This window comes from Sphaerodactylus townsendi, linkage group LG04 (genome assembly GCF_021028975.2).
Source record: "Sphaerodactylus townsendi isolate TG3544 linkage group LG04, MPM_Stown_v2.3, whole genome shotgun sequence".
Classification (NCBI taxonomy): Eukaryota; Metazoa; Chordata; class Lepidosauria; order Squamata; family Sphaerodactylidae; genus Sphaerodactylus; species Sphaerodactylus townsendi.
The window spans coordinates 116787435-116859523 of NC_059428.1; the positions used below are offsets into that span (position 1 = coordinate 116787435).

The 72089-nt window shown below is 43.0% G+C and overlaps 1 protein-coding gene across 1 annotated transcript; it reads left to right on the forward strand.

The window, feature by feature from the left end:
- The first annotated feature begins 43146 nt into the window (after positions 1 to 43146).
- SLITRK6 (SLIT and NTRK like family member 6) lies at positions 43147 to 53390 on the forward strand. Its single transcript, XM_048494506.1, has 2 exons — positions 43147 to 43981; positions 48475 to 53390. Exon 2 carries the CDS (start codon positions 48485 to 48487, stop codon positions 51026 to 51028), a length of 2544 nt encoding a protein of 847 aa, XP_048350463.1. The 5' UTR covers positions 43147 to 43981; positions 48475 to 48484; the 3' UTR covers positions 51029 to 53390.
- The last annotated feature ends 18699 nt before the right edge of the window (positions 53391 to 72089 follow it).

Consider the following 72089-nt stretch of genomic DNA (forward strand, 5'->3'; position numbering starts at 1 on the left):
TCGCCGCACTATACTTTGCCTCATCACCAGATCTGAAAGCAATATTCCTGTCATGCAAAAGTCGCTGAACCTCCCTTGTCATCCAGGGTTTATGGTTGGAGTAAATCCGGATGCGCTTATCCACAGTAAGAGTGTCTGTGCAGTAGGTGATATAACTCAGAACAGCAGTGGTATACTCCTCCAGATCTGGGTGGTAGAAAACATCCCATGTTGTCTCAAAACAATCTTGAAGTAGTTTAGAGGCATCATCAGGCCAGGATTTTACAGTCTTTATTACAGGCAACACCCGGCTCCCAAGTGGAATATATGCTGGTGCCAGAAACAGTGACAAATGGTCTGACTGATCCAAGTGTGGTAATTGTATCACCTTGTAGGCATCCTTGATGTTGGTATACACTTTATCCAATGAATTGGCTCCTCTAGTGGGGAACCTAACATGCTGGTAGAGTTTAGGGAGCACTGTTTTTAAATTAGTATGATTAAAGTCTCCTCCTATAATGAGCACAGCATCAGGATGCTTTTTCTGCTGGTTTTCAACAATGTTATACAGAGAGCTCAAAGCTATGGCAGCATTAGCATCAGGTGGAATGTATACCGCAATGATGATAACCACACTAAACTCCCGTGGCAGATATATGGGTCTGCATCTAATAGTCATACTTTCCAAATCCTTTGAGCAGTGACCCCCTGTGATGCTTGCATTAGTGCACCAGCTCCACTAGCTCCACCAGCTCTCACCAACTCAGTTTACAGGTTTCCCCTCCTTTCCATTTATTTTCGGAAAGATACATTACAAATGTGATATAGTGTAGTTCTGTTCTACCTACTGACATGACAAGACTTACAAGACAAAATGGTCCCCTCTGGGGTATCTCAATCAAAGAGGGAAATGTGGAAGGTGTCATCTCACCAAGCAATCAAGATCAGCAACTTCGTATTCTGATAGCTTAGCTGTACAGTGCAGCATTACAGTCTGTGAGCTCCCAGTATTCTATTTCAATAATGCAAGAGCTTCCAGTGCCCAAAAGGCAAATCTATTATTGCTCAACCATATTCAGATGCCTCAGGGCAAGTCACTAGCAGGATGTGAAAGTTTTGGTTTGCGCAAGTAATCCTGATGTCTGAATATATGAATGACCAGATCCTCATTCAGAACATATGCTCTGACATATCTGCATGCATTGCGGTTGCAAGAAGGTCTTTGCTGCACTGGAATAGAATCCATTGTGATGTATGCATCACAAAGGGCATGCATGTATGGAAGCAAGCTTCAATGAACATGCCTTGCTGGATGATGAACTAAAAACACTAGAAAGCAGATCCTTTGCCAGGCTCTTCCTCTGCTATGCTATTAGACTTATCTAGGTACATGTAAACTTGAAAAGATAATAGTCAGTCTAAAAATATCCTGGAAATGTGGTGGTAGTGGCAAGACCAGGGGAGGGGGGTTGTTTTCTGAATTATGTCTTACCAATCGTTTGTATTGGTGCCTTAGACAGTTCAAACTAAGATAGATACCAAATTTTAATTCTGCATTTTGATACCCAGAGGGTGGCTTTGCATGAACATTCTTTCCCACTCCCAATCAATAGGCATAGCAGCATAGCACCTGCAGCTGCAACCATTTCCATCAGGATAACAAAAGCCATAGCCCTGGCAGAGACACACCTGTTCTCTAGCCCACAAAAGATATACTCATTCTAAACACAGTCAGCTTTCCAGAGTCCTTTCTTCCCTAACCAATCTAATCACACCATTACTGTCTATCTACCAGAGAAGCATCAAACCTAATTGGAATACCCTGAGTTGTAAATTCATCAACTCTACCTAAAATCTAATTAAAACTGGACTCTTCCCAGCTCTGACTCATCTAAGCCAATTTCCCACTGTATTGTTCTCTCCTGAGAATGGACTACCACTTGACACAGTGTGTAACAGACTTCTCTCTGTGATGCACCTCTGAAGATGCCAGCCACAGATGCAAGCAAAATGTTAGGAACAAGATCTACCAGACCATGGCCACACAGCCCGGAAAGCCCACAACAACCAGTTGAGTCCAGCCGTGAAAGCCTTCAACAATACATTGACCACCATTTTGTTTAGGAAGATTAACACTGTATGCATTACCAGAGGGTCAAAATTTCCTATATCTAGTCTGCCCTTACCCAATCTTTTCTAAATTGCCTTTGCTTCAGTTGCACTGCCTGATGCCTAAATGTGGATATTGGATCCTGCCTCCTTGGACCTTACTATTCTGGATCGGGTTAATATCATCCTCCCCGCAATGATCTATGCTATTCCTAACCTATATTTAATCTGTATTTAAATCCTAGATTTATTGAAACTTCCTCTGTATGTGTGTGTGGGGGGTATTTTTGCCAAACCGCATGTGTACTTTCTATTATTTTTGCTCTTTAATAAAATTGCTAAAACTTCACTCAAATTCTGTTTTCCTGCCACTTTCTAAAAGGAGAAATTCCTGTGTATATTGGTGGGAAGGATCTTGTAGCTCATCCTCTTGCATTGCAAGGCCTGTCCCTGTTAATTTCCCATCCAAAATGGGACAGGTCCCCACTAATTTAGGTAACAGTAGTGGGGGAACCATTGAGTTGGAACTCGCCAACTGTTCTGTTGGTAAAAAAATGGAGGGGGTCCTCTGCCACAAAAAATGCTGTGCTAAGAATCCAAGGACTCCTTTTCAAAAGGAGCTGTATGGAACTGTAATATGTAGAGGGGTGGGACAAGGTGGAGTGAATAAGCTGGCTCGATCTGTCCATTAATATAGAGATATGAGATTTCAAATTTTGAATGTAGGATAGCCATGTTAGTTGGTTGTACCAAAATTCAGAGTCTGGTAAGTTTGACCTCACTCTCTGCATCTGATGAAGCGGACTCCAAGCTGCAAAAGCTTACACTGTAATATAAATCTTTTTGTTTTTCAGGCACCATAATACTTTTTCTTTTTGAATTTTACTTGAGTCAATCTCACCCCTTCCTCTGTGTCATGGGACAATGACTCTTTTACAACCTTGTTTATGTCTTCTAAATAAGGACCAAACTCATGAATCTGAGATAGCTGACTCTGGTCCACTAAATCTTCTACAAGGAAAAAAGTATTCAGGTTTCTACCGGATTCCTCTTTATTTGTGAACATCTGTGAAAATCTTCTTCCTAAGTTTTCAGTTCAGAGATTTCACCAGAAGAGGGTGATGTTGATCTATAGATTCATTATAGTTTGAGAATTATTTTAGCTATAGTTATATAATTTTTAGCATGAAAATATCTCATTTTTAGAAAAAATTATGGACCACAATAGGTTCTAGACAGCAATGTGGATTATAAAAAAGTAAATATTCAAAATACATCTTCATAATTTGAAAAAAATGTTTATATTCAAAATACATTTGCTGTACTAACAGGGCAATCCTGCACAGTCTCACACCTGTCTTAACCCATGGACTTCAGTTGGTTAAACATGTATTAACTTTTTTTCTTTTTCCTTTTCTTTTTGTCAAACCACTTCACACAAACATTGTTTAACCTAAAATAAAGCAGCTTGGGCATAAGAATTTGAAGTGTTTGTGGCTGAAGCACACTATATTTTTACCCAGTTTATAATCCTCACTTAAGTAGAGAAAAGTGGGGTATACAAACCAGCTCTTCTTCAAAGAAGACCTGACTGGAATTAATACTAGGATGTGCATGCATATATCATGAACCTATTAAGTGAGCAGCTCCTTTCAAAGGAAAGTACATCATGTATCATTGTGTGCAACCAATGTACAACCAATCTTTTGCACAACCTCCACAGTAATCAAAGAACATAGCTGGAATGCTTTTGCAAAACCTTTGTTCATTTCCATACCTCTTACATCGATATTCCTGCCAGATCCAATCATTTTGTAACCTTATTTTTATCGTCCTGATTTTAATGAAAGGGCATTTGGAGCTATGTTGCCTTCTGTAATAATCCACCCAGACTGTTTTTCAGGAGAAGGGCAGGATCTAATCACACCAACCAGACGACTCTGCCCTGTGTATGAGAAACAGATCTCTCCATTACAGAAGTTATTTTGCAAAAAGGAAGCTTGCTCATAACCAACAGGACAAATGCAGAGCCAGTGAAGCCTCACTAAGCCAGCCAGGGCAGTGCGCAGGATTTATTTCTGTGTATGGATTATTTAAATAGAACTTGTGATTTAGAAGGAGGAAATTCTTAAAATACTATTTTAGGTTGTATGGAGATGTGGCGTAGTGGCTAAGAGTGGTGGACTCTAATCTAGAAAACCTGGTTCAATTCCTTCCTCTTCCACATGAAGCCTGCTGGGTGATCTTGGGCCAGTTACAGTTTTCTCAGAACTCCCTTAGCCAACGCAGAGACAGGCAATGGCAAAACATCTCTGAAGGTTTCTTGCTTTGAAAACCTTATGAGATCACCATAAATCAGTTGTGACTTGATAGCACACACACAAATATGGATCTCATGTATTGCATGTACATAGTTTCAAAGACCTTGGTTGGAGTGGTTGGGAAGAATATCTGCCAACTCCTTGCTGATGCCACACTTGATGACACTGTTTCATGGAGTCCCCATTCCCTAGGGCCGTAGTGGCAAACCTCTTGCACTCCAGATGTTATGGATTACAATTCCCATCAGCCCCTTCCAGCATGGCCAATTGGCCATGCTGGAAGGGGCTGATGGTAATTGTGGTCTATAACATCTGGAGTGCCAGAGGTTTGCCACCACTGCCCTAGGGAGTCCCCATTCCCCAGATTATTTCAGACTGCCATGAAAGGAGGAAGGTAAGTCAATACGGTATGACATGATAAACCATTATTGGCATATCATGCATAATAAATTCAGTGGGATAAAACACAACTAAAATCAAACAAAAACTCAATTACATAATATATCACTGAGTTAAAGGTGGAATGATAAAACAGTGCGGAAACAGAGCTATAAAATCATATTGAGACCTTATATTAGCACAGTCTTATAGCATTATATAAAAATGTTGCAACATTTTCAATTATTTCCAGGATGCAATTGTTCAAAAGATAAGATACTTTAAGAGAATCAGATAATACTCTCTTATTTACTAAGAGAGGATTTACAAGGTTAGTACAAATATTTATACAGAAAGGACAATAAAAGGATACATGAGAAATAGTTTCAATAACATTCATCCCACAAGGGCAGTGCCTGTCTGAATATGGAGTTTTTGTGGAATCTCCCAGAATCACTGAGGAATGCAAGTCACACTCTACGGGTGGAAATCTTTGTGTTTGTGGAAATGCTAGCATGAATCAGGGTCCCCTTCTGCACAAATCACCAAAACATTTAAAAATGTTTTCAATCCCCTTCCTTTTATCATGATCTGCCGTCACTCTGTTGAAATGATTCCTGGCTGCCATTACGAGTTTTTTTCCCCTTTTGTTTTGAGTTCCATGTTGAATTAATGCTTCAACCCCTTAAGGTCCTTGCCGCAATTCTCTATTCCTGCCCTGAAGATTACCCCCCCCCCCAAAAAAAAAAATTAAAACAAACAGAAACGAGCAAATAAATGGGTGAGAGGGAATGGACAGTGAGTTGGGAAAATGGTATTGAGGAGGAAGTTCAGGGAAAGCAGAGAGCATGGCAAATGTCTCACAGCAATTGAAGATGTTTTAAAACATTTCAACCTGAGAATCTTTAAAAGGGGGTTCATTTAAAATGTTCTGAAGCTGCAAATAAAACGTTTGGGAGTAAAAGTCATGTGGAACTCCGTGGAGGAAACATTTTAAGAACAGAAGAACAAGCCAGCTGGATCAGACCAGAGTCCATCTAGTCCAGCTCTCTGCTACTCGCAGTGGCCCACCAGGTGCCTTCGGGATCTCACATGCAGGATGTGAAAGCAATGGCCTTCTGCGGCTTTTTCTTTTCTTTTCTTTTCTTTTATTTCCTGCCTCAAAATGTTTTAAAAGGTTTGTGTGGAAAGGACCCATGTTTGATCTAAGTGTGACAAGCCAGTCAAGCATTTGAGGCTGGATTGACACATTCAATATTGCCTAAAAGTCATCACTTGATGTTGTGATCATGGTGAATAGGCTGCCAGTAGCCTGTCAGTATTCCACATTTATCATATTGGGTCCAGTCAGCTTTTCATTCAAGCTTACCAAATTGTCTTCCTTGAATCATCTCCCATCCCACCTGGCTTTTAGCCTATGCTCCCCAGCAAAACCTATAAGGTGTTCAAAGGGAATTGCCTTTACTACCTTACTACCTTCACCATAGGAACAACCATGAAATTGCCTTAAGCCAAATCAGATCATTTGTCCATTAAGGGCAAGACAGTTTCGTCAGACCGGCAGCAATTTAGGTTCCTGGGCATGCTGAGCAGATGCTGTCCCACTAAGCCACAGCCCCACCCCGTAAATATGCATAGTTTGAGCAAAAAGCTGACAAGATTCAGTCCAGAATGTACCACCAGCTGTCTGGCTCTGAATTCAAGTTGATTTTATCATTCTGCTCTGCTTCAGAGAGTCGAATCCACCCACCTACTCATGTTTATTTATCATAGCATATTTACTACCTCTCTAAATAGTATACAGATGCTTTGCTTTAAAGCTAGTCAAACAGCTTCAGTTAAGCAAGAAGAAGATAGCTGTATAAGTAAAATTCCTAAAACAATTTATCTGGGGTCCAAAAATGGATAAAATAAAATGGCACACTCTATACCAGGGATCATCTGTGCCACTCACGGGCATTATGGCGCCAACCCATTATGGTGGGCCATTGCGAGTAGCAGAATGCTGGACTAGATGGACTCTGGTCTGATCCAGCAGGCTAGTTCTTATGTTCTCACCTTATCTCTGTGTATGGACTGTTTGTACATACACTCCAACACCTTTAGATAGTAAGTGGAGCCGGGTGAGGCTCTTGCACAGCATGGCTTTTTATTAGCCACTGGATAACTGATTGATGGACCAGATTTAAACACACACACTGCTTTCTGCAGCAGCTGCCCCCAAAGCACAAGATTTTCACAGTGTGACTGCAGATATGCTGCAAGTATGCAAGAAAATGACATTTTCATTTAAAAAGGCATTCTGTTCAGCCTGCCTGAAATGTTGAAGTGCTACTATTCAAGTTTTGCATAATCTCATTTCATAACATTTTGTGCTTGGCTCCACCTCTGGTGGCAGCCATTTGGTGCCTGTGTCAGAATGCTGCAGGTGCCTGTGCTCAAAAGATTGGGGCCCCCTGATTGATGTGTGTGTATGTGCAAATTACCGTCAAGTCACAGCTGATTTATGGCGACCCCAGCAAGGGGCTTTCAAGGCAAGTGAGAAGTAGAGGTGGCTTGCTGTTGCCTTTCTCTGTAGAGTTTTCCTTGGTGGTCTCTTTTCCAAGTACTTTGCTACTTAGTTTCCAAGATCTGATAATTCTGGGCTACTCCATGCCACCTTCCCTCCAATTCCTGCACTATATGCTCCATTAAAAAAAAATCTGTGCCTTCCTCTATGGTCTATTCTTGCCTAGTATATAGCTTTGACCATTTCTCTCTTTCCTAAATTCCATCCCCAGAGCTTCAAAAACTTCTCCCATGAACAGGAGTTAGCATGTTATTGTGGACAAAGTGTTGGAGCAAAGAAACCTGGGTTCTCAAATTTCTACTCAGTGATAAAGATTCAAGTTGAAGTCCCCATTTCAAATCATTATTCTGACATTCACAACCAAAACATACTTGCAACTTATAGCTGCACTATCTAGTAGTAATATACCTGTCCATTGTTGCAAAGATCACTTAGAACTCCCCTTTCATCACAACTCAGGTAACTCAATGTTAGCTTCAGGTGGAGGATAAGAAGTTACTCTCCTAGATCTAATTATCCCTTCAAAAGTCAGATGGTCCCATCATGTCAGATTTTCCCTTCTGTAAGAGCTCAAGGTTGAATCAGATGTTCAAAGGATTTATGCACATGATGTTCCAGACTATACCCATAGATGCATTCATATGGGGAATGTAGTGTATTTTATCCAGCCCTTTCTTCCAGTTGCTCAAGGAACTATGCATGTTTTCCTCATTGTATCCTTGCAACAAGCAAGAAACATTGACTAGCCCAAAAACACTCTATCGAACATCAGGACTGAGTGGGGATTGAAACCTGCCTTTTCCCATTCCCAGTCCTAGACTGGCTATTATAACACACTGGATAGTGCTACAGTGAGAGCTCAAAGCAGGGGACTTGGTTTCATTCTTATCCCTCTCATCATTTCATCCTCCCTATAATGATGTGAGGAACATGATGATCAAAGGGAAGATGACACGGTATAGTCCAGGGGTAGGGAACCTGCGGCTCTCCAGATGTTCAGGAACTACAATTCCCATCAGCCTCTATCAGCATGGCCAATTGGCCATGCTGGTAGGGGCTGATGGGAATTGTAGTTCCTGAACATCTGGAGAGCCGCAGGTTCCCTACCCCTGGTATAGTCAAATCTCATCATGTCTTGGAAACTGAACAGGATCAGTACTTCGATGGAAAAGCACCAAAGAAGGCTATGCAGAGGATGGCAAACTGCCTCTGCTTCCCACTTGCCTGAAAAGCTTTGATGGTGAAATTCTTGGGTCCCAAGGAAGAGTTCACAATTTAACTCAGAGGAAATATAATTTTATAAATATAATATAAAGTTGTCCATAGTGTTACTACTGGGATGAGAGACCACCAATGAAGATCAGGCCGTGGCACCCCATGGCAAACCATCTCTGGCTTGATATCTTTGTTCTGCCATGGCCAAAGAACCCTTCCTACCTGCAAAAAGTATTCTTCTGAATCCCACCCTTCTGAATAAATGTACTAACATAGCATGCACTAATGTTTGTGATAAGCAAGAGTGCAGCAAAGGGAGTAAATATTCTAGGCAACCTCTAAATCTGAGGACTCCAGACGTATTATTTCATATGGCCTAAGGTTGGTAGACAACCAGCCTGGCTCTCTGACCTTCAACCTATTTGACTATAGTTTACACAATCAAATATTTGTTTATTGAATTTGTATTCATGGTCCTTAATGAATTATTCATGATTAAAGACTATGCACTAAACTGTATAATTCATGTGTCATGACAACCCCATTGTGCTTACTTAAATATGCTGTATTATTTAGTGACACCTTTTAGAGTGGGGATGTGTGTATTTGTATTTGTGTGTGAGCATACGTATATATGCGTTTGTATATAGACACACATACATACACATACACACATATACAAACACAAACCTTGACCTGAGTTGTCCATAGGGTTACTACTGGGATGAGAGACCACCATTGAAGATCAGGCCGTGGCACCCCATGGCAAACCATCTCTGCCTTGAAAACCCTACGGGGTCACTGTAAGTCAGCTGTGACTTGATGGCACAGGCTCTCGTTCTTCATTCTTACTTCATTCTTTAATGCTACATTTTCTTGGGTTACTCCCTTGATGTTGACATAACATGATATTGCTTATATTATATGACCTTTCAGTTTGCCACAGGCACGCAGACAACGCTGTGGGGCTCCTTAACTGTTTATGATCGTATGAGTACAGTATCATATCACAGGTAGCTATGTCTGCTCCTTATTTCTTTCTCTATTTAGCAGTCAGTGCAAGGAAATCTGTGAGATCATTGGAAATCTGTGAGTTCACCTAATGTCTCAGAGTTCATCAAAAACAAAGCTTCTCAGTATTTGGGCAAAACTTCCCACAGTATATAGAAACTGAGGCAATGATTATGGTTTGCATCATATGAGTGGGCTCCATGCATGCTTGGATAGCCCCTGCTCCACAGCATACTTTCTCTTCCTCAAAAACATTCATCTGTGCAAGATCAATGGAAGATTAGCAGTTAGCAGAATTAGCAGAATTGTGTCAATGGAAGATTTAGCAGAAGAGGGAGCATGCTCTGTTGCAGAGACCATTTAGCATGCATGGGACTCGTTTATAAAACCAAAGCCTGAATGCTGACATTAAAGTGAGCAACAAACCACATGTGTGCAGTTTATTGGCATAATGCTATGAGCAATAATGCTGAAACCCCATTAAGTAAGCTATTTGAAAAGTTCAGTGACCTCAAAATGGTTCTGAGCTTTTAAATAGTTCAAAGTCCTAATTTTGATCCATGCACTAGTTATGTCCTGTAGCTTTGCTCCAACGTGCTTTCTTATCCAGTCTTGCCTCATTGTTCTCCATACTGATCCCACATAAGTTTTGATCATGCCCAAGGGCAAAACTAAGGTGGGGCAAGCCAGAGATCATGCCCTGGGCACTGCTTAGGGGGGCAACAGGGACCCCAGAACTCACCGACAACCCTGCCCCCACTGTCAAACTGCACCCCACCATGAACTCCATGAGGAGTTTAGGAAAGGGTGCACCGTTTAAGGCTGGGACTGGGTCCAGCTGTACCCCTGTCCCTGAACTCCATGTGGAGTTTGGGGCAGGGCACAATTCCAGGTTGGGCTTGGCTCCAGCATTCAGCTGTGTGCCCTGTCCCCAAACAGTACTCCACCCAGAGACTTCAGTGATGGGCAGATAAATTAATAAAATTAAAAATAAATAGTGGACAAATACACAGGTCCACACAATCAATCACACACAGATGCATGGGACTGTTTTGTTCACTAAAGTAATAGCTTTTTCATGCATGCTAGACTTGAATAAACTGCGTCAACACTTCTATCCAAACCAGGGGAAGTAATGCATTTATTTGAGCATTTAACCAGGGATTTTAAATAGATGCCCAATAGGGGAGTTCCACTAATTAAGTAATCGATGTTTCTTCCCTTATAATTATAAACAGCGAAGCCATTGTGATAATTGCATCTGGGTATGATGAACCATCACCCATTCAGGTGTTTAATCAGTGTTAAAAAAAACCTGACCTTAGGCACAAGTTCATTTGGGGAGTGCCGCTCGGGCCTCCCTGTTTTAGAAATAGTTCTGGGAGGCACTCTGAAGGAAAGATATTCCCTTGCTGTGAAACTATCCCATCAGGAATGATTCTCACTCTGGGGAGTGGTAGAGCACAGTTCACACAACTACCATCAATTGCAACATCCTCCCAACATGCCTTTGATGACAAATGAAAGGTAAACAGTTGATCTTTCAGTGGTTTTTCCAGTTTGTGAAGCCAAGAGCCTCCAGAGAATGTTTGACCTTCCCATTCAAAATGTCTGAATAAAATGTACGCAGACAGAGTGATAGGGATTTCTGTTCCCTTTTGCCACACACACACACATACACACACCAATCCAGATTAATTTCACTGGGGTCAGCCTAGGAGTTCTGTTAGCTGAAGGAGGAATCTATGGGCCTTTCCCCACTCTCTTCAATCCTTGGTCTGCCCCGCGCTGCTCTCAGCGTGCGGCATCCCAGGCGCGCACCCAGGCATCCCCACAACCATCAAAAGGTGCCGTTAAGAAGAGCGCCTGGGATGCCACGTGCTGAGGGGGCGCGACAGCAGCAGCGTCGGGGCGGCTGCACTGTTGCCGCCCCTGACGTGGGGAGTGCCGGGGGACCCCGCGCTACTTTCCTCAAGTAGCGCGGGGCTTAAGGTAAGTGGGGAAAGGCCCTATGAATACAGTTCAAGCAAGAACATTTGCCCATGATCCCCCTGGTCTGAACAATCAGGTGACCACAGATGTTTAATTCTATTCCACCATCTGACAAAAAGCTCCCACATCTGATGTATCCTCTGTGTTCCTGTGAGGAATTACCAGGCCTTCCCTCTGCACTGTTAGCTTACTGAGAGTATGCTTGGTGTAGTGGTTAAGAGCAGGTGGATTCTAATCTGGAGAAATGGGTTTGATTCCCCACTCCTCCAGCTGAGTGATGGAGGCTTATCTGGTGATCCAGATGTGTTTCCACACGCCTACATTCCTGCTGTGTTACCTTGGGCTAGTCACAGTTCCTCAGAACTCTCTCATCCCCACCTAGAGGAAGGGAAAGGAGTTTATAAGCCACCTTGAGTCTCCTTACAGGAGAGAAAGGTGGGGTTTAAACCCAGACTCTTCTTCTTTGCCCAGGCATAAGTCCTTGGCTTATATCTATCTGATTCCTTCCTAATAGACCATCTTCTGCCTGATTATCCAATGGTCTCTGTCTGACCTTGGGCTTGAACAGTTTGCAGGTTCTGTTGAGACATGCACAGCACCTTGCCAATCTGGGAGAGGCTGCATGTGTAATGTGGAAACGTAAAAAAATGAAAGTTTCCTTTTGAACAAGTGAAGGAGTTCAATTTTCAAGCATCTTCACTGAACGCAAGCTTCATTAGAGAGTGTACATTCTCAGTCAATGACTACTAGACAACAAAATTATCCCAGTACCTTGCCTCTACTTATAAAAAGGTGAAATTGCTGTCAGGCATAATTTATCTAATACCTCTTGGCTGATAGACTTTGCAATGAGTACATTCCTGATAACACTGGACTAGAGTTACTTTATCTTGGTTTCATATTCTGGGTAAGGGGTTTCATATTTTGGGTGATTGCTTTGTCAGAATTACATTATGCTTTGTCAGAATTACATCGAAGTAAGATGTTTGATAGTTTCTATGTGTCTTTACAATCCAGAAAAGGTAAACAATTGTCTAATGACTGTGCATATTTGCTATCTCTGTTTCTCAAACATTCAGTACATAAGCTCTGAGCCATCATTGTTCACAGAATCAAATGAAGTGCCACATAATCCACAGAGCCTTCCCAAACATCTCTGTTATTCTTACAGAACCCAGGTGACCAAACAAACATTCCTGGACATGCAGGAACTTAATCTATCTAATTTAGCTTAATTTATGTTCCGAACATCTATGCCCAAAGGACTTCTGCGGCATATTGTCAGGGTGTTTTGTAGAATACTACAGAAAATTATTATCTGCTCACTTGAGAGAGCCAACCTAATCCAATGGAGAGATATGCTAGGCAGGGAGGTTTCCACTATGGCTCCCTGGGTGGCTCTCAGCTTCATTTTACCATCTGCAAAACACAAAGAAAGCTCATTTCAGGCAACCAAGAGAATGTCAGTTTTTAAGCTATTCTCTTTACATATATGAATTTTCACTTAAACATATTCAGCCTGGCCAGAAAGGGTACCCCCTGTATGCAACTGAATGCAAACTACAGTCCTTTATGCATGAAAGACTTACCCATGGTTGTTTTCTTCATGCTGGGTTTTTTCCACAGGTTTTTTTTTTGTTTAAAAGGGATCCGCCTGCTGCAAAATGTCCCCTGTCGAGCTGATCTGTCAAAATGGCTGCTTGTTGTTTCCTTGTTACTGGTTCTCTGGGGAGGTTGCCTGCCACTTTTATCCCATCCCTGGGAGCCTGCCACCTTTTTATGGCAGTGTTTTATTGCTTGACCTGGGGGAAAAAACCCTCTTCCTTAATCTTAAAGCAGACAAAGGCCCTTTCCGCACAGGCGGAATATGGCAGCCTGGGGACGGCAAAAATGCCGTCCCCAGGCTGCCATTTGCACAGGGGACGCAGCTGCAGCGCAGCAGCGCCGCCCTCGCACCGCCCGACCGGCGCGAAGCCGGTGTTCCCAAACCACGCTTCCCCAGCGTGGTTTTCTGGGAACGCTGGCTTGGAACTGCTGCAGTGCGAACGGCAGCAGCTTCTAAGCGCCTCCCCCCCCCCACCGGGCGACTTACCAGCCCCGTGGCCCTCTGGCATGTCACCAAGGCCTGGGGACATGCCCCCTTTGCCCTGTGACCCTGGAGCGGCCGCGCAGGGCAGGGGGGCGTGTCCCCTGGCCTCGGCGACGTGCCGGAGGGCCGCGGGGCTGGTAAGTCGCCCGGACGATGGCGCAGCACTGCGCCGTCGTCCCAGCTGGTTTCGGGACCGTCCATGCGGACGGTCCCAGCGTCGTCGGGTCGGCGTGAGTAACGCCGACCCAACCCCTTCCGCCTCCGTGCGGAAGGGGCCTAAGAGAGAGGTAATGCTCAGAGGGAGGAACTGCCATTGGGTAGGCGGGGGAAAGCAGGGAGGAGCAAAACAGCCTGAAGCGACCTTAATGGACAGAGATTTCATTCATTGGAACTGAGAAGGGAGAGAAAAGGTTGCAGTTAAGGAAGTTTCAAAAACAGCGGGCCTTCTGGGATCTGAGGTGGGGTGAGTGCCCAAGATGTGAGTCACTGAAATTGAAACTCAGCAGTAATACGCGCCCAATCCAATGAAGACCACAAGGGCATAAAAGGTCTATGTCTTCATCACTGGAAATGTGATGTCACCTCACAGAGATGCTATTGTTGTAATATCTCCAAATGCATCAATTCTCTTTTGTATTTCGTCAATCAACTTCAACTTTCTTGAGAATACCAAGTCAGAGGGATTTTGGAACGTTATTATTTGTTTGTTCGTTCATAATTTTATTTAAAACCTATAGATCACATCTGGCTTTCAAAGCTCCCATGCCAAGTCAAAGACACTTGTATGGTTGTCCAGTGGAGAAATCCTAGGCAGATACTAGTGGCGTAGCGCCAACAGGGCAGGTGGGGGGATGCAATGCCCCAGGCACACGTCGCAGTAGGGTCGTGGTGGGGTCATGGTGGGGGTGTTCTGGGGCATGGCAGGGGCAGGCAGCGCTGTGGCGGAGGAACAGGGCACACGCGTGCCCCGGGTGTGGTTCCCCCTTGCTCTGCCCCGGCAAAATCTGTCCTCTCAAGGCTTCGCCTGACCCAGACTTTGGGGTGGTAGAAATGCAAAAACATAGGGTTTAAAAACATAAGAGAACACAAAAATCAAGATGGAATACAGTTGCACAGCAAAATAACAAATAAAAAATCTGCTTACCAGAAAGAAATATTCACAGGCAAAAGGTACTAAATATCTTCATTACATGTGCAAAGTTCCACAGGCACAGTAAATACCAAGGCAAAACAAAGAAAAGGAAAGTAACTGCTAGTACTGATAGGACTAATTTATGGTTTAAACTGGGCATATCAAGTGATCACTGATTGTTCAATCAGGATCTATTTTGACCAGAAAGTTTTAGATGAGGAGTAAATCTTCTACTTTCGAATTGAAACCTTTCCAATTAACTTCTCCAGCTGATCAGTTTCAGCTGGCCAAAACTAATGATGATGACTGCATTCCTTCTAACAAACGCTATGACCCTGAAGAAACAGTACACTCATTCCCAATTAGCAACCACCTGCTTTCTGAAACTACTGAGCTCAGAAGGAAAGGGTTTTTACTAGACCTTATAGCAATAAAATAAATTCTCTCCTGACAAAGTTCCACCCAGTGGCGGAACTCCCAGGGGACCGGGGAGGGGGCCCCACGTACCGGGTGGACAGCTCTGGGTCACTTGTATGGGTGTCCAGTGGAGCACATGGCTCTGGGTCACTTGTATGGGTGTCCCCCGGGGCCCCCCTCCCCATGCCTCACTTACCTTTAAAAGCTAAAACAGCAGCTGTTCTGATCGGCAGAGGCTGCTCCAGACCATGGAGGATGCTTTGGGCAGCAGGGGCAGTCTGAGGGGAGGGATGGGCAGAGCGATTCTCCACCCTCCATATCTGTGCCCAGGGCATTTGTCCCCCCCTCCACCCCGTGGTAGTTCCGCCTATATCTGGAGAGGTAGCATATAAATTCTCTATATACAATTGAGACTGAACACCCCAAATACAAAGCAACATGCATGCTAACATACAAATACAAACATGTGTCTAGATGTACTCTGTAGGACAGATGTGGGTGTCTGGAAAAATGACACAGGTACAGTCCTTAAATCTTCAAAAACATGATAGATGTTTGCTCTAAGATGCTTTTGAAGGTTTAAGGACTGCACCTGTGTCCTTTTTCTGGACACTTACATCTGTCGTCCAGACTGCGTCTAGACAAATGTTTGTATGTTAGTACGTACGTTGCTTTGTGTTTGGGGAGTTCAGTCACAACTGCATGTGGATTTTCACTGTATATTGTGTGCATGTTCACTTTGTAATTCTAGACACTTTCTAGATTCCTTATTAAAGCAGCTCTTTAATTTTTTGTTAGGTCATATTGTTGCCAGCAGAAGTGGTGCAAGCTGGTTTATTTGATTACTGATACTTTTCCACCACGCTTTCGCTTTTTTCTATTGTTATACACATTCTCTATACAAATAAATGAAAAACAAATATTATGGCATGCTTCTTTTGGGTGTGGCAACAATTCCTCATTATGACGCAGACAGTAAAAAGGGCACAAGCTACACATAAGCATATATATTTTCAGGAGCAAACATGTACCTTTGAAGCATGCTCTAAGCCAACATTTGCACATGCAAAAGTATTGAGTGTCAACCAAATATTTTCTTCAGATTATGGACAGTTCATTTGCAACAATTAACAGTTTGTTTCCAGCACACATTCGGTATTTCTAGTCATGTAGCTTTCATGCACATTTCATTGTTTGAAATGCACCTGTCTTGCCATGTCTTTTATTTTGTGCCTTCAATTAAGAGTTCATTTTGTGTAACTAATGAGCCAGTCTCTTTAAAATAAATAAGCACAACTCTGTAAGTGCAACTGTTTGCTTGTGGTCAGGAATTCATTCAGATATAAGCCAGAAAACTCTATCAACAAAGCAAATCTACCCATTAGAAACAAAAAGGACTCTACATTCTGGCTTCAGGGTATTTTGTTGTTGTTCAACTGAATCACCAGTCAGTTATATATAATTCCTTTCATGGGCTTTGTTTGTGCCACAGAAACACAGCTGTAGTTCCAGGAAAGTAAAACTTTTAAATCAATATTTGAATTAATTCCATTAATCACGTTGTTCTGTGTCCCAGATGCTATTTAGCTTAAAGAATTTACACGTCTGATCGTCAATGTTACAATTCCACTCTCTGCAACAATTTTTAAAACATTCTAGCTGCCCTTTTCTCTGAAATTAAATCATTCCTTTTGCCAGATTATAATACAGGGGCAATGTAGAGATTACTGGTGCATTGTAGAGAATGAAGTGTATGAGATCTGAACTGGGAAATATCTGAGTTGAGTTGATCCCTGCTTGTTCACTGTTTTTGGGAGTAGCCAAACAGATGCACTGGTAAAACAAGCAAGAAGGAAATTAGCCTGTCATGGTTCACATATGGAATAGTTTTGTAAATAGTGAACTGCCCCTTGAAGGTTTACTTTTTGCTTCTCTCCCTCAGTCTACCAGTCCTACCTTGTGTGACTAAAGTTAGTAGTATGATCGAAGCCTGGTTATCCATGGAGAGTTATTGCTCTCCAGCTATACCTGGAATCTCACATTTTGGTCTCCAGTACAGTTGAGTCCTCATGCTGTATTTGTGTGAAGCCAGTCCCTAACAGAATTATTTGGTGATGGAGGTGGGATGTTAGTAAAGAAGCAGTTACTATAAAAAAAAAGAAAATGGCTACTTAGGTAGTATGGAAAGACATAGTTAATTAAAAAGAGGAAACTTTTAGATCAAAATATCTTAAAAGCAAATGGCACTTCAGAACAACAGAGGGCTGTAACCACTGTTGCCTGCCTCAGCAAGGGGTCATCAATGATATACTGCCTTTGAATATGGAGGCTCCACTTAGCAGTTGCTTATAATAATCACTGGTAGGCCTGTCATCTAGGAATGTGTCTAATTTCCATTAAAAACCACCTAAGGTTTTTCATGGGGTGACATCATATCACATTTACAAGACAGACTTTGTTTTTTCAAGTGATTTGCCACTGCCTTTCCTGGTCAGCCACACTTTGCCCCCATAAAGCTGGATTTTTATTTTACTGATTTCAAAAGAATGGAGGGCTGAGACAACCTTGAGCTGGCTACCTGAAATCAACTTCCATCTGGATCGAATTCTAGTTTTGAGCAGAACTTTGACTGCTGTACTAGGCTAATATTATTACCCTGCTTACTGTTGTGATTGTAAAAATATAATGAATGTGACAAACTTTCTGAATGATCAAAAATGACTTTGTGAGTGCTGAATATATTACAGAAAAGCAGGTTCTATGAAAGAAGGCATAGATCCAATTCACTAAACAAAAAGTGTCACAATTAACTAAGTAAGCTTATGGTCACAATCACAATGTCAAATTTGTTATGCTGAGAGACTATGAGTTGCCTGAGGCCATACAGTCAGTTGTGGCTTGAGCTAGAAACTCCCATTTTTAAAAGCAATGCTCTGCTACTGCAACATATATGTCTCCAGTGCTTTAATTAGTCTTACATTACTGAGGTTTGCCATTAGGTGTGATAATTCCAACCACTTAGTTTCCACCTTTGAGTCTCATTGTCAGTGCAAACCCCATGTATTTCAACAGGGTGTTGTGCTTGTAGGTGGAGCAGTTTGCACAAACAAAACTATCTTGAATGGAGTCAGGTTCCTGGTTCATCTAGTCCAATTACAATCTGCTCTAAAGTGGCAGCAATTCTCCAGGGGCTGAACCAAAGGGCTTTTCCCAGCTTTGCTGAGATATTTTCCCTTGACCTCTATCCTCTGACTCCTCAAAATTGACAACTAGATTCTTTAACCGTATGGATGTTTTGCAGTAGTATGAACCCAGTTATTATAAACTGAGCAGAGTTCACAAGGAATATTTGAGCACACATCAGACCAGATATAGCCTTATTTTAGACACCAGATTTAATAATGGCTAAATCCCAGCCCCCAGCAGTCTGGTATATCTCCTACAGAGCAGGAAATGAATCCTTAAGTTTCCACACCTGTACATAATAACAAAATAGAGCCTGCTAGATCAGCCCAGTGGTCCATCATATTGTTCCACACAGTGCCCAACAAATAGGTCATGGAGGCCAAGGCCTGTAAATTGTCAAAATTTACTGTACAAAGCACATTCAGGGATTTATGATGTATTAGGAGCTTGAGTCAATAGTGGAACTTGGGTGAAGGCTGTGGGCAGGGATATGAGGGAGACACAACACCATTTGCCATACCATTTCACTTCTGGTTAAAAAAACAAAACAAAAGAGATGACATAGGGTAACTCTAGGAATTTACAATATGCTTACCATAGAGTTTCCAGAGATTCCTAAAGTTATTCTATGTAATTTCTGTTTGTTTGTTTGTTTTACTAAAAATGACATGATGCCGTAGCCAGATTCCAAGTAAGGGTGTAGCCCTAGTATGAACCTATAACACTTTTGTCCTGCCTACTTCCAAGGATTGCAGGGTGTCATATATAGCTGTCTTCACCACCATTTTGATAGGTGGATATGCAACAAAGAGCAAACCACCAGCATTTCTCAGACAGAAGGCCTATTCAGAATCCCTAAACTAGGGTTTAGGTTTTTTTAAAAAAAATACTTTATTATTATTACAACATACAAGAACAATAATTAAAGTTGACATCTCTAAAACGTATTACATAAATTTTGAATGATTAGTTTCTATACTAGGTTTTATTACAAGGCACTCATAATAACTCTTGGTCCTATTATCATTAGCATTTGCTTATCAAAAAAGCTTCTTGTGGAGGGCAGGACACGTTTTCAGATCTCCTGATAGCCATTTGCCACACAATTACAGTTCACAGATATATTTGGCCCACTTGTAAGGATAGCTAGACTTTGTTTGGCTGTCTAAAGCACACACAAACACATGCTTTTTGTATTGTAAAAATAAAATGTTTCAAACTCACTTCAAGCCACCATGCCTGATTAGGTAATTTAGTTTTATGCAATGTAATACAGCAAGCCAAAACATCATCAGAACATGTCCCAGAATCAGAAGCATCATTCTATAGTTTCTACTTCAGGCTTTTAAGCTTGCTTTTTAAGCAGGTTGCAAAATGCAATCTGGATTTATGGGCAACAGCAGTAAATTTCAGTGTCCAATTAGCTGATGCACAGGTATGTCATTTTAGGACTCTATGCTCCAATATAGAATATAGATGCTAATTTGGAGCTAGCTAACAGAATTTTTTCTACTTAAACCAGTCCTGAATAATGCATAACTGAAAAGTAACACAAGATTTACCGAGCAAAAAAACAAAGTGTTTTACACAGCAATTTCAATAATACATGTCTTGGTACTCAGAATTCTTCAGCAAGTAATTTCTTAGCAGATACATGGGAAATTATTCAGTGAGGCCTGTCACTTAAATCTTATAAATCTTATAAGATCCATGTTTGGATTCAGTATGCAGGCCTGCCACAGACAGCTCTGCTTTCATTTCATTGCTAGCCAACAGCCTGAGAAATATAATTATGTATTAAACATGTGATTTCCATACAGTTTTGTTAATTAATATTTGACATTTCATTGGATAGCAGTTGGTTCTTCCCAAAATTTTTTAAAAAGACAAGGGAGATGCAGCCAGCTGTTTTCTGTGTGAATCTTTTGCAATGAGGATTGTTAAAAGGAAGCCCATGAACACAAGGTTTCAGAGAAGTTTCAAAATAGCAGCCTGGGCTACAGACAGAACATGTTCAAAGCATTTTCTCTGCCTGGCTGGGGGCTCTTGGCCTAAAGTTGCTTTGAGGGTTTAATCATCATACAGATTTAATGAAGAAATGGAGGAAGTCTCGCTGACATGTAAGCTTCAAGAGAGAACTTTTTTTTGATGTTCTTTAAAACCAGTTTTATTTACTTAGATCTTGTTGCTTTACTCCCCAACAAGGGCCCGAAACAGCCTTCAGCACAGTTCTGCCTCCACCATCTTATGCTTATTAAATGTGTGCGATAGGTTAGGCATAATGAGAGAGTGACTGGCCCAAGCTCACAGCAGGCTTGCCATTTTCCCACTGCTTTTACCATAGAGCTTCCAATGATTCCTAGAGTGGACATCACTTTTAGGTTTTTTCCTGGAAGTGACATCATGTCATTACCCACTGAAATCCCCCATTTCCCTACCTCCCCAGACTTTCTAGGTGCAATCGACTGGCTGGCAACCTAATGTCACAGTAAGCTTCCATGACAGAGTGAGGGTATGTATGTATGTATGTATGTATGTATGTATGTATGTATGTATGTATGTATGTTTACTATCACAGCTGCCAGTTCTTTAGCTAGTTGTTGGCCTTTAGTTACAATCTGAGCCTCACCCAGAGGCCTAGGACATTGTAATGTATCGGCTTAGTATTTGTGCAGATCCCAGCAGGGCTGCCTTCTGAATCTGACAGATTTTGATTTGTCCATTTGAAGATGTTTCAAGTGCCACCCTAGTGCTTATTATTATTATTGTGATGGTGGTGGTTAATGATAATAATAATATCCTGCTCTCCTCTGCTGATTTTTATCCCACTCTCAAGATTTATTTAACTTGATACTGTGCTGGCCTCCTTCCAGACCCAAGTTCAACATTCTTACCTCTTCCATTGGCTTTCAAGAAAGGAGCTGCTAGTTCTAAATGGAAAAAAGAGGAAAGTGATGTTTCATTCAAAAAGTGAATACTGCATACATGACACTTTTTCAAATGCTGTGCTTACATTTTGCTTCCATTATCCATGCAGTATCACACTATGGAATGTCACACACACATACATATAATACAATATGATACAATATTATATATATTGTTTATGTACACATTCACCTGTTACCTAATTAACATGTTCATTATTGCTTATATGATTTCTGATGCATTTGGTTAGCCACAGGATGGTTGACTACATAAGCCATTCGTATGATCCAGCAGGGCTCTTCTTAAGTACTTACATAAATACAAGATTATTTTTGAAAGACAATATAGAACTTTAAGTATGTTATGAAATGGCTCCAAGGGAAGGAGTTAGAAGAGTATTACTTGGCAGCAATCAATTGTTTCTTCGTGGATCTTACCTTCATCGTGTGCTATGAAAGGGTTTCTACCAAAGAGGTGTTTCTTTCCAACCTTTGTTTAGGACAGTTTCCAAAACTGGATCTGGTTTCACATGAAAGAGTTAAAAACCACAATGGAATGCTTGATCTGAAGAATGGAAATGTACACACATCCAGGTTCAGGAAGTATAATGTTACAAGAAAAGCTTTCATTTAAATTATATCCAAATAGACTGTTGAAGTCTACAGGGTGGGGGGGTGGGGGCAAACCATTAGGTTTGCAGAACACTTTTATCCTGTGTACCTCAGCCACTTTTCTGGTTACTGTTTTCTGTGAAGAACCTGTGCATTATAATTTGACAAGCTGCTGAAAATTCTCACAGATCTCTGCTGGCTGGCCCATTTCATTGGGTGTACATACATTGTTATATGAAAACCTACTTACTTGCATCTAGCTTGTTATTATACGCTATATGACTGGAGCAGGTAAAATATCTGAGGGGCTTCTGCTGAATCACATCAAAACAGGTTCTCCAAGAACATTTGCATTCAGCTGTAGTAACCCCAGGCTAGAGTCATTAGCGTATGAGTCACATTCACCAAACTGCTAATGACCCATAATAAGTTAAGAACATGATTGACATTTAAAACACTTCATGTGCATTATGCCAGTAACCCCACAACTCTCCTGTACGGTAAACAGATATTATTGTTTCCAATTGAGGGGAGGAGAGAAAGCATGGCCATCTAGTGGGCTTGTGACAAAGATGAGATTTGAACCACATTAACCTCCAAGGCCAAACCAAGCTTCCAGCTCCTCCCATTTGAAGTTCTGTCATCTGATCTCCATGCTGTATATATCAGTTCTCCCAAATGAAATGGCAGCACTGGAGGTTGGATTCTATGGAACAATATACCCTCCCCATACTCTGCCCCCACCCTATAATTTTTTAAAAACCCAAAAAGGATTAAAATAAACCGGCAAGATGGAACGGAGCAAGCTTAGAAAATGGTGCAGAGGAGGAAGTCCATGGACTGAAGGGAGGCATGGAAATGTCTTAAAGAGCCAGTCAAAACGTTCTGAAAACCTTTCAGCAAAAGAATTGCTATTCTTGAGGATGCATTTAACGCATTTAGAGGCAGGAAATAAAATGTTTTGCGGTTAAAAACTATGCAGAACTCCTCAGAGGAAACATTTTATTTCCTGCCTCAAAATGTTTTCAAGTGTCTGTGTGGAAAGGGCTGCTGTCTTGCCATGTGAAGTAGTGTGATTTGTGCTTCTCTTCGTGATTGTTTTTTTGTCCATTTGTTTGATTGTTTTCCCCTGTTATCATTATTATTTCTTGTTTCAGTTGGTTTTCCTGGTTTTGCTCACTTTTTCTTTAACATTACTAGTTGTTCATGGATTATGTCCGCAGTCTATTTTTGACCACTTTTATTGCACTGTATGTCACCTCATGTGTGTTTGCAGAGATAAATATTTCAAATAAATACATTTACTGATTTCCTGTTTGGGGAAGAGGCACTTGAAAGCTCACAATCTGTCAGCTGCAAAAGAAATATAATATGTCCTTTTTCTGTATCTGAAGAGCCTCCCATCCATTTTTTTCAGTTGTGGCTTTCAGTCAATAACAGAATCATGAAAATTCCCCTTGAAACCAATGACCCCCCAACCCCAAATAGGTTAGATATATCCACTGCATCTCAAATAGAAGCAAAGCATAACCTTTACATATAAGGCATCTAATGAGTTACATAGCTTCAAGAGCCCACATAATGGATAAGGACTTCTGGTAGAATGGTATTTCACTCTGGTTGAGTCTCTGGCCTTTTCTTCACGATCCAAATATCCCGGGTTGAGCAACAGAAATATCCCGGTTGGGCCAAGAAGTTCACATGGTTCCCAGTCCTAAAATGGGTTTGTCCCACGATAATTCCCTCATCCCAGGTTTTTTTAAAAATGCTAAAATGGCGATCTTGTCACAAAATCCCACATTGAATCACTTCTGTGCGAAGGCCACGGGGAGCAAAACTGATTTATTTTTCCCACCCCACTGTCTGATCTCCCTGCCTTACATCAAGCTCACCCTGTCCCAGCTCACTCTCACCAAGCGCTGCTCGCTAGCTGAGCTGCAGCCAGCCCAGTCCTGCAGCTCTCACATTCCCAGTGGGATCCTGGGAGGGAAGCAGAGGGGTGGGGAAGCGCCTGCCTGGCAGGATGCTCTTATTTTATGACAGCTCCAAAGACCAGTCAAATGTTATTTGGTATATTGGGGGGGGGGGGTGCTGAGTTTCATGCTGTGGTTTCCTGTACACCTTTAAATGTGGGTGGGACATATCGCTTCTCGGCCTTTTGGCTAAGATCAAGTGAAATGTGGGTGGGACATAGTACTCTGCCCAGTATTGGTCAAATGTTTTTTCTTTGTATAGCACAACATGCTTGCTGTGTTGCTCACTGTACCGACTCCTTTCCGAAGCTAGATAAAAGGAGGTGATGTTGCCTGTTTGGTTTTCTACTGTTGCTTTGGATCTGTCAGTCAGAAGCATTGCTTTGGTAGGGGGGAAAGAGCCAATCAGAATGTAGCACACCGGGGATGTTCGAGCATGCATGCTGCATCGATGCTGTAAAAACAAAAAAAGCCAGGCTCATGCAAAAGAAACTGGATTATTTCCTCCTGGTCTGAACTCGATTCCTTCACAGAAACAGGCACCCATGCAAAGGGAGAAACTGGGATAAAACAGATACGGATTGTAAAATACTGATTGTAACCTGGTATAATTGTGCCAAGCAGAAACACCCTTGGAGTGCTCCCTGACGACACACTATTGAAAGGGATCATTTTGCTGGCTGCAGGATAAGCTATTCTTAGTCCTCACCTCCCCAGATATTGGGGACCTTAAATTTGACAGGTGGACTGCAAGGATCTCCATTTTAGACCCACTAGTTTTGAAAAAAAAATCCAGAATCAGCAGTGTGAGTGAGCCACTGAGCTCTTGGAAACGGCCTTCCCCACCCCCACCCCCACTTCCAGGCTTCTTTGTCTTTCTTCTTCTTAGTGTTTCTTTCTGTTTCTTTTAAAAAATATTTTCCACTTCTTTTATCTTTTTTATTTTTCAACAATAAACAGATAAGGACAATTTCTTCTGAAAAGGTCAATGACAGGGATCTAAAATCTGACACAATGGACGTATTCCACCAAATGAGTATTGGGATTTTTTAAAAGAAATTGAGATGGGGGGGCGGGGGGGCGGAAAGGGCACACCAAATACATTTTTAAAACAGCAACCTCTGATTTTCTTAAGGAACCTCCGTAAGGCATTCTGTTATCATGGTCCAACCTGGTTCCATTAATTTTTTTTTTTAGGATAGTTCAGTGATCTTCAGAGTGTATGTATCTATCGATGGGTTTTCTGGTTAGAGATGTAAACTTTCCAACCATTTCAAATTCTGTCCTTGGACCCTCCCAGAGCTGCCTCAAGGTTCTTTATATGTGATGTTGAACTAATGTACAGGTCAACGTGTTCACATCAGTAAAGGACTTTACAAACAATATGTTCCAATAACAATTGCTTGTTTTATTTTTGCAGTATGTTATCAATTCACTTAGAGGAAGGAGTAGTGTGGCAAAGAAAAAGATGAAAATTATGTGAAGGAACCTTTGTTACCAACTGATCCTTTTCAGTTGGTTTTAAGCTGCTTTTCTCCACAACATCACTCAGCTATATTCCCTTCCAGCTCACCAACTGGTGTCTTCATCAACTTTCCTAACTGCTGTTTTCAACCGTCCCTCTGTGAGCTCCAATTGGTCACTCTTATGGAGAAGCAGAACCTAGCCTGCCCATCACATTCCTGTTTATAGAAACTACCTAACTTTTTAAAGAGTTGGCAATAATTCATTTCAGCAGAGTAGAAAGTGAATGCAGTTTTACAAAAGCAGTTAACTGAATGGATTTTTCAATTAGCACAACTATTGAATCTATTGAGGATTAAATAATCTTTTTGTTGTTCAAATAAAGTTAATATTTTAAAATGATTGGCCAGTATTTGATTGGCCAGTTAGCAGAAACTCTACCCCCCTTTGACCAATCTGATGGCCTAATATTCATACACATTATGTAGGAAAATACACTGTGGACTCATCGTGTACTCTAAGTTTTGCAGTGAATCATTGAAAAAATACATACTGGTATTAGATATGGAAAATTATGCATTAAGGATAGAATGGAATGAGTGTCTTATCCTTTTGTATCTTCACTTTACAAGGCATGGGTTCTGCCATTAATGGCATTGTTTGCAGTGTAGAGGAATAAAAATATGGGTTTTTCCACCAATCCCAGTAGGAAGAGTTTCCTTGCAAAAACCAATCAATGAATCCACCAGTTCCCAGTCATATCAGATTCTAATATCTGACTTGCATGCAAAATTGCTTTGGGTTGCAAGCCACAGCTTTAGGGTAGTAATTTGTCTTCTCGTTCAAACTTTCCTAGCTTTTTCGAGAGAAATGAAGGAAGAGGAGTAAGAAATCAATCACCGAAATAATTGGTTTCTCAATTAAGGGATGTAATTGCTCTTAAAGTGCATTTACAGTCTCTAAGGAAGCATAAAAGACTCTTCCATTATCTACAGCTCAATGAGACCTATCAATATATATTTAAAGGAGTCAAGTACCAACATGGATGCCCTTTAAACTGGCTAGTGTATCTTGGCAGGTTAGCAGCAGCCTGGTCTTCTCAATGTTAATGCACTGCATTCCAGAAATACATAACAGAAGAAGATCAGAGTCCCTCTGGGGTGTACCACATTTGGGTTGCCTTGTTATATATCAGGACTTGATGGGGACATGTTCACCTACTTCAGGGTATAGGGAAGAGATTTCTGATAGATTGGAAGATCTATAACTTTTAGCAATTTTCTCCTTTAAAAACATCCCCCACCCTCCCAATTAGCTGGTGAATCCTTGCTACATGTTGGATTAGTAGGCAGAGGCTTATCTAGGGAAAATGGAGCCCATGGCAAAACCTGAGTTTTCTGCCACACCCCCCCCCCGTGTTTCCCTTCACCCTCCTTATATCCTCTTCCTCCCATCTCTTTGTGCCACCACCCCCTTCAATCCCTGCCCTGTCCCCTTTCACTCCCTGTGGGCCTGGCCGGCCTGCCCCTCCACAGCTGCTCCTGGTAGGGCCTGCTCTGGTGGAGTCAGCATTGCCGGACCCTCTGTCTCCCTGGGGGGCTTTGCATGCCTCCTCAGTGGGGGTCCTATCTGTGGGGAGGAAGGCAGTGGCCAGGAGGAGCAGGAGGAGCAGCAGTGTTGGGGCAGGGCCAGCAGTGCAGGGGTGGTGCTGGTGGGGCAGGAGCAGTGCTAGCGGGGCATCCGGCTTGGACTGACCATCTTGGTGCACCTTTTCAGCTCTGGCAGTGGTGCCCGGAGTTCCAGCACCAGCCAGCTCATTGATAATGAGATGTGTGATGTCATGGGCCACCAGAAGGGAGAGGGCTGGCCCAAGGTGCCCAGCCCTGCCCACCCGCACAACCCAGGCCCAATGGGAGCTGAGGGGTGGCACCCCTGCCAAAGAATTGACCTTGTAGGGGGCGATTTTCCTCCCACATGTGACTGAATGGTCTGTGCCCGGGGACATGTGACTCCATGTGTTCTCGTGGCCGTTATGCCACTGTGAGTAGGTTCCCTTTGTTCCATTCCTTTATGGCTTTAGAAGTTTGTTCCATTGTTGTAACATCCCATTAGTTTGAATCTACTAGAAGGCTTTTCCCCCTTCTCTCTTGCATGTATATATCTTGGCAGGGCTAGAGGCACAAGTCCTTGGGCAACAGCCAAAGGGCTGACAGTCCATAACTGAGACCTAAATAGTTAGCTTGGCAGACATAGCCCAGCCCAGATTTGCCTATGTTTGTCAATTTATTTATTTAGTTAGTAATTTGGAACTTTTTTCCTATTTGTAAGTTACTTTGGTCACCAAGGCAGCTTCATGCCTGAAAACTGAAACTTGGATTTCCTGGGTACCATTCCAATGCTCCAACCACTGTACGACACTGGTTCTTACACAGTTATCTTATCCTGGAACACCAGGATCAGCCTGCAGTTATAATTTATTTTTTAAAGAAAGAAATAAAGCATTGTGGCAGGTAACTATTATAAAACAAAACTCAACTTGCTAAGTAGGCAAGAGGCCAACTCTTCCCATTTGGAGATGCCTCCAGTTATAGTAGGAACAGACTTGCTATGCCACTGCTCCAGGGCTTGGAATAAGCAGCTCATTCCTGGCTTTGATAACAAATTGAATATTTACAAATTGAATATTTTCAGAAGAAGAGTTGATTGTTTTGATAACATAATGAATATTTTTAGAAGAGTTTATTTTTATGTTCCACTTTTCCCAACCTTTAAGGAGTCTCAAATTGACTTACAACCACCTGCCCTTCTTCTCCCTACAACAGGTACCTGGTGAGTTAGGTGGAGTTGATAGGGTTCTGAGGAAAGTGTGACTAGCCCAATGTCACCCAACAGGCTTCATGTGCAGGAGCAGAGAAACAAATTCAGTTCACCAGATTAGACTCCACCACTCTTAGGCCGTTTCCGCACGGCAGCGGAAACGGCTGGGTCGGCGCTTCTCGCGCCGACCCGAAGACGCTGGGGCCGTCCGCACGGATGGTCCCGGGAAGAGGCGGGCAGCCGGCGCCGCGGAGCCGGGTGTCAAGATTAGTCCTGGGCCTACGGCGCTGCCGAGGCCTGGGGACACGCTTCCTGGCCCTGCGCGCCTGCTCAAGTGGCGCAGGGTAGGGTCCCCAGGCCTCGGCGACTTCCGCCGGAGGCCCGGGACAAGGTGTGAGTGCCGGTGGGGGAGGCGGCATGAAGCCGCTGCCATTCGCTTGGCAGCGGCTTCATGCCGGGCGCTTTCCCCAAAAAGAGCGCTGGGAAGTGCTCTGGGAAACGCCGGCTTCAGGTCGGCCGGAAGGCGCGAGGGCGGCACGGCTGCGTTGCAGCTGCGCCCCCCGTGCGAATGGCGGCCTGGAGACGGTGTTTTTACCGTCTCCAGGCCGCCATGATTTGCCCGTGCGGAAACGGCCCTGATCACTATATCTATTTAAAGGTAAGTTGCCACCCTGCATAACAGCATTTTTATGTCTAACATTATCTTAAAGGAACATTGGACAATGGTTGACAACACTCGGTAAATAGGTAGTCAACTAACAATGTTTGATTATTAAATTGATTGGTTCACTCACTCTATTTATATTTATTCCACTAGCATTCCATGTGCATTCATAGTTCCACCAGATTTCCAAAATGTTAATATTCCGCAAGGTTATGTAGTTGCAAACTTAATGTGGTTGAAACCTTGACTCACCAACTCTTGCACTGTACCAGATTTGATAACATCAGATCTAAATATACCAACTTACATTTTTTTCTTTCAATCTGGGCTGCCTGATCTGACTGGGTTATCTCTATTGTTAAACAACTTGGACCCCGGTCGTTGTGAAGAGATCGCCAATTTCATTGCGGAGATAGTTGAGAGTTCCCAGTAGAACGTATTTGTTGTGCTCCCCGTGGGGCCTTTTATCTATCATGTATTCATGCAATTGTTCCCGATTTATGTAACTCTTTCTGACTATGCCAATAAAGGCTTATGTATGTATATGTAAAATGTTAATATGTATTCAAATTGCTATCCAGGCCATAATTCACTTCTTACCCCTCCAAAGCATCATTATCGCATGCACACACTTGAAGATGCCTTAAAACTGAATTAGATAAGCCTACTCTAACTGGCAGCGGGGGAGAGGGGGTCTTATCTACTACCTGATCCCTTTAACTAGAGATGCCAGGAATTGAACCACAGACCCTCTTGTTTGCAAAGAAGATGCTCTAACACTGGGCCACAGGCTCTCCTGAGTTGCAGATTAAAGCATTTCTGTGAGTCATCATTGGAAAGGATGTTTTCTCCTCTAGTATCACCTTCCCTATGTTCCCTTTGTGCAGGTTGCTTTGATGAGCCTCACAGCTGCTTTGGTGAGGAACAGTGAGCAACTTACTATGTTGATTCAGTTATACATAAAAGATGAGCAACCATGCAGTATCTCAATTGCTTCAGACATGTTGGTTCTCGCTCCGTAGCAAGAATTATGTTTGTGCTAAATTTTGGCAAAGTTAAGGTGCTGTCTGTAGTGATTGATATCTGATGGATCATTCAGATGTCCATGCAAGTTACTACCTCAGGTAAACAAGTGGTGAATGTCTATATGCCAACCATATCTATGAGTGGTTTTGGAGCCAGATCTGTGCTGAGTTTGGAGATGTTTGTGTTGGGTTTCAAGACTGGCACGTTCAATGTCTCCTGTAAGCCACGTTGCCATGCAGACACCATGTTGAAGTTGTGCAGGTTGGGTTGCTGCCCAGCAGCGGAAGCTCTCACTGGCAATTCAGTTCCACTCAGCCAGTGCAAGCTTCTGTTTAGAGTTAAGGAAGTGCTAGAGGGACTATTGGCCACATTTGATTTTGAGATGTGTGAGCCCTCTAAATTTGATTGGAAAGGAGGTTAGATAAACTTCATTTTTTCTCCCAAAAAACTTTGTATTATTTCTACAAGTCCTGCGCTGCTCCTGATATCGCAAGAGGACCAAGAGCTTTCCCAGTTCTTCCTCTCAACCACTTCTGTGCATCAGTTATTGTGGACTGCTTGGTTTCATAGATGATGACTGATATGCACATGAATGTGAACCTGCCCTTACATTACAATTTTCAAATATACTTAATTCCACGTGGATAGAGTCGGGGTCACAGTGTTACATGTATTCCAAGTTATTGCAGTAACAAAATCTAACACTGGCCACAAAGAGATATGTTCTTTTTTTCCTTTCTTTTTTGCCCTTTAGTGAAATAATTTAAAAAATTAATGTTTCTTCCTCCTAATTTTAATTGCCTGAACAGGAAAAAAAAGATCAATGCAATAATCTAACATTCTAACTGATTACCTTCAGACAATTTCCTATACTCAGGACCAACAAAAAAACTTCAATTTCAAACTCAAGACTGTTTGATTTAAATTAGACCTCTGTAAAACATTATTGTAGTTTAAGGTTACTTGGCGATATATCCAAATATGTGAGGGGGCGTGGGGCAGTAAAGTGGGTAAAATAATTGATGACTTTTTTTTTCCTTTATAAGAGAAAAGTGTAGTAGAAAAATACCTAACAACACAGAGTAACAACTGCGACAACAATGTAGCTTGTTTTACAGTAAAATATAGAGAATGTGCCTTTCTTTATGATGGAGCTGTAGAGCAGTGACATAATACCCCTAGTCCCATTGGGAAATAAGCAAGCCTGACAGTTCTGGATGTTCTTAGTGAATTGTTGGAGATTGCTAAGATAAATTATAGAAAAAATAGAGCTGAAGGTCACCACAGAAGTCTTCTAGTCTCCTCTTCCAAGAAAAGAAACTTTTGCAGAAGCACAGCCAGTGGCAGATATTTTATCTTTTCCATCAAACAGCTTCTACCATGTTCTTGCTAACAGTTTCCCAATATTTGTCCTACCTCTTTTATTTTCTTGCTATTTTACATGAGGATACTCTATCACTGTCTATGAACAACAGTTGTTCTCATGCTTTATATGGCAGTAGTTTAAGTATTTGAAGAATACCTTTTTCCCCAACCAAGGTTTTAGAGAAATGGTCGCTGGATGAAGTTCCGATTTTTGTAGGGTGAGTTGGCACCTAGTCCTTCCGCTGTGCACTAGGCCAACAATATAAAAGAGCAAAAACTGTCCCTATGCAGCCATAGTTGCAGCTGCTCTTTCCTAAATTGACAAGTGAGCATGGTGGCTGAAGAGTATAGGAACTTTCAATGTAAATGGTTGAGCATCCCAGTGCTCCCAGACTACACATTGCTGATAGGGGCTATTTTGTCAGCTGTAGAGCCAGTTCCCCTTAGCTCTTGATTCCCCAGATATTGGAGACCTGAAATTTGACAGGTGGACTGAAAGGGCCTGGATTCTAGACCCACCAGATTCTAGACCAGGGGTAGGGAACCTGCGGCTCTCCAGATGTTCAGGAACTACAATTCCGATCAGGCTGATGGGAATTGTAGCTCCTGAACATCTGGAGAGCCGCAAATTCCCTACCCTTGTTCTAGACCCACCAGAAAAAATTCAGAATCAGCAGTGTGAGTGAACCGTTGAGCTCTTGGAAACAGCCTCCCCCTTTTCTTTGTTTTTCTTCTTGCTAGTCTTTCTCTTCCTTTCTTATCTTTTCCTTTTTTAAAAAAAATCTTATTTTTACTGCTAAGTTTGTTTAAGTCTACTTATTTTTTAAAACTTTCCCCCCTGTGATTATTTGTTGGTAAAATAAAGATTATTGGGGGCGGGGGGCGGGGTGTGTGGACAAGTATACTGCTATGCTCAAGGGGCACCTGCATGATAGAGCTTACTTCCACTAGAGAAATCATCAAACTGTTATGAGAATTAATCTCAGAAATGTCCTGCTAATGCTGATTTTTTTCCTGAGACCTCATTCAGACCTGAGTGGTTATATCTGTAACTTGAGAGTAACCACTGGTAGACTCATGGCCAAGTGAAAATCCTATGGAAGCATCAGTCCTATAAACCAATGCTTCTGTTGTCTGTCTTACATATTTTATCTATCTAGTAGGGGTTTAGCTACAGAATATGGCAGCCGGGGCTAGAAGAAAAATTGTGCCCACCCCCCCAAACTCTACAGCCTCAGCAGAAGTAAGAAATGAAAGAAAGAAAGAAAGAAAGAAAGAAAGAAAGAAAGAAAGAAAGAAAGAAAGAAAGAAAGAAAGAAAGAAAGAAAGAAAGAAAGAAAGAAAGAAAGAAAGAAAGAAAGAATTGAGGGAAGAAAGAGCGAGAGAATTAATGGAGGAAAGCATGAAAAAGAATGGAAGAAGGAAGAGAAAGAGAAAGGAAGAGAAAGAATGAAGAAAGAGAAAAATGTAGGAAAGGAAAAGAAAGGTAGTTGAATTACCTGCACACCTCACCTGCACTGCCAACAGCACCAGCACCCTCAATGACCTGCTTTCCAGCTGCTCACAGCCACTCTTCATACCAAGCCCCTGTGGCCACTCCCACCTGAAGGTGGTGCTGCCTGACCTGCCTGGTGAAGTGCCAGCTCTCTCCATCACCAGGGCAACCTATGGGACATTCAGGAAGGTCACAGTCATCAATAGGCAGAGGGTGCCTGCACCCCTGGGCCACTTGGAAAGCACAATCAGAGGCATGGTCCAGAGCCCTGAAGCAGGAGAGCCTTAACCTGGCCAGCCCTGCTTTCCTGGGTCTCTCTGGTAGGAGGCAGAGGCACCAGCTCTTTGCTTGCTCCTGGGGCCAGGAGAGAGGGGTTGCCAAATCTGCACCCCATGTGACCTTCTCAAGTTGCACTCGGGGCTTGAGCCCCCTTGGGCCCCCTCTCATGATGCCTATGTTGTCTGTATGTTGCTACCTGTAGTAGAGGTACCCAAGAGAGGCAGCAAACTTTACAATGCTATCACAAGTAGTGACACAGGTTGTCCATAACTGTGCAAAATATAGTGGCCAATATAGTTGCTTTGTATATATAGGCTTTGAAGGGAGGCAGCTGTTGACAAAATCGGCCTCTTCATAAGGTCTCCTTAGGACATAAACTTCATATGATCTCCCTCAGGATAAAAGCGCATGTTCCTTGACTAGGTATAGACCAGGTATAGACCAGACATCTATACCTGGCCCTATTTGCCAAAGACACTTCTGATCTTTCCATTCCATTTTATTTTATTCCATAGACTGACTTCTCATCCCAAATACATGCATTAATGGTCCATATTCTGATATCCTAAAGTCTGCCCATTACTATTTTGTCTGCTTTTGTGTAATTTTAAATCCTGAAAAGTCTTGTTGACGTTTTTTATAAGAAAACAAAACAGAAAGTTAAAAAGAAATAGACCTTGCCTGAGAAATTGAAGAGTTTTGTTCAGCCTCATGTCCACAGTAACAGTTTTCAAAAGGTTATGGGGTGGCGGGAATAAGAGCTAACCCACTTTTCTTGAGGATGCAGTTACTTTACTGTGTATTTCTTCAAGTCCTGACTTCTTACACAAACACCATCCCTTCGGGTGCTGGCAAATCTGCTTCCCGACAGGATGAGGGTGGAACATCAAATTAATTTGAAGTGCCAGTTTGGGCACTTCTTATGCTTTTTTTTCCTACTGAATTTCATCTTGAGGGAATAAAATAATGAATTGAAAGGTCTCACTTCCAGCATAGGGGAAGAACTCTGATAATAGTATTTTGCAGGAAATCAGAATGACTCCTTGAACTGCCTTGCTAAACAATTGTTTTGGTTTTTGTAGTGTTGCATTTCCCAGAGATCATATATGTGTTTTACTCAAAAGGGTTTTATTATTATTCTTAATACAGCTACTGGCCATTGGTCCTCATGACTGACAGTGGTTAAGAGCAGTAGACTCTAATCTGGAGAACCAAGTTTGATTCCCAACTCCTCCACATGAAGTTCTCTCAGAACCCTCTCAAGTACCTCACAAGGAGTCTGTTGTGGGGAGGGAAAGGGAAGGCAATTGTAAACCTCAATGAGACTTCTTAAGGTACAGAAAATCAGGGTATACAAACTAAAACAAAGTATAGCCTGTTTTGCCCACTGAGTTAGAAGAGTGAAACTCTGCTTAAAACTGCATTATTAAGCTTCAGTCCTGTGCAAATTATCCAGGAGTAAGCCCCAGTGAACACAGCGAACCTTTAACTAGACAAGCATAGGACTGTGTTCTTTGATCAATCCAGGGCTTTAACTCTTCAAAAACTCTTGACAGGGCTTTAACTCTTGAAAAATATTTTCTTTTATCCTTTAATATCAGAATAAAAATAATTATGGGATATATTAGTAGGTTGGGAAGGTAGCATCACTACTGATCTGTGCTTGCTTGATTTTTATGTCAGGTGTGACAGACTGCAGGGAAATGTTCATTTTTAAAAGTGACGTTCTAGTTGTGTTTACACTCAGAATGAGGCATAGAGGCCTAGGAATAGAGAAGCCATCAGATTGGCTGTGGCATTCTGCTCTCTGCTTGGCCTACTGCCTAGATGATGCAGAGTAGGGAGAATATTAACTCCCAAACTGAACAATCTGAGAGGCTTTTGGTTTTTGGCATTCCTGCTGTTAACAGCTTTCTGCCTACACTGTGTTACAAAGCATAACAACTTTGAGGAGGAGGAGTTAGTCAAAGAGTGGGACTACCACTGTTCTCAACCTAAGAGCTGTGTGAAAGCAAACTGGTGGAGAGTTTTATTGGAAGGTCAAGCTGAAGGCCCATATAAACCAGGGAGGAATATCTTCCAGTGAGGAAAGGATTCCTATATGCCATGGGGTTTTGCTCAGAGTTTCCTCAGTAGATAGTTTATGTTTTATTTCAGGGTTTTCTAATGGAGAGGGCTAAGTGTGAGGGTACTGAGTCTATGTACCAAGCCAGTGTTAGAACCCTGGGTGAAAGAGAACAAGCCCTTAGCCAAAATATATTGAAGTCAAAAGCGAACTGTACAAACTGTGAAACATCTTAGAAACCATATAACATCTAAGCTGAACTGTAATTAGGAACTGAAACTGAACGAGTATTTTTAAGACTATGCTGTGCCAACATCTAAATACAGATACTTTGCCAAGCTCTTGTAAATATATGTTTATCCTGCCTTATTTGCCTCATCCATTCTTTTCTCCAAGTTATTCACATCTCATTCCCATCTCCTATTTTGTTAAATAAATCTTTTATTCTGTTTAAGTTACCTCCACTTCAGTTGTGTTATTTGTTGTACCTGGAGCAGCAGTGGCATAGTGGTTACAGGCAGGTGCATTCTAATCTGGAGGAACCAGGTTTGATTCCCTGCTCTGCCACTTGAGCTGTAGAGGCTTATCTGGGAAATTCAGATTAGCCTGTGTACTCCACACAGGCCAGCTGGGTGACCTAGGGCTAGTCACAGTTCTTTGGAGCTCTCTCAGCCCCACCCACCTCACAGGGTGTTTGTTGTGATGCTGTGGGAACCCACCCCCAAACAGCATCACTTTCAATGGTGTTTAAACTAGGGAGCCCCAGATTCTCTTTTTTAATCCACCTTAAAGGGAGAATCTGGAGTCCCCAGTTAAAACAACATTGAAAGTGATGCTTTTTGGGGGTGGATTATCCCCCACCCTGAAGCAGCATCACTTTCAATGTTTAAACTGGGGGCCTCAGATCCTCCCTTTAAATCCATGCCGAAGGGGGTGGATTTAAAAGGAGAATCTGGGAAAATTTGGGAGGTGCCTGCTGTCAGGAGTGCAAGTGTTAATCTAGCAGCACCAAACTTTCAGAGTATCTTTAGGAGACTCTCCTGATGATACCACCCAGGTTTGGTGATGTTTGGTTCAAGGGGTCCAAAGTTACGGACCCTCAAAAGTGTAGCCCCCATCTCCTGTTAGCTCCCATTGGAAACAATGGGGGATGGGGCACCCCTTTTGGGAGTCTATAATTTTGGATCCCCTTAACCAAACTTCTTCAAAACTGGGTGGTATCATCAGGAGAGTCTCCCAAAAACTCCTCTGAAAGAGCTGAAATACAGCTAGCTCTAAAAGCTGTAGCCTTCCTACTAGGCCAAAACTGAAAAACACTTTAAAAAAACCCACAAACGGGGGGCAGAACTTCGGACATGTAATGTAAAGTGACGGTCAGTCAGAAAGGACCAACAGAACGTTGGAACAGTATTTCGCTTGTTACACACTAACTACCATCAGGACAATTGGATGCGAGTTGTTGCCCTTTGCAGAGTATGCTTATAATAATGCGATTCATAGCAGCACCAAGAAAACCCCGTTTGAAATTGTCTCTGGTCGGTCCTTCCCCCCCCTGCCCCAACTGCCTACGGATGCATTACAGCCTCCGGAATTTAATCAATGGATTTCTTCTCTAGCGGAGGGCTGGAAAACGGTGCAGTCCTCCCTAGTACTAAAGTTTTCCAAAGAGTCGCATAAAAGTTTGTAAGGCTGAGACAAACATCGCTCAGAGTTTCCCTTACGTGTTGGGGCATGGGTTTATTTATCGACCAAGAATCTTAGAGATGTACCAGAATGGACTTGCAACGCAGAACCGACAAAGTTAAGGCTCTCCAAGAGCAAAACGTACTAGCCTTAGCCTGCCAACAAGCCGAGAATGAAAAGTTGGAACGTGAAAGAGTTGCTTTGCATGCTCACCAGGATGTACTGGCGCGCAAAGAGAGAGAGCTAGCGGAACTGGAACGGGAACGGGAACTACGGAGGCAACAAACTACAATGGCTAGAGCCCCAGTTCGTCTTGAAAATCTCGAATCCCGCGGTACACTGCCATGTTCCTCTCCAAGTCGAAGGCTACAAGCGGGACGGGGCCAGCTCCAGCTGTCAACTGCCACCCGGCACCGCAACCACCTCTGTTACAGCCTCGAATTCCCATTCATCAGGGCCCAGCTCCGATGCAACCGCCACCGCCACAGATGCCGAGAGCTGCCGGGAGAGGCTTCTACAGACCCCCTATCCCCGCCCGCTTTGATGGGACAGCTTCAAAGCTCCCTTATTTCATTTTGCAGCTGGATGCCCACATGCAAGATTTTGATTACTTGTATCACAATATCTTTGAACGTGGGGAAAAAAGTGTCTGAGACATTGGGTCAGTACTGGATGGGGTAGCTGCTGAGTGGTTCGTGTCTCTGTATGAGCTACAGGGCGATGACACCCGCACCGTGGCGGCCTTTCTGCAAGCGCTGCGCCTACGGTTTCAAGATCCGGATGCTGAGAACAATGCCATACAAATAGTGAAAACCATCCAACAGGGCAACCGCTCGGAATCTCGCGGAATTTGCTGCGTGCAATTTAGGTCTGTAAGGGCGCTGTAGCGCAAACTTCCTACCTGACTGGCCTTCCGGAAGCGCGCTGTGAAATGTGAATATTTCTTCCGAAGCTAATGGATATAAAACTTAGCTGAATAACAGTGCTCCCTCATTCGAATCCATGCAGGAGACCGTTGTTGAATGGATCGAACTCAGGACTCAAACAAGGGTAAGCCGCCCATTTTACCTGCTACTCGCATGAGAGTGTGTCGCCCTCGTTCCAAAACTCCGCAGAACCACACCGGCACCTCTCCCAGTCGGTAGAAACCAAGCCTCCCCATTACAACTGAAACCACGACCGAGCGCCGGATGCCGCCTTTGGATTTGTGTCTTTATTGTGGGGGACCGGGTCACCTTGCCGCAAACTGCCCAAAGAAGCAAAAGTCTCCCGCTCCGGCCCCGCACACCTCCATCGCCAAGCCCCCGCGCAAATCGGGGACGTCACCTCGTGGAATGAGTAAAGCCGCTTTCGAGGAGGATGGGGAGGAGGAGGATGACCCGGCCGTCTGCCTTTCAACTGCGCCGGTGGAAGTTGGACCCTCTCCTGATGCGGTGAGTGAAGGCAGTGCTCCCATTACCATTCTGACAACTTTAGCCAACCCTGCTAAACATACGCGCATTTTAGCTTCTGCACTTGTAGACTCGGGTTGTTCCCACTGCCTCATAAAGCCACAAGTGGCTGAAGAACTTGGTTTAGACCGTGTTCCCTTTGCAAACATTCCCGCTCTTGCCCGGTTTTTTTTCCGCCAAGCTCGTGCTTCGCTGTTCCTAAGCCTTCTGTGGCATCCTCTGCCTTGGCCAACTGTTCCTCCCAACGCTCTCTCGCTGGCGGTGGGTCTGGATCCGGATCCGGATCAAGTTCCACATCAGGAGGAGCTACCTCAATCCCCCCTTCTGCTCCACGGAACGCTGCTCCAAGTTCCGCGGCTCCGGGCTCTGGGAACGTGATCCGGGTTCGATAGCCTTAATCTATCAAGGCTGGTTCCCCAGCCCCCCCCCGAAAGCTGGTGCCGACGTGGGCGCCTGCAGGCAACTGTTTGGGACGGCTCCAGTACTGTTGCCACTGCTGTTCCATCGGAAGATCATCGAAGTACCTGTCCAGGAACTTCTCGATGGACTCCTGAGTGTCGCCATGTATGGTTGACAATCCCAGCTCTTCAGGAACAGGTTGCATCGGCGGTTTGTAATCCACACGGTGTCGGGTAGAAACAAACTTATCCACAGGGGCCCGATCCATGGACAACGCGGCCCTCTCCACCCCCCTCAAAATGTCCGCGAAACAGTTACGATGGGCGGATTTCTTTTCCAAGGTTCTCCTTTCACGGTTCATTTTTTTTCCCCTGGGAAAAGCAACAAGTTGGCAGATGCGCCTGTCTCAGGTCTCCCTGGGGAAGGGGATGCTTGCCGGCTTGGGCTATCCCACGCACCATTCCTCACCTCCCTCCCACCATTGGGGTTTGGCTGTCACACCATCCTTAAAGCCTCCACCTCTCCTCCACCGGACTCCGGACATCGCCTCCCTTCCTTCCCGACTACTTTCCGTGGGAGGTATGGGACTACAGGATCTGCCTGCGGAGGAATTTGACTCGCAGCTACGGTTAGAGAATGGCGTTTGGAAAAGGGGGGGGTGTTGGTACGTTCCGCCTCCCATACGGAAGCAGGTTCTCGCGACGTGTCATGATGCTAGCAAGCTGGAGCTACTTTGGGTTCCTAAAAAGACTTTGCATTTTGGCACGTCGTCAGTTTTGGTGGCGCTCAATGCGCAAAGACATTGAAACTTATATCAAGGGGTGTTCAGTCTGTGCTGAAGCCAAATCAATACCCGGAAAGCCCCATGGGTTGCTGCAACCCCTCCCCGTTGCATCTCGTCCCTGGCAGGTCATTTCAATGGATTTCATCACAGACCTGCCAGAAAGCCATGGCAATACAGTTCTGTGGGTGGTGGTGGATCTTTTTTTTTTTTTCCAAACAGGCGCATTTCGTTCCTCTTGCACCTTACTCATCTCCATCCAAAGCTCCCTAAGTTACGGCCCGGTTGTTTATTCAACATATCTACCATCTGGGTATTCCTCTCCTGACAAGGTGGTATCCGGACCGCTGGGCCCCAATTCATTTCCAAGTTTTGAAGGCGCTTTGTTGGGAGCAACCCCGTGGTCGCTTCTACCACGCTCAAAGTGACGGATTCAGTCAGAAAAGGGACCTTCAACAGAACGTTGGAACAGTATTTACGTTGTTACACTAACTACCATCAGGACAATTGGTGCGAGTTGCTCCCTTTGCAGAGTTATGCTTATAACGTAATGTGATTCACTTAGCACCCAAAGAAAACCCCTGCTTAGAAATTGTCTCTGGTTGGTCCTTCCCCCCCCCTGCCCCAACTGCCTACGGATGCATTACAGCCTCCGGAATTTAATCAATGGATTTCTTCTCTAGCGGAGGGCTGGAAAACGGTGCAGTCCTCCCTAGTACAAGCCCAAGAGTCGCAAAAAGCGCAAGCGGACAAACATCGCTCAGAGTTTCACGTGGTTATTGGGGCATGGGTTTAGTTTATCGTAATTCAAGAATCTTAGAGATGTACATATTGCCAAATGCCAAGCTACGGCAAGAAATTGTGGGGCTCTTTCAGATTACCAAAAAGTGATTAATGATGTTACTGCCACGTTTTAGAACTGCCTAACTCTTTAAGTAACATTCATCCCGCCTTTCATTCCACTTGCTTGCTCAAGGAGGCTCCCCGCTTCCGATGTCTGGCACGGCCCCCTCCAGGAGACACACCCCCGCCGGTTATAATTGATGGCCATAAGCATTACGAAATCGACGCTGTCCTGGACTCCCGTTTTTCCCGCAAACGTCTGCAATATTTGGTTTCCTGGGTCGGATATTCGTCCGGCCATAATCAATGGGTTTACGCGGAGGACATTGACGCCCCGTTGTTAATTACCACTTTCCATAAAGCCTTCCCTCATAAGCCAGGAGGGGAAGGGGTGGGGGCGCTCTTAGGGGAAGCAGAGTGTAAAGATGCCGGTTGAGTTCGCCTTTCTTGCTGCCGTCTGGCCTTGACAGAATTATTTCGGCCGGGCGAAAAGCCAGGTTCTGCCAAAGCAACCTTGTTAATACTGGGTCTTTGCTTGTGAAGTGTACTCAAAAGAGCGGCATATTCCGTTCCCATGAGAAGGTGGCTGGGTGGTAAGGGGGGGAACGTTTATAACCTGTAGTTTAGGCGGGAGCGGGCAGTCTTGTCATCCCGTGTGTGTGTGCTTTCTGAAGTGACTGAATAAACGGACTTTGTTTCAATGCCTTTTATTTCTGCTTCTTTCGGAATTCCTTACAGAGGGGAGGGTTGAACCCAGGAACCCCACGTTACCTACGTCCTTGCCTACAGTACAATATCTAGCCCTGAACTCATAGATCACATTTGCAACTTTAAAAAGCCATGCAAATATTCAAATTTATTATGATCCAGCAAATAGATAAGTCGTTAATAAATTCCTTATTATTTGCGTATGTAAGTGCAGAATTGCATGTATAATCGCATGAGTAACGCATGATTAACAAATCATAATCAGTGCTAGAGTTGCAAGTGCAAATAGAAATATTCAGAGCAGGTTTTTGCATTACAAGGGGTAGTATAGAAGATGTGGCTTCTGTCTATATCACCCTAGTTACTAGAGAGTTGATACTTAGTGGAAGGAGGGACCAATATGTCCTCCAGTGTAGCCCAGGGCTTCGTGTATTTCTTTGACAATCTGGGTTGAAGAAGAGCTCATTCAGCTTCCTGACCACTGTCCAACCTGCTGCTTAAGATCTTTCTTCTCAGTCCTACTCTCTGTATTCTTATCTACCAAAGTGAGATAGGTGCTTCTCAGTGGCAGCACTTTCTCAGTGGTGACACCTCTCCTACTTTCTTTTAAGTGCCAGACTAAAATGTTTCTGTTCACCCACTCTTCTAACTGAAGATTTTGTTCAGTTCAGTTCAGTTTTGTTAGATTTATATCCCACTCTCCCTACAAGTGGGCTCCGAGCAGCTAACAATTTAGCTATCTTGGTGCCTTTAAAAAAAATTAAAAAGTTATCTTGAGCCCCTTCCACACATGCAGAATAATGCACTTTCAATCGACTTTCAATGCACTTTGCAGCTGGATTTTACTGTGGGGAATAGCAAAATCCACTTGCAAACAATTGTGAAAGTGGATTGAAAGCGCATTATTCTGCATGTGCGGAAGGGGCCTTGGCCTGCTTTTTCTACCACTTTGATATTTTATGGCTTATTTTTATTCTCTAAAAAGTTGTTTTATGTTCTTGGTTATGCTGGCTTCTGGTTTTAGACATGCAGACGGTTTTATTTCTTTAGGTTAGCCTTTTCCCGGTTTACTGATTTCCTGTTCAAATTTGTTTTGTTTCTCCTTTTCAGCTGCTTTGAACAGTTGTTTTGAATGAGGGAGAAACCTGCATCTTGTCCTTGAATTTTATATCTCTGACAAGAGAAGGAACCAAAATGATTGATCCCTCCCCCTGCAAAGATAGACACATTACATGTTTAGCCCCTCCATGAGACCTTCAGTTCTTCTAATTCAGAATTGTCTGCTCTGACTGGCAGCATCTCCCCAGGGTCTCCGAAGGAAAAAGGCTCTTCCTTTTTCACTGGAGATGCTAGGGCCTGAACCCTCTATAGGTGGATCACATGCTCTCTCACTAAAGGGAGGCCTCAAGTGAGTACCTATATCTTTCATTTGCAATAACTGTGTGATCCAGCTGTAGTGTAGCTTGAATCCACTGTGTTGCTGCATATATTTTATCTGATCTATATCCCACTCTTTCCCTGCGAGCGCAGTCCGCCTTATCTTATCATTGTAAGGTACATAACCGGGGGTGCAGCAATGAGGGCAACTATTAGCCCCGATGCTTTTTTCTGTAAGAACTAAGAGTTCTTCAATAATAGTTGTTTGCAAGGTTTCCTGACAGATCCACAAAACTGGGTATGCTGCATCGTCTAAATCAGAGAAGATAACTGCAAGGAAAATTAAAGAGCTGGTTATTGTTTAGCAGTAAGAATCTGTCCTCCTCCATGAAAGCAAGCCTATTATGCGAAAACTTGGAAGGCACTCAATTGGAAACCAAGATGATACTCTCTTTACAACGAAGGATGCTGGAAGATTGCTAGAGAATACATGGGGTGCTCACCCTGCTGACATACCCCCCTCCCCGTTTTTACTATGCTGCACAACATGAAGGCAATCTCACCCCCAAACACACACACACCCCACATACACACACTTGCTTCTATTTCTACTAGTCAAACTACCATCTAGAGGGCAGCACAGAAGAAATCCCTTAACACTTTGAGGAACCCTTTCATTCTTTTGGCAGGCTATTGGAATCAGATCCGTGCTTTGATTTGAGGAAGTGGAAGGGCGGGGGAGAGAAAGAGCCCCCCCCACCTGTCCAAGAACCTCTGGATTTGGGATATCTGTGACATCTTGGAGAGCCAGGCTGGAAAGGCAAACTGCCTCTGACTTAGAAAAGAGCTGTCCGCAAGGTCTCTCTTCCCAGACAAGAAGTCTATTATATCAGTCTTGCCAGCGACTGCAATTCACTTGCGACTGCTCCAGGTGTTTGTTGGGTGCTCTTCTCTTTCCAGGATTTTTTTAAAAAGTATATTGTTATCATTATTATTTTGGTGAAAGGAGGAGGTGAGCCAATTTGCGGCAGCAGCAGGAGGAGGCGGGGCTGAACCCTGCCAAGGTGGAGCCGCATCTGGCGTTGAAGACACTGGCAGCTTAAAGCGCGCAGATGGGGAAGGGCTGGGAAGCTTAAGCCGGAGCCAAGGAGGCTCCCGATTGACGCCGACCTCCCCAGCCTCTGGCGCTCGGGTGGAAAGGCAAGAACCAGCCGGGGAAAGTCTTCCCGGTTTCCAGGCAGCCCCCGTTTCTTGCAAAGAGCTCCGGCTCTTCTGGAGCGTCCCCAAGCGAGCCGAGCAGCTGCTTTCTCGACGGCTCCGCAGCGCTTCGAGCTCGCAAACGGTTAACGTCCATGCCCCGAGTCAGCCGAGCGGCGGAGGCTGCCGTGCATGCTAATTGAGCCGCACCGGGGGATCGCAGGATGGTGGCGCCGGCCGGCGCGCTCCCGCAGCCTTCTCGGTGAGCAGCAGCCCGGCCGGAGTCTTCGCCCCGATGGGGCTGCCCTGCTGCTCCTGAGCTCGGATCTGGCACTCACCCAGGGGGGCAACGGAAAGGGGCCGAGGCCGGGAGGGCGCCGCCGAACAAGGGAGCGGCTTGTCTTCCGAGGAGCAGCTGCCGGGAAAGGGGGCGTCGCGGAGGTCGCCGCTGGTGCAGGTAAGCGCGCTGTTGCGCACGGGCGGAGGACCTGGGTGGCTGGGCAACTAACTAGCTTATGGTGACTCCACCTAAGCAAGAGAGGGTCAAAAGAGATTTGCTTGCCTCTGCGCAACGTCCCTTGGCGCTTCTGGGTGGTTTCCCAGCCAAGGACTTACCGGGGACTTACCGGTTTCCCAGCCAAAGACTTACCGTGGGGTTAGCTGCTTAGTTTCTGAGATGTGGCTCGCCTGAGCTATCCAGAACAGGACACTCTTGCCCTGGGGTGTGGTTTATTTCCTTCCCCCATAACTGAAAGGAAAGGGTCTTGCATTTCTCCCGTTGCCGGTCTCCGCTCCTGCAGACCTTTTGCAGGGAAGAGTTGGGGCTCCGACGCCCTTGGCGCTTGGAAGAGGGGGCTCCCAAGAACGGCATCTGGGGCTTGAAAGAGTCGTGGGGGAGGGGGACCAAGGGACTGCATTCTTGGCTGGCCGTCCACGCCTGCGAAATCCGACAAAGGCAGGGTTCACACGCTTCCTTTCCAAACCGGAGGCTGCATCGGGATCGACTTTCTCGCAACTTGCAGCTTATTTGATTTGCAGCCCAGGCGAAGAAACTTTGCTTCGGGGCTGCTGGCTAGTTGCTGCTCTGTGAAAAGAGCAACATATTGGCCCGAACGAGGTAGACTCTTCTCATCCTCCCGCTTTCCAGCATACTCAAAATGGAATCATTTCTTGCAGGCACCTTTACCCAACTTTGATTCCAGGGATGGAAGTCAGTGGGGTCACGAGCAACATACCAACATAGCGTCATGGTCAGTTACAAGGGAGGGCAACTAGCAACTTGTGATATTGGGGGAATTAGAATCTTGAAAGGGTCATTTGGAATATTGTGGAGTTAACCGTGCCTGTAATGTGATCATAGCGCCATAGAGCTGTGTCTGGTAGGGTGTGCATTTTTTGAAGCAATATTGCCTGAACATCAGATTATCCTGGCTGTGATGTATCTCTTGTCCCTGGGAGGATCGAGAGGAGATGATTGATTAAAAAAAACTGTGGATTCTGGTCTTCTGCAACTGTGTTGGAGCTTCCAGCATCCTTCTGCAGAGAGAGGGAGAAAGACTGCGCGGATGAGAGATTGGCTCATTGCAGCACTTCCCGTGGAAAGTGTGTCAGTGATTAAAAGTGGGAATGCTTTCCAGTTGGCTAAAAATGCTTTTGAACTTTTTTCTTTTTTTTAAAGAGAAAGGGCCGGTCTTCTGTCTTCCCAAAAAAACTCACATCCCCCTCACTCTGGCTCGCTCCACAGCTATACACCAATGTGTCCTCCAATGCAACTTGCACTTTAACTGAGCGTGTGTTGATTTACTTCTCCTAATTGTGCCCAAGGACATCATAACGAGTAATTGGGAAGTGCTGTGTTTGCTTATGAGAAGAGCCATTAAGGAAAGATAAAGGCTGAATTAACGATCCAGCCTTTTCTCTGCAGACTGCAGTTTTATCTTCTTTTTTTCCTCCCTTCACCTTGGGTTATTGAAAATAACGTCTTGGGTATTAAAAGTAAACACGTTCTGCTCTGAGGGCTGGTATTTACCTAAGTGCCTTGGAAGTGTGGATCTGCATGCTAGGTCTTGCCCAGAAGTCTTCCGTAGAAAGATATGCCAGTTAAATGTAATCAGCTAGGGATTATAGCAATATAAGAGGCTCTTGAATCACCCCATGGTGATCCTTTCACGTCATCCAAAAGTTACATATAGGTTCATCCCTGACTGAAGAATTACCTTCACTCTTGTAGGCCAATTGCATTGATAAATAAGCCAAGGTGCTTGGTTTTAAGGCAGTTGTGTGTGTCATCACCTGATGTCTACAGTCTCAGGTCAAACACCTGTACACCAAAGCTGATCGCCATGGTGAATGTTAGTTTTCTACTAAAATCAGAGTTACCATCTCCAGAGTAATACCTTCATCCTATGCACATGTACTCTGAAGCAATGAGCTCAGTAGAACTTACTCCCAATTAAGTGTGCAAGGACTGAATCCTAGCTGTGCATGGAGTCATGCTTTGCCGTATAGCCGTACACTTCGCTGTAGCCGGACAGTCAAGACTGCAAATTCCAGGAGAATATGTTGAAAATCTCCTGATGGAATGGCATAAGTCTCTGAAATGTGTGAAAGGAAGCAAAACAGAACCATGCATGATCCTAATTCTGGAGTTGAGCACAGATGGTTTGAAGAAACAAAAGGACAATTAAACTTGCACCCTTCTGGTTGATTGCACGTTGAACTGTGTCTGAGCCAGCAGAGCTAACTAAGACAGCCATCCTTTAACCACTTCCAAAAGACTTGATCCACTGTCTTCCATAGTACTACCAGCCAAGTAACAGGACCCCCATAAGAAAGGGTCAACATGAAAAAGTATGTGCTTCCATGAAATATGTTTTGAATCCCCCTTCTCCACAGTGGGGATTCTTTCTTTGAAAATGTGGAGTTGTTTACTTTGCTAATAAATTGCAAACAGACAATGATGTCATGCGAAACACAGGAAAATACTACGCTATGACTTAATAAACATAACCACAGAATTTCTAGCCACAAATGAAACTGTGTAAAAGGCCCACTTTAGTGAAATAATAGAGGTTAGCAGCTAATTGGAAAGTCTCACTCATTGCTCATCAAATCTCATGGCTGAAACCAGATAATGCATATTTTCAATTATATTGACAATTTTAGTCATAAAAATGTAATAGTTTTATGCTAAATTTGTCTGGGAATGGAGTAAACACTTGGCTGAAAAATGTCTAAGTGGTTCAAATTAATATTCTATATAATGCCTGCCTAAATCTTTTGCGTACCTTATCTTACCTTAATTCCATTGTTAGTGGGCTGGATTTGCCTACCATGAATACGTATATATAAACCACTGAAGATGACATTGATAAAATAAGATTTAGTGGAATAAAAGGTGAGAGAATAGATATCTAGGAGAGGGGAAAAGTCAGGTGTACACCAAATATTTATGCCTGCCAGGTGAAATATTTTATATATTTGGGGCACTGGGTTGTACAAGAACAAGATTCAAGTCCAGTAACATCTTAAAGATCAACAAGATTTCAAGTATCTCTGGGAAGCTTATACCCTGAAAATCGTGTTGGTCTTGAAGGTCCTACTAGACTCAAATGTTGCTCTTCTAATGCAAACCAACACAACACTTGATATTATCTTCATGGCTTGTGCAAGAAATCTGTATCTAGAGCAGAAGCGCTTCACATGTTCAGTAATCAGCAAAATGGGATGCTGTATGAAGAACGGAAGCAAACAGCTAGTTCTTCATCCAAGAGGTACTTTGCAGTGGAGCCTGAGTGCGTCACCAGCTGCCCTGTTCTTGTTCAACATGTGACTGGCCACATGATCTCAGGCCCTGTCTGACACTACTTGCTGAGCACCACAGCTGCTGCAGCATGTGTCCTCCTCGTGCTGTTCCGGATCACATAGGAGGAGTTGACGGCACATCTCCTTCTTACATCAGCACTGTTACTTCCAAAGTCTGTAGCAATCAATGCAGACAGGAGGGTGTCACATTATCAAATTCCTCCTGCATAGACTATGCTTCTGACCCTACTGGCACATACTCCAGCCTCCTCAGCACACAATTGAACAGCTGCTAAACCAAGATTTAAAGAATCCCCAATACTTGTTTTGTTGGGAATCTCCATTGAGAAGTGACAGCATGCCTCTGAACACTCATCATAAGAATTCCAGCTAGATCCAAACCTTCATGTAGAAATAATTCTTCTTCTCCTTCTTCTCCCCCTCCTCCTTGTTCTGTATCCCACCAATATCGCTTCCTTACTCAAATGGTATTATTCGAAAAAGTTAAACTGTTTGACCATCAAAAAGATTGGCTTACCCTTTGATGTTCTTTGGTATTCAATTCTTCCACATATGTTCTTGGTACTTTCTTTCACATGTGTTTCTAGCACTGGGGGAAAAATGCAGATCACGTTTGTGTAGTCTATGCTGCAATCTCTTTCCTCTTAGATGTTGTTTAAGTGCTCGGGTTAAGGTCAATGCCAAGTCAATCTCTAAGGTTCCAAGGAACAAAAATGGCCAGTCTCTGAAGCCTGGGCTAGCATGCTTTTTACTGTCATGCATCTGGGACAATCACTAATTCTGTAAGGAAGAACAATAATAGCACCCAGGAAGGATATAGCTCCTTTTATCACTCACTTAAAATGTGAGTCTGAGAAATAGGTTGACACTGCAGGAGAACAGAACAGTTGCCCAGCATGGAGACAACATAGTGTGGTCCCAGAACCCCTTGACCCTCATGAACTAGGATTCCCTCTTTTGGAGCCTGGTTGCCCTGCATAGAGCACTGGTTGGCCCCATCTACCATGAAACATGTTCTGGTATGGTGCAGCTGAGCTGAAGTTTCAGTGACTGGTTTGGATGTAGAAGCATGCTGTTTTGCTTGTCTCAGCACTGATATAACTGTTCTTTAAAAATATTTTGCAGAAGCTGCTGGATGACCATGAAGCTCTGGATCGTTCTGTTCTGTTTGACGGGAATCGCCTGCGATATACTGCAATCTGAACTGCAATCTGAACTGGCTTTACCTTCAGCCATTGGCTCTTGTGAAATGTTGTGTTCATGTGAGGAAAAGGATGGCATCTTTATAATAAACTGTGAAGAAAGAGGCATCAAGGAGTTATCTCAAGTACAAGTTCCACCATCCCGGCCTTTCCACCTTAGTCTTCTAAACAATGGCTTGACCATGTTGCACCTGAATGATTTCTCCAGCTTTATCAATGCTCTCTCGCTTCACCTTGGATTTAATAATATTGTAGACATCGAACCTGGAGCTTTTAATGGGTTAAGCCACCTTAAACAACTTCATATCAATCACAACTCTATAGAGATACTGAAAGAGGATACATTTCATGGGCTGGAAAACTTGGAATTCCTGCAAGCGGACAACAATTTCATCACAATCATTGAACCGAGTGCCTTCAGCAAGCTCAACAGGCTTAAGGTGCTCATTTTAAATGATAATGCCATTGAGTTTCTCCCTCCAAACATATTCCGCTTTGTGCCATTAACTCACCTGGATCTACGAGGGAACCAGCTGCAGACTTTGCCCTATGTTGGCTTCTTAGAACATATTGGTAGAATTCTAGACCTTCAGCTGGAAGACAACAAATGGGTCTGTAATTGCGACCTCTTAGAGTTGAAGGTTTGGCTAGAAAACATGCCTCCCCAGTCTATCATAGGTGATGTTCTCTGCCACAGCCCTCCCATTCTGAAAGGTAACATTTTAAGCCGATTAAAAAAAGAATTGCTTTGCCCCGCACGCCCTACTAATGAGCTTGACTCTCCTTCAGGGTCGTTGCCCTTGGTGGTTACCACCTCAGTTAGTGAAAGTCACTTCTCTACCAAGGTAATACCTATTCTTAAAGCTCCCACCAAGGAATCCAGTTTAATCCTTTCTGCCACAAAGCCAGCTACTCTGCTTCCTGGGATCTATTGCCCTGTTCCCTGTCAATGTACCAACCACCTTCTCGCAGGGGTTTTAATGCAGTGTCAAGAACAGAACATTGAAAGCTTGTCAGATTTAGGACCTCCTCCTCCAAATCCTAAAAAGCTTATTCTATTAGGGAATATTATCCAGACCTTACTAAAATCAGACCTTGTGGATTATGGGAGTCTAGAAATTCTTCATTTGGGAAACAATCGCCTTGAAATCCTAGAAGAAAAATCCTTCCTAAATCTCACCAAGTTGCAAAAATTATATCTCAATGGCAATCATCTCACAAAGCTAAATCACAATTTGTTTTTGGGCCTGCAGCGACTTGAGTATTTGTATCTTGAATACAACGCCATCAAGGAGATTGCACCAGGGACATTTAATCCAATGCCTAAACTGAAAGTCCTCTGTTTAAACAATAACCTTCTTCAGACTTTGCCACCCCATATTTTTTCCGGAGTTCCTCTAACCAGGCTAAATCTGAAAACCAACCAATTTGTGCATTTGCCTGTAGGGAATGTCTTGGATGATCTGGATCTCCTGGTACAAATTGAGCTGGAAGACAACCCATGGGATTGTAGTTGCAACTCAGTTGGATTGCAGCAGTGGATTCAAAAGCTGAACAAAAATACAATGACGGGTGAAGTTTTCTGTACATCCCCAAGGCATCTTGCTAAAAAAGAACTGAGATCTCTGAACAGTGACATCTTATGTCCTGACTTAATAAACAGCCCACCCCTCCCAACCCATGCCAGTTTCATAATAGTTACCACAGCATCTACCACCACTAACACAGCGGGCACACTTCTGAGATCGCTGACAGATGCCGTCCCTCTCTCAGTTTTAATCCTGGGGCTCTTTGTTGTGTTGATAACCATCATTTTCTGTGCGGCAGGTATTGTCGTTCTTGTTTTACACCGGCGGAGAAGGTACAAGAAGAAGCAAGCAGATGAGCAGATGCGGGACAACAGCCCAGTGCAGCTTCAGTACAGCATGTATGGTCACAAGACAACCCACCACACCAGTGAACACCCAGCCACAACTTTGTATGAACAGCGCATGATCAGCCCCATGGTTCAAGTGTATCGAAGTCCATCCTTCAGTCCCAAATGTGCAGATCATCATAAGGAAGAGCAGAGGGAGAAGGACATGAACAATTCTAAACACCTCCGCAGGGGGCTTTTAGAAAAGGAACACTCCTCCTCCCTCACAGGGTCAAATGTCAAATTCAAAGCTACAGACCAATCACCGGAATTCCTTTCTTTCCAGGATGCGAGCACTTTGTACAGAAACATTCTTGAAAAGGAAAGAGAATTCCAGCAACTCGGGATAACGGAGTATCTACGTAAAAACATTGCCCAGCTACATCCTGATATGGAAGTCCGTTATCCAGGAGCTCATGAAGAGCTAAAACTGATGGAGACGCTCATGTACTCTAGGCCCAGAAAGGTTTTGTTAGAACAGACTAAAAATGAGTATTTTGAGCTCAAAGCCAACCTGCATGCTGAACCAGATTACCTGGAGGTTTTGGAACAGCAAACATAATTTTTAAAAACTTTGGAGGAGGGGAGGGATAAAAGCATAAACTCTTAATTCTATCGTAATTTGGAACTGTGTAAATAAAAGTGCCTTATAATAATGTGTAACCAATCAGAACTCTAAGCACAGCAGTAATCCTAGTGGGAAAAAAAGATAAACTCTCAGGGATAACTGTGTGAAGCCATGGGAAAGGTTGCCGGCAAAATGTCTCTCCCCTACATTAAATGTAAACTTTGTGTTACTGGACACTGAGAAAGTTCAGTCTGCCATATTCTTCTAGACCATGCATGGCAGTCCTTCATTACGTCCCTCAAAACAAAGATAAAACACTCTTCCCTTCTATACTCTTCTTTCTTCATTCCACTGCAAACTCTCTGTGCACCTCTTTACCTAGTTATACATGGTTGGTGTACAATTGGTTAGGATTAGGAATTAGTCCACATCTATTAACATTGTCTACAAATGCTAGATGACATTCCCACATCCTAAATAAAAGAGAATATATATGTTTTTAATTATATTTAATTGTCTGTATCTGGGGTTGCCAGTATTCAAGCATCTTATCTCTGGAAAATCATGGGTCAGAAAATCTTGTAAAAGAATACACGGATGGGGGAGGGGAGAGGTGTATCCACATTTTATCCAGCAATTTTAAAAGACATAAAACCTTTCTCTGCCTGGCAATTTTAGTCATATTTGGGACAATCTTTGGTATAATGCTGCTATTGACTCCTGTGCGCCATTGGTTTGATCCTTCAACGTGGGAAATTTGGGAAGCTACTGAGAATTTCTTGTAAATATGTTAGTAAAGCAATGAACTGGGAGATTTGTATTTATATTATCGACTTCTGTTTTGATTGTGTATACTCCAGAGAAAACATTAGTCCACCGTGGCCAGTAAATTTCTCGTGCGAACCAGACGAAAATACCCTAAGTAATGAGAAGTTATTTGTGCATTTGTAAATAATTTGCCAGGATTATGCAACAAATAGCACTTACCAGTGAAGAAAATGTTACATTTGCAATGTGACTGCCACAGAGACTTGCTATCAGCTACAAGTTCTCTGTGGAAACTCAGTTTGTAAATGTGTTAGGCTCCAATTTGGTTTGGGATTGTGTCATGTGGGAGAGAAGGGGTTCCTGACTCCTCTTTGAGCCAATATGGCACCAGAGTGGTCTTGTGGGCACTATTTGACTAGGTGGCCACTACATATGCAGTTCATCACTGCACATGTATCTGCCAACAAGAGCAATATCTCCTCCCAGAGCCATACTGGATTGGGAAAACTGCTTAGGGAGGAGGCAAGAGTCATTCTCCTTGTGTACCATGGTACCATTCTGAACTGGGGTAACATGCAGCTGAGAACTGAGTTCCCATTTGCCTGTAAGTCTCCATGGTTGTCACACATCAGACATAGGTGATAAGTCTGGTTTAAACATCACAGACATGTAAACTCTGCCCCCCCCCCAAAAAAAACCTCCCACAATTTCCTCATGGGTGATTCCATGTGACTAGTATCTGATGTGAATTAAGCATTAGCACACACCAGAGTTCTGTGACCAGGGGCTTTGTGCCAGGGACTCTGTTGAAAAATGATGAAATTCCAAACAGTAGAAAACACAATTTAAGGTATTTTGTTTTATTATTGGATTCCTGGCTGAGGGGGCAAATTACAATAGAGTTAAAAACATAACCAGTAACAGAAACTAATTGAAACCTCGTATTTAAAATCACCTCACATTTAATGGTGCACAGTTCATTCCAACCTGGCCTAAAAATCACTTCCATTTCCTATCCTAACCAGAATTTTTCTTAATTTATCAGGAGGGGGGAAAAGAGGGGGGGGGGTGCTAGTTGGTAGTGCACACAATACCCAACATTATGTTCAACTCTGGTCTTTGACACAGTTCAGTCTGCGAGCCCAGCCTGCATATTTGGAAGCAAGTTCCCTGAGAACTATTTTAAACCTAATGTGGCACCAAACCTGTGTTTACCACCAACTACAGGGAACTACAGTGAATTGCAGCTCTCAGATAGTGTAGCAGGCAGATGCATCGTTTTCAGATTCCTGTGCATTGGCCCTTTTGATGCACACATTAAAATGTTTGGGTATATTCTTAGTTAGCAGCCCTATAGATGTTCTGCAGAAAACAATGGGATGCATTTAGAAAAAGAAGGTACGGTTCAGGGTGGTGTGAATCACGGCAGCTTTATTTTACTACAAAGCCTAGTTAGATTTATATGAATTATTTATTCTGTACAGTTTGTAACTTTTTTTTTAGTTCACAATGATCATAATTATACTTCTCGGGTGCCTTTCAAGGAAATCAAAGAACTTCTCACTATAAATAAAGAGATGACAATAAAGGTTGTTCTTTTTTTAAAAAAAAATGCTTTTTTTTCCTGAAAAGTTCCCTTTGGAAATTACACAAACTTGGCAAGACCTGTACACACACACATGTTCAGATTTGTTCTGAAATGAAACAATGTTATGCATACTGAGTATCTAACACAAGGTGTGAGGAAGGCATTCGTTATTTGATACACGTGCATGACTGACAGTGCCAAACTATAAACCTGAACTACATTTCCCCCTTTTTTTTGAAGTTAGTCCTTTGTAAAACAATAACAGTCAATAATATGTTTTCTTCTTAATAGCTCTACCTGAGGGGGACTGATTTAACAGTGCATTTTTGAATACATATATGTTTAACAACTGTGTGAATACGGGTTGGCTCTTATCAGTTTTTCTACTGGTGAAAAAAAGAGGAGGGGTCTCCCTTCACCCCCTGTAAAGGCTGTTTTTTTTAATTTATTTTACTGCATTTCTAGGCCACCCTTCCTTATGTGGGGACTGTGGTACCTGCATGGAAAAAAGCCATGTGACATAAAGGCTTCACAAAGGAGGAGAATTAGGTGAGCTTGAAGGAAAACTCTGGCTGGATCCAATCTATCTACCTATCCATCTTCCATCTATCTATCATCTATCTATCATCTTCCATCTATCTATCATCTATCTTCTATCTATCTTCTTCCCTCTCTCCCTCTCTCTCCCTCTCTAGAGAGATGTAAATAACTCACAAGACCAGATTTAATCGAGAGGAACAATTTCTTCATGAAAATTCCAGAAGTTTGCTCATGTATTAATGGACATAGCTGCAGGAAACAGCAACTCTCATAGCAAATTATTTGCATCAGATACTTTATTCACATTAATTGGTGCAGGGCTGCAGTTGACAAAACTGGACTTCCACAGCCCTGCTTGTTCCATCTTAACTATCTTCACACTCACATTTGTTTCTTATTTATTATAGTTAGAAAAAATAGGCTCCTAAGAACTATCATCCACGAAGACGATTCTCCACACACATGCATACTAGGAACGCCAGCCTCCAGGTGGGACATGGCAGAGGTATATCTACAGTGGAGCAAGGCATGGCATGTGCTCTGAGCACCATCCCTAAGCCTCTAGAGGTGCTCTGGGCACCCTCACCTCCATGTTGTACTCTATGGTATTGTACACCGCTGGGGTCCGTAGGCTCCATTCTCAAATTTCCAGGAGTATCTCACTCTGGATCTGGCAGTTCTGCTCTCATCCCCTGCTGGCGATCAGGGGCAGGGGTGGGGGTGGAGGCGGGAAAGACCTGGCAAACATGCAACATTTAGAAATCTTACAATATGGGCCACAAGATACTGTGTATCTTCAAAATTGATGTATCACTAAGTGAAGTCATAGAAATACATACTTGAAGCAACCATCTTAGTATTTCCAGTGTTCTTGCAGGGCAGTGATCAACAAAGGATACTAGGTTTTGGAACTCCCAAAAGTATAATAAAGTATGGTTGATCAAATTGGTGTTGCACAATTTAATGATTTACTATAACATAGTTCAGTGAAATGGAGAAATACACACTTACTTGCATATAAACACAACTGAACTCACTGACATTAACTGTGTGGGATTCAGCCAGTGTTCTACATCAAATTAATCCAGTTCTCCTTACTTCAGCCCCCATTCAAAATGGGTTTTGATCATGCAGGTTCCATAATTTCCAGCGGAACCCATTTGGGAGGTCAAAAAGGATCCCTCCTTCCATTTTCACCAAAGACAAAGTTGGGTTAGATCCAACCCACCAGTTTGAGTAAATGCCTAGCATATTGCACTGCACAATACTGATAATAGCTGTAAGCCTGAGTGTGCTTGTGAATCCTATCTGAAGTGGTATTTCTGAATGCGTGTATTTAATACTGAGCAATAAATATGTGATTGCATATTATCAGTCATTCTGCTGATGAAAATAGGTAGAAAGCTGTGATGGGGAATGGGGATCATTGGGCCTGCATGAATAAAAGCCATGACAGTTAGGGCCTGAAGTAAGGAGGAGGATCCAGTGAGCTTTTTTTTAAAAAAAACTGGATGGATCCAACTCAAAGAGACTTAGTGCCTTTATTCTGTGTTTATATTAATGTGGACATATATATTTTTACTCCAGATGTTCAGTTTTATGGATTACTCATATTTTGCTAAATAATGCTGCTCTGACCTAAAAAAAATCTACCCCCAATTGGTCATTGATGCATAAGAAGATCCTAAGGGTAAATGAAGATGGACTTTTTATGTAATACTCAGAAGTTCCTTTAAGGGCTTGTAAGGATGCTGTTTTTTCCATGAAGCATTTTTGTCTTATTGATACGTGATATTTTTTCCCCCCGGCTGCCCATTGGTAATTACCAAATTCATTTTTTTTCATAGATTTCTATCACTACCTAGTGTAGACACTCCATGTACTACAAGGGTTGGCATTCCTACTCCATGTCTCTCTCTCACAGACACACATATTCACACACACACAAATGTAACTGCAGGTATTGCTGAGTATGAGGAACAAAATGTGTCAGTACACAGTGAGTTTATCCACCTTCAGCCCTGTGGCAGTTGCCAGCAATGGCAAGTCAGCTCATTATGGGATGACCTAATTTATATAATGAATAGTATTAAAGGTGAGGAAAAACAAAAAGAAAAATATTACCTATATGGGTAAATATCATGTCTAGATTTGATCTAAGCCCTTCATCCAGCTGCACCCTTACATTATAGAAGTGCATACATTTTCCTATGGCTATTGGTTAGTGCCCATGTCATCGCTGATGATAAAACACAACTCTTTCTTTTCCAGCAGATGACCAGTTCTGAAATTTGGTTTAAAGAGCTATCTACTTAATTATCAAGTCATGCCAAATAGGAGAGAAATATAAAATTAAAAGTACCTAATTATGTATCTAAATGAGAACTGGTAAGTTTGCTAATAGTTCTTATTTGTTTGTTTATTGTATACTTGTTATTTGTATAGCACCATCAGTGCACATCCCATTTAACCATGATAACATAAAAGACAAAGGCCTAGTTCCAAGGTGCTTTGCAAGCCTACCCTAAAAGGGAAGCAGAGGCAGAGGGAGCAGGGAGGGACAGCAGAGAGAAAATGGATATGAACTTAAGGTACATGTCCTTTGGGTTTGTTTTTGTTGGTGGTGAGAATTGACAATTTACAGCCTTTACAGAGAAGACAATTTTTGAGCTGGAATCTGAAGGAAGTAGTAGAGGCAACCCTAGATGATCGGGCAAAGAACATAGACCAGTTTGCCTGGTTGCTATCTTTGGAATTTATAATCCCAAACCTTTGAGTACAAGCTTTGCCAACCCATATTGCCTGCCTCCTTTCCAAGGTGAGCATTTTGCCTGGAGAGATTTACACTGGATGGAATTGGATAGCTGAGCTGGAGAAGAACTACTCTTCTTATCCTCTTCCTTGATCCCATGCTGGGCGAGGAGCCCCCCTCTCTTATTGTTTGTGTGTGCGCCTCCCCTTTTGCCCCAGTTTGTGGTCCAAGGTGCACCCTGGGCAATGCCTTACAACGTGCCTTACAACAAGATAACAGATGTCAAAATGTTTCCAGGGATTTACCAACCACTGCAGCTACAGCACTAGCTATCCCAGGCAGGAAAGCCCTATGGTCTCACCCAAAGTTGGTTGCAACTTGACGGCATTTTCCACCAGCATTCACAAAATGCCCTGACCTGGATGTCCCAGGCTAGCCTCATCTTGTCAGATCTCAGAAGCAAAGCAGGGTCAGCCCTGGTTAGTATTTGGGTGGGAGACCACCAGAGAAGTCCAGACAGGGTTACTATACAGAGGCAGGCAATGACAAACCACCTCTGGAATTCTCTTCCTATGAGGTTGCCATAAATTCACTGCAATTTGATGGCAAAATAATTATAATAGCATTAGTCCAAAATGTGTATCATTCTAGCATTCAATAATAATACATTATATGCATTTAGAGGCTCCTCACAACTGAAGGCCTGAACTGCAGTGTACTTTGGCTGCACATTAAATCCAACTCTGCCCTGCTGTGATGCAGAATGAGTTAGTTTCTGTAAATCCTCCTGGGCTTACTAACAAAAAACCCTCGATTTCTTAAAAGGAGCTATAGGCATCCTTTATGAAACCATGATTTTGCAGTATTTGGTGTCTGAATAAACAATGTTCATATTCATAGGAGCAAAGATTATTATATGGGGCTCTCACACATCCTTCTGGTGAACCACATGAAAGAAACGAGGTTCCCTCCTGATATGACATACCTCAGCCAGTATGCCCAGATACTCTCCTCCAGCTCCTCAGAAAAGTAAACCTGACATTGGTTTTGCCTCTACTGCGAAGGTGTGTCAGGGCAATGTGGAATGCTGCCATGTTTCAAGGGCACTTCCCAAGCCTATTTGATTCTTATCTGCCACGAACAAACCCCACAGCTTATGTTGCTTTACTGATATGTACAGGGGAAGGTTAAAGGAACAATTCGTTAGCATTGGCTGTAATAGCCACTCTGCCAAATACGGGAGAAGTCAAAAGGCCCACTGAGAGCTTCCCTCTTGCTAATAAGTCTGTGCCTTTGCATTTGGGAGACAGCCAAAATAGTTCACAAAGCAAACTGGATCAATCAATTAAGATGCTTCATTTCATCCACATATTAACCATTCCAAGCACTTCACATGCATTACCTCTCAGCAACCTTTTAAGATAGCCTGTATTGAAGATGTGGTACAGAGTATGACAGATGAAGGGCTTGCTAAGGCTGCCAACCTTGGTATTCCTTGGAGGTTTCCCATCCAAATACTAACTAGGGCTGACCTTGCTTAGCTTCTGTGATCTGATGGGATCAGCTTAGCCTGGTGTGATACAGGCCAGCATAAAGTAAGACAGGGTGATGCTAAAACTGCCAAACTCCGGGTGGGCCCTGGAGATCTCCTGGAATTACAACTAATCTCTAGATCAGTTGCATAGCTACCAGGGGGCGGGGGGCACCGTGCCCTGGGCATGCATCATTGGAGTCATGTGGGGGGTGGAAAATCACCCCCACATCCCTCCCCCTTCCTCCCTTGCCCCGTCTCACCAGGCCCAGCAGAACCAGGGTCCAGGCCACGGGGCTGGGTGGCCACCCATCCAGGCTGCTTTTTCAGCCAGCTGAACTAAGGTAAGTGGAAGGAAGGCGAGGGGGTGCACATGGGGTGGATGGAGGCGGGACCACATGGGGGGCCCAGGTGCCATTTTGCCCTGAGCACCATGCCCCCCCACACACCACTGCTCTAGTCTTCTTTTGGAGAAAATAGTTCTTTTGGAGAAAATAGCTGCTTTAGAGGGCATTATACCACAATGGGCCACAATGAATTGCTGACTTCTGTTGTCAAACACAGTTGCATTCATTGTAACATGCCACAAAGTTCATCTAGGGTAACCAGCCCCCTACCTTAATTAACAAACATCATTTTCTCCCGTGCCTGGGTCAACATTACAAGGGACACATTGGAATACTTGGGATCAGAGTGGATATTACCTGTTGATCCCCTTCTTACAATGCCCATGGGGGTTCATATGTTGAGGAAAAGTAGACTAGCAGGATGTGTTATTTAGGGTGTATTATACATACCCATTCTCACTGCCTTGATTTCTTGGGAGAATTGACTGGATAGAAAGTTCCCTGACCTGGGTAGCCCCAGGGTTAGCCTGATCTCATCAGATTTCAGAAGCTAAGCAGTCAGCTCTGGTTAGTTCCGGTGACAATATTTGATCAGCCGATTGAATGGCTTGGTAACTCTTAGGCATTTGGTAATTAAAGTTGAATTCCATAATGTTTTGCTGTCTGTAATATTTATTTAATATTTGTTAGTTTGTAGATGTTCAGTGTAAACATATATTGTTTCTGTACAGAATTGTTGTATTATAAGATTAAGGTATGTATGTGTGGGTGGGGGGCAGACTTTATACCATATTAGTGATAATATACAAAAGGGATGCTTTCATGGTAGACATTTTTAAACAAGAGCCACGTTGTAATGTCTGGATACAATCAGATTAGACCAACATCTTTCTATTTCTGTCAAAAAGAGAGTAGAATGTATCTAACCACAAAGTTTAAAAAATCTGTTTTGTTTTTATAAATTATGTGTCTATTTTTGATCAGATAGTCAGATATGTTTCAGTTTCCTCCACAATGAGCTACATTCTAGCAAATCATCCTGAACTATGATTAAAGCTGAGAGCAAAACAACAGTTTAAATAAGAAGTTCTCAGATTTCATCACAGTGCATTTCTCAAAGTGAAGAAAGTAACTTTCAAGCCACACTCAATGTGACTAAACCAAAACAGTCATAGGTTTCTCCCTTACCTATACATTGGCCCTTTCCACACAAACTTTTTAAACATTTTGAGACAGGAAATAAAACATGTTCTCTGTAGAGTTCTGAATTGTTTTGTTTCGTTTTGTCCCCCTTACATTCCAAAAACGTTTTATTTCCAGCCTGGAAACATTTTAGCTGAAAACCCTTTTACAACAATTGTTTTTGTGAAAGATTTTCAAAATGTTTTCCCTTGCTTTGCAGGCATATTTCAAACATTTAATCTTTTCCACAGCAATTTCTATCCCCCTGTGCCACCCCTGAACTTTTCCATTGGAGCCATTCTATCAGTTCCCTAAGCTCACTCCATCCCCACTTGCCTCTCCATTTTTGTCAGTTCTGTTTTTTTAATTGATTAAATCTTCAAAGCATCAATTACAACAATGTGTCTTTTCAACAATGGCGCTCTGCAGTCAGCATCGTGTGAAGCACCCGCCAGGAATCGCAGAGCCCACCCCCCACAATGGTGGCCCACACTGGCCAATCCTGGTGCCAAACACCCATGATGTCTACTCTGGGGAAAAAAGAACACCGTTTGCAAAGCGCAGCTGTGCGAAGCACCTGGGTTCAGCTGATACACTTCATGTCTATGGAGCGCCTGCTCATGCGAACGCTCCGTTGCTGCAGCTTTGCCAATAACACCAATGACACAATGCTGTAATTGGATGTGCAGAAATGGCCAGAGAAAAAAAACTACTCACGGCAGCCATGAAATGTTTTCAGGGGGTGAGTAGGAACAAACCAGTCTGTCTGTGTGTGTGGCGGGGGGGGCGGGGAGGGGTAATTGAAAATGTTTTGCAGACATTTTAGGTGAGGTGCAGAAAGGGCCATTGTTTCTTTGGCAGAGAAGATAGGGTAAAACAGTTCAAAAACAATCCTACAAGATCTTCAAACTACAGAGCTTAGTTCCCTTGGATTACTGGTAGTTCCCTTAGATGCTTTAGAGAATAGTCTAGTGATGAGCATTGGGCAAAGCCAAAAGGAGAAAAAAAAACCCTGTGGGTTCACTTAAAAATTGACAGTTTAAAGGGATCTAAAAGTAGATCTCGAATCATGCTGAAAATATTTGGCATGATCTGCGCTGCTTCAGATCTTCAGATCCAATTATAAACTTGAATCCCCCAAAATATTGATAAAAATGGTGCCCACTCCTAGAATAGACTCTATGTGGGGTAGTCAACCTTTAGATTTCCTTGAGTTACACCTGATATCCAGGCAGCAATTCATCTGGAGAAAATGGTCACTTTGGAAGGTTGACTTGATGGAATTATACCCATCAAAGTCTTTCCCCTCCCTGAACCCTGCCCTCCTCAGGCTCCACCCCCAAATCTCCAAGTATTTCACAACCTGGAGCTGGCAAGTTTAACCCTAGCCCTACTGAGGTCTTCCCTACGCAAACTCCAACCCGCCCAGATTCTATTCCCAAATCTCCAGGAATTTCCCATCTCTGCAATTGCAATCTGAAGAACTAGAGTCTGCCAGAAGCTTTAAAAACCTTGGAACAGCAAGGTACTTGTTTGCTTCATTCAGTAATCTGTTCAGGCATCCTTTTCTCCCATTTATTACAGCAAATGCCAGTTGCGCTTCACAGAAGAGGGGAGGGAGTAATGGACAAATGAAACACTGAAAAGTAGAAGGAAGTAGCATTTTGCTGCACTCAAACTCTTAAAGTTACAGGCAGAGCATCTGGCAACCAGCAATCAACCAACTCCTCCCTGGCTTGTTCCATAAATGATTCTGCTTTTCTGAGTACTCACAGAGAAACTTGCAGAGTGTTTCAGAGCTTCTTGCAAGAAATGTGAAAGAACCAACTGAAGGGAACTCAACTCAATCTCACTTCTCCCCACAGTATCTATACAAAGTAGCCTAGCAAAGCTGTAAGGCTTAAGCCAACAGGGAGGGTTTGCTGCGAGACTGAGGATTTGGCAAAAGACCTGGATTTTTCCTAAACATACATTCATTGCTGCTGGGGAACCTGAGAATAGAATCCTGTGTATTTCTTGGCTCAGTTTAACAACCCCAAAGGAATTGGAAAGTCTATTTCCTCACTGAATGTACCCTGAAGAAACAACTAGCAGGTAGACTTTAAAACTGAGGACTGCCTACTGCTACATGCCCTTTAGCTCAGCTATTCCTAGTGGACCCCTCCCCCCACCAGAATCATTTTGGGAGGAAGGGAGAAGCAGAAGGGATCCCTCTTCAATGACGAAGAAAGCTGATGCTGCACAGGCCAATGATGAACTCAGCCAAAAATCAGAAGCATTTAGGATTGGCATGTAGGGTTTGCAATACCCAAGTGGAAGCTGGAGACCTGCCAGAATTTTCCCTGGAAAAATGGTTACTATTGTGGTTCCTCCCATTCCCAAAACCCACCCTCTCCAGCTCCATTCAGCAATCTCTGCTATTTCCCAAGTGGAAGTGGGCAGCCCTACTATCTTGCCATGGATCATCATTTTATGAATGGGAGTTTATGTCGTGCTTGCACATTTTTCAAATCTCAGTACCATCTCTATTTTCAACATGGGTTTGTACCTAAGTGCCATCAAGCCACAGTTGTTTTATTTCAACCCCAGCAATGGGCTTTCAAGGCAAGTGAGAAACAGAGGTGGTTTGCCATTGCTTTCCTCTGCAGAGTCTTTCTTGGTGGCCCCCATCCAAGTACTGACCCAGCTTAATTTCTGAGATCTGATATCATGCTGCCTTCCTTCTCCATGACCTTGTAATTGATAGCAATTATCTATGCATAAGAAATGAGAGCCAATGATAAAGTCCTTAGTTCATGCATGTGGTAGAGCCCCCTTGTCCTGACTTTTGACACATGTAACATCTAGTTTGGGTCTGAGCCTTGAAAAGTTGAAGCAGGAGGGGATTAAGAAAGTTCTAGTTCTTCCTTTATATTTATCATATAACACAGGAGCTATTGGCTAGCTTTCAAAAAGAAACCAGTATCCAAATGGTTAAAATAAACAAGGAGAGGCAACTCATAAAAAGTTAATGAAACATCTGTTCAGTGGGGTTAAAATACAGACATAAGCAAAGTGTTAGCAACATTTTCAAAGAAGGGGGAGAAAAACCAGACTGGTGCTTACATTGTCATTTTAAATACAGCATTCCTGGATTTTTTTCTCCTTTTTTTTTAGCCATGGAGATCCCATTATTTGTCTTGTAAATAAGCAAAGTTATACAAGCTCTTTGAACACTGCCTCATCTCTCTTTTCTGCCATTGGAAGGACTCTTTAAGGCACTGGAAGGGTATTCCTGGCCAAAAATATGTTGAAGGAAATAGGAAGATGCAGTGCAAAAATGTGAATTGGTTGCTTCAGTACCCCACATCACACCAGTGAATACACAATATCACAATCATTGGTCTACATTGGTTTTATTAAATTAATCACCCCACTTTTAAGCAGGCTCTTAACCACATTGGGACAAAAAGGGCAGTGCCCTATTAGTCATTTGTCATGTCCCTACAATCAGCACAAGGGGTTGGTGTGAAATCTGCCACAAGTATTTCAAGTGTGAATTCTCTACATAAAGGGAAAAACAAAAAAGTTGAGGCAAAAAAGTGTGAATCCTGTCAAAAGTCTTCCCAAGTATGATTTCCCTATGCAGCTGTCTAATACAGAATGAATAGTTGGCAGGTTACAATCAGTATCTTACAATCTGGGTCTATTTTATCCCAGTTTCTCCCTTCTTATGGCTGCCTGTTACAGTGAATGAATCGAGTGAGCACTGGGAGGAAATACTTCAGCTTGTTTCTCTTGAGCCAGGGTTTTTTGTATTTACAACACAAGCATATCCACACATGCACAAACATCCCTAGTGTCCTGCATTCTGATTGGCTGGTGTTTTGAGGTGGCAGTGGGGCAAAATGAAGCCCACCTTTTTTCCAGTTCTGTATAGGGCCCGGCACAGGCCTCAGCACGGCAAGCTGTAGCAAAAAGCAATTAGGCACAGCACGACATCACATTCCCACTCACGTTCTCATACTTTTTGTGGAAAATGAAAGACTACCCCCACCCCCGGCCCGGTGATATGCCCACTAACATTCGGCCCAAAGTGCACATCTCCCTAGCTATGCACTCCAAGCAACAGTACATGTACAGAAAAGAAAATGGGGACATTTTGGGACTCCACTCCTGATTAACCCAGGTGAAATGGCACCTGGTCGATACCATGAGCAGAACGTTTTGGGGAGGGCAGGCTACAATGGTCAGAGACTCAGACTGACATGATGCCAGGTGCAGAGATCAGGGGGGCAGGCAGCGGGGTGGGGAGATCAGGTGTCTTGATGGGAAAAATAAACTGTTTCTGCTCCTGTGGCGTTTGCACGGTAATGTGGTCAATGCGGGATTTTTGAAAAGAATTGTCAAATTGGTGATTTTTGAAAATCCCGGGATGAGGGAAATATCATGGAGCAAACCTGCTTTAGGACCGGGGACCATTCGAACATCTTGACCAGACTGGGATATTTCCTTTTCTCAACCCGAGATATTTGGATCATGTAGAAATGGTCTTCTTGGAGTAAAGAGAGAGAGAAAGATTAAGTAATGTAGGGGTAAAAATCACATTATACCAGACTCTCAAAAAGCAAAGAAACAGAGAGGCCAGGACAGTGTTTTACAATAGTCACGAGGAACTCTTATTGCTAAGGAAATTATTTTTGACGGGACAGGAGACATCTTTGGCTAATTAATGTTGTCCCACAGGAATCTTATTCACAGGGGAGGGTTGTGGTTTTTGAATATCGGGAGTCTCATTTGGCATCAGTTTAATAACTTAATCCTGTAAGGAAGTAGACAGGTTCCTTACAATAACCCAACAATAGCTAAGTTTCAAGCATAGAACTGCTGCGGAGACCGAGAGTTTTTAGAGAACTAAATTCATTTGTCCTCCAGACTTAGGTACAGAAAATCATAACCTCAGCTTGTTTACCTTAAAACAAAATAAGAATGCTGAACAGTTAGCTACAGATGGCATGATAGGCATTCTTGGGTTGAAAACTGTATTTGGAGTGACAGAGCTTTCTGTTTCCTTTGCAGAAAATTTATGAACAAAAGAAGTTGTATTTTGCAGTTTCAGGTGTCAATAACTGGAAGAAAGGCTCCCATACTCAGTGGCGTAGTGCCAACTGGACGGGGGGGGCGCAATGCTCTGAGCGGTGCCATGGCGGGGGCATGGCTGGGCTGTAGAGGGGGCATGGCAGGGGCATTCCAGGGCATGGCGGGGGCGGGCGGTGCTGCGGCAGGGGCACAGGGCGTGCTCATGCCTTGGGCGCAGTTCCCCCTCACTCTGCCCATGCCCATACTGCTTTAATTTTGCAAACTGTGTAAAATAGCTGTTTGAGAGATCATTTTTATAAAGCTAATAGAGAACTGGACTGTAGTCGTCACAATGTATGCTATTCCAACATGATATTTACAGCATTGTTTTCAATTTTGTGATTCCATTTTGTGAATTGCTTGACATAGCATGTCTGATACTTTTTTTGCACTTTTTGAATTTTTGTAACCCTAGTCCTGTTGCATTGCATTAGATGTCTCTCATGCAATCTGATTACTTTGCTTTATGTCATGTAATCCACCTGGAGTCTCAAGTAAAAAATAGGTCTAGAAAAAAAGTATATGCCTCTATATACTTATTTGCCACCCCCCCTAACATTTCTGGTTGAGGACCTGCTTTTTTAAAAATAATAATACTTTTTATTAATTTTTAATGTCATATAGTTACAATATTAAAGTCAATTAACTTATTTCTATTATAGAATAAACAACAAAACATTCTATGGAGACTTCAATATAAAGAAACATCCAAACTTAGAAACATGTATATGTAATTGTTAAATGTTTTTTAAAATATTGTAATTTATAATACCAATAAAGTCTTCTGTTTGTCTGTCTGTCTATATATAACTGTCATTTCCACCAGTATAGTTCATGACAACATACAATTTTCTAGTTGATTATGGGCTTCCCCCTCGAGATGACAGAATCTAAAGAGTAAAAAGAAACCAAACAAAGCATCTATTATGCTAACATAATTCTTCTATTACACATATTTCATATTTTTTTGAGATTCATTCAATAACATGTTTTATAATTGTTTGTTTTTGACAATTCTTTTCCAGAATTTGTAAATATTTATTCCAAGTTTTCTGATATCTGTGCCAAGGTAAGTCTTTTGATCTTAGTTGAAAGCCTGCCTAGTTGCATATATTCAGAAATTTGTGATAGGCAGTCTTCTATCATTAAAGGGCGATCATTTTTCCACGTTTTTGCAAATCTTATTTTCGCTGCTGTAGTCATGTATCGGAATAGATCTACATTAATATTTGGAATCCAGTTGTGGACCTGCTTTTAAGGGAGGGATAAAACTGAGGTAGCTCTCTGGCTATCAGCCCTTTGAGAAAAAGCATGGGGCTCAGTGGTGGACTGGCTGCAGAAGGTCCCAAGTTCCTTCCCTGTCATCTTCAGTTAAATGGATCAAACAATGGGCCCAGGAAAGCTGCTGCCTTTCAGAGTAGATCATGGCCTTTTCCACACAAGTCACTTACAATATTCTCAGGATGATAATAAAAGATTTCCTCCTTGGATCTCCATGGAGGTTCCCTCTGTTTGGTTCCAGAAACGTTTCCAAGCAGCTTTTTTCATGACGTTTTACACTGAAATGTTTCTGGGTTAGTTTCCCTCACAGGGCTAAGTTATTTGAAACATTATTTCCTGCAAAAATGGCAGGACACTATCCATGCTCCCTGTGCAGTCACCCAGCCTCCCCTTTGATGCTTTTCTCTGCCATTTTTTTGTCCCTCAACTCACCGCTTTGCCCCCTCCTCTTAATTTCTAGAGTTTGCCTCACTCCCCCATTTTCTGGACCACTGATTCAGTCATGCTATGAATCATCAATGCAGTGCATGTGTGAAAAAAAGCAAAATGAAAAAAAATGGCTTCCAGGAAACATTGTTTGGAGGAAGGAAGTGTACTTCGCTGTAAAATATTTGATTGAAAACACTTTGAAAATGGATAAGTGTGGAAAAGGCCAATACTGACCTTGAGAGGCTGGTGGCCTGGCTCAGTATAGGGCACCTTCATGTGGCCAACAATGCCCTACTACAGTCAGTATTACTCCTAGCTATCTGTGTGTTTTCTGTGGAATGCAACCATTTTATGGCCTCTTACTCATAAAAAGCTGGACATCACTAGATAAGCTGGACATCACATCATTGGCTTTGTGTCTAAGATCTATATCACAAGTATATCAGGGTTTTATAACATATCTGAAATGTCCACTTTTTCTCATTTTCCTCCATTTTTGTTGCAATTTCCTGTCTGAAGAAGAGTTCTGGAGAACCTGAAAGTTCAGACATGTATTTGGTTGGTCTAAATAAAATGTATTATGTAGGTGGTGTTTTGTAGGGATTTTTTTTGCAGCCAACCACAATCTCTTTCTATCTTTATCCCAACCCATACAGAAAGAAGTACCAAGAGCTGGGAAGTCACATATGCTTCTCAGACAACCAAGGGCTGGTACTGCTCAATACTATGGATGTTCCCTCCACAACTCACTGTTCCCCTGCAGTGAATTATGGGCTATTTTAAGAACAGGCCTTCATCCTTAGATACCTTGGATGCTTGCCAATCAACCCTAGCTGCATTAAGCAACCTGCCTTGTGCCTGCCAGCTCTCGTTATGGCATAATCAGCCATTAAAAAGGCTTATTTTAATACCACACCCTCAAACAAACTGAAACAGGCCAAAAAAAATATCCCAGTGCCAATTTGACAAAGATCCCTAAAGTACCTGCTTGGCCATTATGGTAACCAGGAGATCTCATCCCAATGTAAACCAGGGCCCACACTGCTTAGCTTATGAGATCTATACAGAGCAGTCCAGCCTGGGACATCCAGGTCACTACACCTTAAGATTACCTTTGCCCATATAAATCTATCCACATGCTTAGATTGACAGAGATCCTGCTCTGTGTTCCATGAACATCTGAGACATCTTGGTAGATACACAGGAGAGCACCTTTTTAGTGGTAGCCCCCAACTCATAAGCTCTTCACACTGGGAGATTCATAGCCCCATCCGAAGCCAGAAATGGTGGGACACCCCACCACCACCTCCAAGAGGGTTTTCTGGAGACATGAGGAAGGGAAGAAAGCTCCCCCCCCCCATTATGGGAAAGCTCCATAGTTCTTACAGGACAGTCTAAGGGCCATGGTGCCATTCTCCCAGCTTAAAACCCTGGGAAGGAACTGATTAATATCAGCTCTGCCCCAAGGAATGTCTACTCCTATGCTGGTGTCCACTTGGGATGCCAGCACAACTTGGCCATGGCCCAGTCTTCTGAGTTTCACCATGTTGGGGCTGAAGAGTGAGCAGCCACCAACACATCTGCCTCCTCTGCCAAGGCAAGTGCCCCAGGAAGGGCAAACAAGCCACCACAAGGCCACACCACTCTTTCAAAACCTTCCCCCCACCTCTTTGGAAGGGACTCTCAGATTGCTTGCCTTCTCTTTGCTTGCTTGCAGATGCCTGCAAAAATTTCTTTGCCTACCTGTGAATGATTTTTAATTAGGCTTTGCTTTTAGTTTAATTCTATATAGTTTTTAATTGCTATTTTATTGATACGGCTGTCCAATTGTTTTGTTTTTCAGATTCTAGAGTTTAGTTATCTTGTCACTGAATATCAGCAATATACCTGCTCCAGAAGATGCATATTCCACCTCTCTAGAACCTGGTCCAAGCAGCTCACAGAAACAATACCAACAAGCCAATACAATAACAAATGTGTACATAAAGTGACATTAAGTCATAGGACACTTGTGGCAGCCACAGCAAGGGGCTTTAAAAGTAAGTGAGAAACAGAGATGGTTAGCCATTGCCTTCTTCTGCAGAGCTTTCCCTGGTGATCTCCCATCCAAGTATTGAATTTGCTTAGCTTCCAAGATCTGGCGAGATCAGGCTATACTATATCATTCCACATTCTTGATACAATAAATAGTATTGTATCTATACTGCAAGGTCAGAAAAAACCTGACATAAAAACAGCATTAAAAACCCACAATTGTCTAAAATAAAATTAATAGAACAGTCCTCAGACTTCTGACAGACAATAAACCAGCGATTACAAAATAAAACCATTTAGCCTGGCCGATAAAAATGTTTCGGATCCGCTTTTAAAAGAAATAAGGTAGACACCAGGCCATCCTAAAGAGGGAGAATATTCACCAGAAGTGAGGAGCCACCACTGAAAACCCCCCAACTGTGGTCACTGTGCATGCAAACAACAGCCCAGAGTTCAGGGCTTAAGAAGAAGATCCTACTTGGCTGGCTGGACTATACTGTTTAAATGAAAAAAGTGAGATAAGAATACATATGGCCCCTTCACCTGGTCCATTAACATTGATATGAATCTCCAGGTCCCAGCCTGTCTTCCTTTTTCCTAATTTTACTTCCTGAAAGGAAAGTGGAAGCAATGTCTTCCCACTGCACCAGAAGGGTTAACCCTCATTTGTTGCTGGGGTCTGTGATTAAATCCACAGAGGTGTAAATTAATGCAAATGTGCCTGGGCAAGAGGAAATAAGGATTGAGGAAATGATAGCGAGGAAGAGAGGATAACTGTTCACAGTGGCGTAGTACCGCCAAAGGGGCGAGGTGTGTGTGCAAGAAACACCAGGCATGCACCCCGCATGGCAGGGGCCTTCCGGGGATGGGTGGGGGTGTGGCAGGGGTGCAGGGCACAGACGTGCCCCAGGCGTAGTTCCCCCTCACTCTGCCCCTGACTGTTCATCCTCTTGGTTGCTTTAAACTCTAGTAGTCGGGGGAAAGATATCTGTTCCTACAGAGTCTGGATTTTTTGCGACACAGCAAGAAACCAGGAACTGCTTTTCAGTTCTCCCCTTTTCTGGTCAAGAAGCTTCCAGACACAAGACTAGCCCTCCCAAAACAACACGTGCTGAGACTCACCTCTCTCTCTCTTAACTTTTCAAAAGCTGTACACTGAAAGGAGATTTTGCCAGTCAGTGGCAAACACTGTCAAGCAACTGCATTCTTCTGAGCATTTAAGCACTTTATAAACATCAGGCTTCCAAACTTCTGGATTGATTGAAAAACAGTTCATGTACCATATTTTTGCTTGCAAGGTGTCATCATGTATTAGAGTAGCTGCTCATCCTTAAACAAACATGTCTAGCTGTATAATAACAATGTGATCTTAAACAGAGGTACCCTCTTGTAAGATCACTTACTTCAGTATGAAGAGGCTAACTCTGCTTTTTATACTGTAAACTTCTAGTATGTCAGTTATGAAGCTCGTTCAGCCCATAGCCAGCTTGATGATATCTGAGGAGTAGTTTGTGGGACATGAGGCTCCCAGCATACCCAATTTGTGAAACATACTAGGGAAAATTACAATCCAGTAAAATCAGTTCTGCAATCATCCTGAGACTCATAAAGAGCGAATGGTTTGCCTGGATTCTAATCCATCATCAGGGATTAGAACAAGGAAGTAATATGAAAGTTCTTGGAAGTAGTTTTGAAGAAAGGAAGTTTGAACAAGCAAGTGCTTATCAAACAGCCAGCCCACTTTATGGAACATGGAGGCAGATCTTTTCTAATGGTCTCATAATTGTAATATTTAACAAGATTTTGACAAGGCTGCTAAGAACATCAAGTTGGGAGCCTAACTGCCTTTTATTTGCTTGCACAAATATAGCCTATTGACAAGAACATCTGCTACCTCACAAAAGTTATTATATTAACAACTTGAGAAGTAAATTGTTATGAGAGTTCTAACCAACTCCTGAAAAAGAGCTGCATCAGAACAAAGGCAAGCAATTTAATTTTCCACCAATTAACCACTAGTACAGGCAATTAACAGAACATGAAGGTCACTCTGGAACAGGACTAATTGAGAACATCACATAAAATAACTTGTCAAGATCAGACAAATGGCCCAACTAGCAATAGCAACCATGAACAAGGTCAAAAGCATCATATATCACTGAAAAACTTAGCAGAAGGAGATAAAAGGCAAGAATATGCAAGTCTTTGGATATAGCAAAATTACTTGCAGGTAGTTTAGACCTGTTGGCAACCCTTATTTATCCAGGAGCAAGCAGGTATATGTCTGCTCACCAGTATATGGCTCAGGTGAATGCACTCACATTCACATGCATAATGTACACAGTTTCTATAATCTATTATTTTTTAAGGTGGAGGATTATGGAACCTGAGTGTATGTGTCGAGTGCATGTGTCAAAAATGGGCTTGAAGGTTGAACAGAAATAATGTTAACAATAAATTCCACAAAATAAATCAATTTATTGTACAATGCATTTGAAATGCTATTTGAAAACCTAGGCCTTGAATGTAGTCCTCAGTGTACATTGTCCTCAATGTACATTAGAGAATACAAATGAGTATCCACAAGTTGCTCCACACAGGAGATAGTGAGCAGGCTATAAGTTGTTTGGTGGTATACAATATTTATGCATTTAATGACAGTTGCAACACTTGCCAACAACTGGATCATGAAGGAACTTTTTTTCTAGACTGATGATCTGTCTTCTCTTGTGCTCATGTGAGTCATGTAAATATAAACATAGACATGCAAAACTGTATTGTACTGTTCAGTATCCTACCAGTCTTTGCAGCAAAGTCTGAAGCCATCTGGCCACCCAAGGAGCATTCCTCCAACATGAATTGCTCTCCTGTCAGAGGAAGAGCCACTTCAGTTGGAATAAGTCTCCTTAAGTGGAGGAAGGCATAGGCATCCAGCTTTGCAGAGTGCAGTGATAGGATACAGGCCACTGAGTCAAATCATTGATCCCCCTTGTCAGTACTCTCTTTTACGTCAGACAGAAGGTCTCCATGTTCTTGGGTAGATAGATTTTTTCCACGGTTCTGCTGAAATCCTTTCTACTGGAAACAAAGAAACTAAGCCCTAGACTTTCTTCACAGAAAGCATCTGTTCTAATACTGACCAGTGGACCCCTTTTGTCTGGCTCTCATTAGGTAAATGTCAGATACAGGTCTCTGGAAAAAGACATCTCTTTTCAACCTTCTCATTTTTTGTGTCTTAAACACTGGGATACCAGCTGGCTCATACACCCTAGCAGACTCTGTCTTTGGTATGATTAATGAATGCACAGACAAAGGCTGTTGGGGTGTAATAGTTAGCCGGCCAGCATACCATGAACATCAGCAAGATTAATGCTTCAAAGGATAGACAGACGCACAAAGATACGGAACAGGAAGCAGTTCTTTGCCTCAAAATCTCCCTTCCAGCTGTGCTATACATGTAGATAATTTGTTGCTGAACTGTAGTA

What these genes read in the sequence shown, in the direction of transcription:
- SLITRK6 (XM_048494506.1), top strand. Translation starts at nt 48,485, where the DNA reads ATGACCATGAAGCTCTGGATCGTTCTGTTCTGTTTGACGGGAATCGCC.